Raw genomic sequence first — 72,089 nt, forward strand, 5'->3', positions numbered from 1 at the left:
TGCCAGCACTGCAAGCGGTGGCTTTACCCACTATGCCACAGCACCGGCCCCTCAGAAGTCTTAGTGGTTTCTGAGCGTCAGTTTGTTCAGTAAAATGATTCCCACCTTACACTTGCTATGTGAATAATTCTCTTGGTCTGTTGCTAGACTCATTTTGGAGAGTGCTGAATTCACTTTAAAATGAATTTGAGTAGGTTTTTCTTCATTTGACTTTTGGAAGATGGTCCCATCTCTATACTGTTAGACTTTATTATGTGTTGCTATCAGTGTTGTGCTCACTATATTATGTGATTAAGACTGCTCTTCTTCTGTCTATAGGAACAGCTTGTAGACATTGTTTATTTGTCATCACCAAAGTATTTTTTTTTGGAATTCTGATGGAATGATATTTTTTTTTTCCTGCAACTCAGTTTCGTCACGGGGAACTTTGCACATTTGTGACTTTCTATAATTCTAATGTATTTTTGGTGAGTCATGTTTTCTGCGGATTTGTCCATATGTCTCAACTCCAAATTATTGGCATAGTCACAATATCATCATTTAAAATATTTTTAAGTTCTCAGTTTTGATTTTTAGCATTTTAAGTCAGATATCATTGGTGTCTTTTCTTTAGGAAGTGCTACCATCTCTCTAGAGGTTTGGTAATTTTGTTATTCTTCAGAATAACTGCACTTTGACTTTATGTTTCCATATTGTGTTTCACAATACTCAAAGGTTTTTTCACTTTGTTCTTATTCAGAAATGTTTTTTGGAACTTCATGAAAAATCAATGATAATATAAAATATCCTTTCCTTCTTTTTTTTTTAATATCCTTTCCTTCTAAAATTCATTATAATTCTGCTAAGATAAATTGTTCTGTTAAGATAAACTCTTGTGCTTTGTTCTCATTCAGTTCAGTGTTTGCCATATGGCTGCATTGGTTACGTGGTGCATTTGATAGAGATGCATGTGTTGGTCAAGGCATTAGGTGCAGAGGATGAACTGAGCTGCTCAACTTCTTTGTTGTCTGACTCCCCCTTTGCTTGGTGGTTCTGAAGTTGCGGAAGCCTTTGCTTACGTGTCTGACTACAATGGTGGATTCCCCTCCGTGTTCTGACCCTTTCATGTGTTTGCACGTTTAGTGTTGATTCTCACAGATTTACAACCTTTGTTATTGCCATGTGCACTTCATTATATCTGGATTTTTTGTTCCATAAATGTTTGTTTTCCAGTGTTATTTGCCATGCACCTGCTTTCTGTTGCTTAGTTTGTATTTTGTCATCTTCCTTTATTTGGATTTTGTCTTTCTTCTTTATTGGACTTGTTTCTTTTACAGATGTTGTAATGGTCTTGAAGTTTCATGCGTCTGATATTTAATGGACATACCTTATGTCTACTGGTCAATATTGGCCCCATGTATCATACACCATTCAATCATTTTTAGACTGTGTGCATTTGTATTTATATGGATGCATTGGACAGCACATACTTGGGATGTGGTATTTTTGAAGCTTGCATTCTCTGCCTTTTGAGATTTAGTCTGTTTTCAGCTTTGTGGTCATATAATTGGTAGATGAAAGCCTATTTGATAGCTAAAACACTGTGATGACTTGACATACATTTGATGAGTACTACAACTATGATAATTAGCATACCATTCACTTTCCATAGAAACCTTATGTGTTGGTGAGAGTATTTTAAGAGCTATGTTGTTAGCTAATATCAATAATATAGTACATTATTATCATGTATATTCCACTCATATTGCAGCAGCTATCCTGAAAGCATTCATCTTCTAACCCAAGTTTGTACCCTTTCACTAACATCGCTCTCCCCTACCTCATCACTCCTGAGAATCACCTTTCTTCTGTTTCTCAAACTTTGATCTTTTAGTCCATATAGAAGTGAGATCATAACTAGAAATCTATATAGAAAAGAATGATAATGAGTGCACAACAAAGACTATTGAGAATTTAAGTCTCTGAGAGAATGATATAGGCAGCAACTCCAAAACCCAACAAACACAAATATTAAAGTTATTAATTTAGAAGTCACCCTCAGTGATGGTCATACCATTCCTGTTCTCACTGTATTTGTTGTTTACCAACTCACTCTGTTTCCCCTAAAAGTGTTCAAAATATGTTTGGGCCAAAATGTTTATTTTACATGTGCTCCAGAGAACAAAACTCAGATGATTTGTTAGACTGGGCTCATCAACGCCATGTGACTTCTTCTTGGGGCCCAAAACTTCTGTGCTGTGGACTGTCCTGTGCATTGTGGCAAACGTAGTGCATGGTGGGAAATTTAACAGCAATCTTGGCCTCTCCCCACTAAGTGACAGGAGCTCTGCACCAAGTGTGAGACCAAATATGTCTCCAACCACTGCTGGTTGGATGAGGGGAGGAAAAAAAGCCCCCTTGAAAACTCCATGGTATATTTCTGTATTTAAAAAATGAACTATATATTTAGAGTGACATAATATGAGAGTGATTAAATGTTCCCTGTCTTGAAAGAATTGTGTCTGCAGTCTAAATTGTAAGAAAGAAGTTCAGATAGTCATAGTACTGTACTTGTATCAGAAATGTAGTGTTCTTTAGAAAGGATAGGATATACACATATCATCAGAGGGAAGAAGCAATCTGATACTCTGAAGAAAGAAATCACTTTTAATGTAATTTGTCATTCACAGAGACCAGCATACCCTCTTGGACTATACACTAGAATGTAGGATGTGAGTATCCGGTTTCTGCCTTCTTCGTATCACCTACTTCCGTAGTCTGAGGTTCAAACACTGCCCACTATTCTATTTCTGGAAGTGGCACAGCCAGGACTGAAACAGAAAATTTGAGCATTTGTCCTCCCTCCCTAACACTGAACTGTCAGTCTTCACATTCTTCAAAGGTTCCGTGTTAAAAACACCGTGTCACAGTACCATCTACTTATTTTACAGTGGATGTTAATCTTATCTAACTGAAACATCATTGACATGTTTCCAGGTGACACAATTTTGAGCTTTTTTCTCATAGCTCAGATTTTTATTGGTGTCATGGCCAACTTGTTTCTCTTCAAGATCTATATTTATGCCTTCCTAATCCAGCCTCATCTGAAGAAGCCCATAGATTCCATTTTCATGCACCTGACAATGGTCAATATTGTAACCATTGTGTTCCAGTCAATACCAGGCATCATGTCATCCTTTGGAGTCAAACATTTCTTAGATAATGCTGGCTGTCAAAGCATTTTTTACATCTTCAGAGTTGCTCGGGATCTTTCCATCTGCACCACCGCTCTCCTGAGTGCATTTCAGGCCATCACTATCAGTCCCAGTCATTCTAAATGGGCAAGACTGAAATCTAAGCTGTCTATCTGGATTTTCCCCTCTTTCCTTTCCTTCTGGGTCATCAACATGCTGATCTATATCCATGTCATTGAAACTGTAAGAGCCTAATGAAATTTCACTGTTGTTGGTCATCGATTTGTTCATGTGTACTGTCAGACCAGACAGCTTTGAGATCACAGGCACGGTCATTTATAAATGTCTTAGTTATTCGTGATCTCCTGTTCATGGCACTGATGATCTGGTCGAGTCTCTACATGGTGGGGCTCCTGTACAGGCACTGCAGGAGAGTCCAGCACATCTACAGCTCCCATCTCCCTTCTCACATGTCTCCAGAAAACAGAGCCACCCACACTATTATTCATCTGGTATTCTGCTTTGTGCTCCTTTATTGTTGCAACAACTTTGTGACCCTTTATGCATTTTATAGACCTGAGAAAGACTCAAGATTGGTGGGCATTACTGGAATTTTATTATCATGCTACCTGACTTTCTGCCCTTTTTTTCTGATGTAAAATAACAAAAATATTCAAAAATTGACTTCTTCCCTTTCAATGATGAGAATGCCTTTTTCTCCAAGTACTTTCCTTGGTTGATCTGACATCAGGCTCTTGGCTGTGTAGAGGCAACACTGCAATTCCGGGTCTGCTGGCTGGTGCTCAGCCAGGTGTCAAAAATCTGAGTAAGACATTTAACACCCTTGACCTGTAATTCTAGAGTTAGGCAAAATCCTCATGCTTCTTTCGCCAGCACAGTCAAGGTACTTGGAAAAAGCAACCGTGCAGTGAACACACAGTGAGTGTCCATAGATTCAAGAGTTTAATTCCTTTAGACGCGTGTGGTCTTTATACAATCATAATGAGTTACAGACCAGAAGTAAATCATTTTTTTTGACAGGCAGAGTTAGACAATGAGAGAGAGAGAGACAGACAAAGGTCTTCCTTTTTCCTTTGGTTCACCCCACCATGTGGCTGCGGCCAAGCCAGGAGCCAAGTGCTTCCTCCTGGTCTCCCATGTGGGTGCAGAGCCCACGCACTTGGGCCATCCTCCACTGCCTTTCTGGGCCACAGCACAAAGCTGGACTGGAAGAAGAGCAACTGGGACAGAATCCGGCGCCCCAACCAGGACTAGAACCTGGGGTGCTGGCGCTGCAGGCGGATGATTAGCCAAGTGAGGTGCGGCGCTGGCCTCTCTTTGCTTTCAGTTACCTTGAAAAATCATCAAATCTTTAGGTAATTTAGCCAATGTCTCTGTGAATGTCTTTCTTAAAATATATAATCAATCATTGATAAAAGACTGTTCGTTTCTTTGTAATGACAATGATATTTTTCTGTCTCTTAAAAGAGACTCTTGCAAAAGCCTGATGAAGTAGAAACAGCAGGTATTTTTTTCTTTTTTAAGTTTTATTTAATGAATATAAATTTCCAATGTACAGCTTATGGATTACAATGGCTTCCCCCTCCCATAACTTCCCTCCCACCCGCAACCTTCCCCTCTCTCCCTCCCTCTCCCCTTACATTCACATCAAGATTCATTTTCAATTCTCTTTATATACAGAAGATCAATTTAGTATACATGAAGTAAAGATTTCAACAGTTTGTACCCACATAGAAACACAAAGTGAAACATACTGTGTGAGTACTAGTTATGGCATTAAATCAAAATGTACAACACATTAAGGACAGAGATCCCACATGAGGAGTAAGTGTACAGTGACTCCTGTTGTTGACCCAACAAATTGACACTCTAGTTTGTGGCGCCAGTAACCACCCTAGGCTCTCGTCATGAGGTGCCAAGGCTATGGAAGCCTTCCAAGTTTGCCGACTCTGATCATATTTAGACAAGGTCATAAAAGACAGGGTGAGGATAGTAACCAATGATCCTAAGAGTGGCATTAACCAGAACTGAACAATTATACAGCATTAAGTGGGGAAGAGGACCATCAGTACACACAGGTTGGGAGTAGAGCCATTGGTGGTAGAGTAGAGGTTATGATTACGAAGGAATGAGGCCAAGTGCACTAGACAGGGTCTAGAACAAAGGACAGAGTCATTATTAGAGGAGCTAAGAAAGGTGCTGTCTAAGCTACAATTAAGTTTTCTGATTGAGAGGCAAATAGAACCTGACAGAAGGGGCTTGATAATAATCTGGTGGGCTTTAGGCCTTGTAAGTTAAGAGGCCCAGACCTACCTATCTCTTCACATGGGGTATATCCTAAGGGAGGTGTGAACCTCCTGGGGGAAGGCACTCTGTTGACTTTCATTACTTAGCTGGCCTGGGAGGAGAGCTGGCCAGGTAAAGGCAGGTGGCATCTCTAACAAGAAATTTACAGTTCTGCCTGGAATGTTGCTGACCCTACTTAGCCGTTCCCTCAGCTGTGGTGGTCACTTTGGAAGTTGGGCTGAGTGAAGGGCTTTTCAGCTTAGAACCAATAAGATCTGTGGCTCTGACCTGGTCATCCTTCGACTCCAGGGCAGGTCCATTTCCAGTGATCCAACTCTTGGCAGAGCTGCCAGGGCTCTTCACAGGTTGACTTCTGCTGAAGCCCAGACTTACCACATTGAGCCACTGCAGTGGACTGGCCTGTTGGGTCTCTTTGAGGGCAGATCACTGTACAGATCAGCCATTAATAGGCCTGCCACCCATTGCTTCTGATGCCGAGCTTTCTTTTCCTCCTGGTTTGTGTTAAAGCAGACCAGAGGATGCAAGTCAAGGGAGTGCCCAAGTCCCATCTCTAATCTTCGGTGGCCTGAACTACAAGTCTATAGTCACAGGCATGTTCTGTAGTAGTTTTTCTAAGGTAGACAATGCCCATGAGGAAAATTATATTCTCACTTAAAAACTTTCTTTCTCTTTGGTCTGAAAGGGAGGTTTTTTTCTACTTACTGTTTACTTCGCTGATGACGAAGTAAATCTAACTATGAGAATATAATTTAAGCTCTTATTTTGGCTATGCTATTACAGAAAAATGTTAGCCATCTCTTTTATAAGGTCTAAAGATTAAATTGTGCGTCCTACAGATTCCTTCATAATAGAATTAGTTTCCTACCTTGAGGAGAATAGAAAAATGAAAGAACAAGTTGGGCTTAGGATAGAGAAATGAGGGAGCAAGTCCTAGATCACTTGCTGACAATAGCAATATTACATGAATACTTAGCAAACCGTTTCAACCATTAGATAACAACTTAAGAAACCATTTACCAGAAGGTCCAATGCCTTCTATAAATTTTAAGAATCATGTATTTGAAAACACCTCTTAAATATCTAACATGGTATAGTCTGTTTAACCAGTAAACTTGAGCACAAACATATAAAATGTTTTTACTTTCTTTCTACCAACAAATATAAAACATATGATGCAGAGATTCAGGTCACACGAATTAAAATGTATCTTTGATTAATTTTAGCAGCTTAAAATTATGGACAATCTTATCTATAAGCCAATTAAAATAAAACTCTTAATAAAATTTTCCCATGTAGACATACAATATGTACACACCTATAACATAATAGACCAATATAGCAATTTTAATAATAGCTTTTAAAATCTTTAACTCTTTTTGTAAATTGCCAATTGATTTGAATTAGTAACCTCAGTTAACCATACTTTCTCTCAATTGGTACTGTTAATACATCATTGGCTTCATCTGTTTACCGAGCCATCCCAAAGTACTGAATACAATAGAAGTGGCTGGAAAAAGTCCATAGGAACCTATAGGAGGACTACTAAACACAGAACCAGAGATCGGAAGCTCTTTCCCAAGGACCACACAGGGAATCTCTGCTGCCCTCAGTGTGGGCTCCAATTCTCCTGCAGTCTCCCACTGGGTTGCCAAGTTAGATGCTAATCTCCTGTTATTTCACCCCTCCCCCCAGAGTCAGGTTTTTCTGCTAGGCTCAGGGCCGGTGCAGACCTGAGGTCGCCCTGCTTATGACGTATGTCCAAAATGGCGATTGCTCTTTGTCTTGTTAGCCTTTGAGGGGTGAGCGGAGAGAGAGAAACTCGTGTCCGTATCGGTCACTTTTTTTTTCCTCTCTCTCTTCTAGTTAGCCTGGTGAACTTTTCCCCACGGGGTTTCAAGCCTCATTCCCTCTAGTCTCCTCTTTCTGCTTGCCCGCTGGTGTCTCGGGCTATTGAGGTTCTGCTCACCTTGCGTTCCAGCGCTGGTGCGTTGATTCTGCTGCTGGTGTCCCGAACTTGGGCTCCCATGCTCTCCACGCAGGTCCACTGTGAATCACTAGTTCCAGAAGAGTTTCCTCTGCTGTTTCTTCCCCTACTCTTCCTTGACCCTGCAGTATCTCCACTGTTATTAACCTGTGTGTTTCCGAACTATCAATGTGCTCACTTCCTATTCCGCCATCTTGCCGCTCCAGAACCAACAAGTCTTTAGTTTTATGAGCAGCAAATCATATATAACTGTGGATGACAAAAGACTTTAAGTTGCCATGTTTAAAATTATAAACTCATCAACCAACAAGAGGCACTTGCTTACTTCACAGTATTTTTGAAAGCACCTGTAGGATTTTACAAGTATTTAGCCCTGTAGGCCTCTGGGGCTTTCTCATTAAGATAACTATCATGTCTAGTAACACAAGATCATTAGACTTTTTAATTCTCAAACATTTGTATTAAGCATTTTCCATTATAGAAACTTAAAATTTAGTACCACGTCACATCTTGACAGTCCTTCTAATATAATCCAAATAGCCTGATTAGTTGGTGTCTCTATAAGATGAGAGACATAGGTCCTTCAATTTTTTCAGTTGGGCCCAAACTGGAAAAACCAAAGTCCAAGATTTACTGGAAATTTTAGAGTCCAGATTGTTTGAAACTTTGATTTTTTGAATGCCTGTCAAGAATGCCAAGAAGGCTCAAAATCCAAAATATCTGGTTGAAATAAGATTCTTAAAATCATGACATAACATAGACCAAATTTGATCATTGTTACAAGGTGATTATTCAAATCTTTGAAAATAAGCACATATTTAAATAACCCATATCTCTTAATAAAATTTCAGCTGTTTTTGAACAATTAGAATTTAACAGACATCAAGAGAACATAATAGATTACTTTAACACATTGCTTTAACAGAGAATCAGATTTTAATTCTATGTCAAAGAGAAATTGAGCTTCCTGTGATCTTTTGCTGTGAGGTTTCCTTCCTTTACCTTCTTTCATCTTGATGACCATGTTTCTGTGTTTCTGTTTGTAACACATCTTTAAGCATTTTTTTGCAGGGCAGGATGAGTGGCAACAAATTCTTTCAATTTCTGTTTGCTATGAAAAGTCTTTATTTCACCTTCATTCACAAATGAGAGCTTTGCAGGATATAATATTCTGGGCTGGCAGTTTTTCTCTCTTAGTACCTGGGCTATGTCTCACCATTCCCTTCTAGCTTGTAAGGTTTCTGATGAGAAGTCTGCTGTGAGTCTAATTGGAGATCCTCTGAGAGTAATCTGACATTTCTCTCTTGCACATATTAGGATCTTTTCTTTATGTTTCACTGTGGTGAGTTTGATTACAACATGTCGTGGTGAGGATCTCTTTTGGTCATGTTTATTAGGGGTTCTATGAGCTTCCTGTACTAAGGCGTCTCTTTCTTTCTCCAAACCTGGGAAATTTTCTGCTAGTATCTCACTAAAAAGGCCTTCTAATCCTTTCTCCCTCTCCATGCCTTCAGGAACTCCTAGAACCTGAATGTTGGGTTTTTTAATAGTATCCTGTAGATTCCCGACAATATTTTTTAGATTTCTAATTTCCTCTTCTTTTCTTTGATTTGCTTGTTTCCTTTCCTGTTCTCTGTCTTCTAAGTCCTATATTCTCTCTTCTGCTTCGCCCATTCTGTTTTTAAGGCTCTCTAATGTGTTTGTCATTTGATCTATTGAGTTCTTCATTTCATTATGATTTCTTGTCACTATCACAGTTTCTTGTTCTACTAGTTGTTTCATTTCATTTTGATTCCTCCTTAATATTTCATTTTCCCGAGAGAGATTTTCTATCTTGTCCATTAAGGATTTCTGTAGTTCAAGAATTTGTTTTTGAGAACTTCTTAGTGTTATCAATTTTTTGAGATCTGCTTGTTGCATTTCTTCTATCTCATCATCTTCATAATCTTGAATTGGGGTGTCTTTTTCATTTGGGGGCGTCATAGTGTCTTCCTTGTTCTTGTTACCTCGGTTTTTGCGTTTGTTGCTTGGCATGTTGGAGATATTGGTTTCTTCATTGTGGTGTTTTTTCTTGTTATACTATGGCTCTATATTAAGTGGACTGTCTGCTTTCAATGGAGCCTTAGAGGCTTGAGATGAGTGTGGTCTGAGAGCTGTGTTTGGTTCCTCAGGTTTGAGGGTGTGTCAAAGGTGACACTCCTAGGTAAGGCGTGGTAAATCTCTCTCTTTTTCTTTTTTTTTTTTGATTCAAAAGGGAAGTAATTCCGCACAGCTGAACGTAATTGGAGGTAGTTAGCAGGCGAATGATATACCCACAGGAGCCAGAGATCGGAAGCTCTTTCCCAAGGACCACACAGGGAATCTCTGCTGCCCTCAGTGTGGGCTCCAATTCTCCAAAACAGCAGGTATTTTTATTCATATGTCTCAATGCAAAAATATGGCAACATTAGGAATTATATGATAGTGTTAGCATTGTAGATATTTTATCACAGAATATTAAGCCTTTCTTTTGCAATATAATTTTGAGCCATTTATATGAATAGAATTTATCACAATATTTTATATATCAACTGAAGTGCTAATCCATTCTTCTTTAATCTACAACTGTGGTTAATTTTACATGTACCATTATAATGTTCCGTTTACCCTTCATATGTGAGTGATCTCTTGGTCAGTTTCTACACTCACCTTGGAGAACACTGAATTCATTTACAATCAATTTGTGTAAGTTATTTTCCATTTGACACTTGGAGTAGGTAGTCTCATTATTATGCTTTTCAACCTTGTTTATTAATTATTTCTGCCTTATTTATTTAACATAATGTATTAACAGAATGCTCTTTTTCTCTCTTCAGTAAGAGTTTATTGATTTTTTTTTTTGTACCTAACCATGGAAGCATTTTGGAGATCTTTGTGAAATGGTTTTTCTTGTACTCAATTTCATCGTAGTGAGCTTTGTGCATTTTTGACATTTCTAGAATTCTAATGTTTTTATGGTGAGTTTCGTTTTCTGGGAACTTGCCCATATGTCTCAAACTTCCAAATTTATTGGCACAGTTGGCACAATATCATATTTTTGAAATAATTACAAATTCTCACTATGTTCTCAGAGTTTAAGTCTGGTATGATGTGTCTGCCCTTTAGGAAGTGGCACTCTCCTTCTAGAAGTTCATTAACTTTGTTATTCTTTAGAAATAACCTGAATTTTGAGTTTATGTTTCCATAATGCGTTTCACAATACATATGGATTTTTTCACTTTGTTCTTACTAAGATATATTTATTTTTTGAACACAGTGAGAAATCAGTGTTAATGTAAAATAGCCTTTCCTTGTTGTAACCGATGATAATTGTGTTAAGATACATGTTCTGTTACATTCGATTCTTGCACTTTGTTCTCACTGGGTTCAGTGTAGCACTGTGGCTGCATTGATCACATGGTGACGTTACAGCTGAGAATGGAGGTCGGGCGTTTGTCAGTGACTCCTGTGTTGGGCAAGGCGTGGGTGCAGAGAATGAACTGACGTGCTCAACTTCCTCACTGTCTGACTCTCGGTTTCTGGTGGTTCTGGAGTCTCTGAAAGCCTTTGGTTCCACCTCTTACTACAATGGTGGCTTCTCCTAGGTCTTCTTATCCTTTCATGTCTTCACACTAAATGTGGCTGTTGTTTTGTGTTCACAAACTTAACAACTTTGGTTCTTACTGAAGTAGGAGTCATCATATCCAGCTTATCTGTCCCCTAATTGTTAATTTTTCCAATATTATTTTGCATGCACCTGCTTTCTGTTGCTTAGTTTGTAGCTTGTCATCTTTCTTTATTTTGAATCCTGGCCATTCTTCTTTATTGGACATGTGTCTTGCAGAAATGTTGTAATCCTCTTGAATTTAGTTCCTCTCATATAAATGTGGACAGTCGCTAGGTCTGCAGATTAACACTGGCTCCATATATCAGGTCCCATTCACTGACTTGTGGACTGACGTGCTTCTGTATTTACATTGTGAAAGTATCAGACAGCACATGCTTGGAAAGTGGTATTTATTTAAAGATTTTAAATACAGATAGTTGGAGAGACAGAGAGAAGTCTTCTATCTGCAATTCACTCCCCAAATAGTTGGAATTGGGCCAATCTAAAGCGAGGAGCCTGGAGCTTTTTCTGGGTCAAAAGGTCGGGATGGTAGCTTTGGAATCCACATGGAAGGAAGGCCTATACTTCCAGGAATGGAGAAGTTCCTACCCGCACTTCCAGGGAAGAAAAGTCCTTGTCAAGGTCCCCACGGGTGCCTAAAGGTCAACCAATGAGAATCAGACCTGCCTCAACCTTTAACCCCCATGTCCTGTATCTATAAAAGGAGTCCTCCCAACCTCTGAAGCATGACTTCCCTGGCCCCTGCTCTGTTGGGACCGGGGAACCTCGCCCGGGAGCGGAATCTCAATAAAAGCCTATGAATTAATTGATTTGTCTGCCTGGAAAGATTTGTTATGCACCGGACACCTTGCAATGATGATTTAAGATCTGACTTCTTTGTCAAATACTTATGGCTACCTCTTTATATAACATTGGCCATTTGTATGTCTTTAGAATAATGTGCATTCAGGTCCTTTTCCCTGCTTATTGTATGATTTGCACATCTTTTCTCATAGTCCATAGACATCATTCTCATTTTGTTGACTATTTCCTTTTTCTGTGCTGAAACTTGTTATTTGAATGTAGTCCCACTTATATATTTTCTTTTTTTCAGTGATTCCAGAATCATAACCAAGTAAGTATTGCCTAGATCCAAGTCAGTGACTCTTTTTCCTTATGATTTCAGCTAGGATTTTCTGGTGTCAGGAGTCATCTATGTCTTTAATCTTATTTCAGTTGATTTTTATGTATGTTGTTAAATAATGATTCAGTATGGATATGCAGGTTTCAGCATCAGTTATTTTACACATTCTGCTCTCGCCATTGTGTATTCTTTGCATCCTGCTCTAAGATTGGTTGGCTATATGCATGTGAATTTACTTCTGGGATCTTTATTCTATGTATCTATGAGTATATTGATTGATTGCTGTCAGAACATCTGACAATCCAGCTTGGTTTCTCTTACTGAATACAGGTTTTGTTTTTAGTGCCTCTTGCGCATGAATTCAGGGCGGCTTTTTCAGTTTCTGTGTTTTGGGTAGGGATGCCTTGAATTCACAGGTCACTGTAAATATTATGGCTATTTTAATGCTATTAAAAGGATTCATTTTTCTTTTTTTTTTTTTTTTAGCTTTTTAAAATATAATTTAAAACTATTTTGTACCAGTACAATATATTAATTTTACAAATGTAAAATTTTATCAGCTGTTAAAGCATTTGCAAAACCACACATTCTACTTCAGCTTTATTGCACAATATCTATAAGAAAATATTAATTTTTAAATTAGAAAACATAAAAATGCTTTCAATATAGAAGAGACAATCTCATTTTAAAGACAATACTCTATAAGAATGTCTACCAAGAAAATAACAAACTTTCACAGGATACCAAGCTGGACAGATGCTTTGGCAGATCTGATACAAAGCACTGTTAAAACCAGTCCAAAATAACTTAATCCAAACTGTATCATCATTCTTCATAGAAATCTAGACACCACTGAAGGTAGTTTCTTATACTTAAAAAAGATGAGGCATTTTTCCATGTGAGCATTCTGAATATCTCATTTGTATCAAAAACAACACTTTCAACTTAATAGCCATTTGCAGGGTTTTTCCCTTCACACAGACTATCACTGGCAATGGTTTTTAACGACTGTTACTGATCATTTTAATTTATTTATGCTGATAGAAAAATCAAGATAAACACACTTTTAAAATTCCATCCTTTACAAAAAACGAGTTTATAAATTTGCATCATAAAAATTAGTGTCGAGACCACCAGGATGGCCTTCATTTCTATGGTTGTATATTAGTTGATTTTCCCAGACTTGGGATGGCAGAAGTCCCACTTTTCTTTGTAGTGTAATTAGGAAATAAATCGAAGACAGTTTAATAAGGTTGGTTGTATAATGGATTTTAGTGGGATGTGACCTTGGACCTATACAGCAATATAGGTATTAAAATACTGACAGAAAACCTTGGTTGGAATTTAATTCACCACTGACAACAAACAAAATCGGGAGATGAAAAATGAAAAATCCTCATGTATACTTTATAAACGGTGTTGTGTATCCCAAATAAATAAATCCTTATTTTAGAAAAGGATTCACCATATTGATATATGTGTAAACTATAAACTTTTTTCCTATTAAAATACGTGGATTAAATCTTAAGTGTTTTCAAATTTACGCCTTTGTGGCCTGGGAAATTACCTTTTGGAACTTATGGCCTGCATAAGCAAAGTCAAATGCTATATTAAACATTTATGTAGAGAAAACAATTATTAAAATAGTGGTTATGAACTCACAAGTTTGTTGTAGGTAGACAGAATTATCAAAACTCCAGATGCTTATAAAACGTTGCATTATTTAAAATTTCCTCCTTAGAAATCAAAGCAGTTGCTTTTGGGGAGCTGCATTTTCAGAACTGCTCAAAGCACCTCATTTAGATGAGTGTTTTAAAAATATATATATATATAAAGTCTACAACGAGACTTCAAATGTATTTCACCTTTTATGGGTTTTTTAAAATCACGTATCCCTTCCTTATAGTCCTTCAGAATAAAATAAAAATAAATTCTCACATTCCATTAGAAAAACATGGAAACATTCATGGTCTGAAATTTTCTAGAATCCCCCAAATCTTGAGATAATGTGCAATTTCCTCACATACAGGTTTTGAGGAAACCCCTGACCATTTATCTTGTAATAGTTGTCTAATGGACATGCCATAGAAAATTTACATTAATAGTACTAAATAGATTAAAATCTATTCCATAAAATAAAAATGTTCTATGTCAATTTATATACATATCTGAAAAGCTAAAAGGAGGTTTTTTGTTTGTTTTTCAAAAGTGCTAATTATTACAAGTCTCTTCGACATATTTTGTCCAATTCTTTGTACAACTAAACCACCTTGCATTAGGCACACTGCTTGATGAATCTCTAAGCAGCAGGGGGGGAACATCACTTGTCAATTAATCCAGCCTCCTTAATTTTACTGAAGAAGAATTTCTCCAGGATATTGGCACATTTGTAGTATTCACTCTCAGGGGGGTTGTACTCTTTGCAATGGGTAAAGACTCGTTGTAAGTCTGCCATGAATAATTTCTTAGATACGTAGTACCTATTCTTGAGGCGTTCACTCATGGTTTTCAGATCCATGGGAAACCTTATAACTTCATAATATCCCGGAGCTTCCGTTCTCTTCACTGGTTCCATGAAGGGCCAAGCGCTTTGATGGCTCTTCACCTGCTGAAGGATGCTCTTCAGCGTGCTGTAAAGCTGGTCAGGGTCTTTGGGCTCCTTACTTTTCTCCTTTCCACTTGGTTTCCAGCCTGTCTCTCTAATTCCAGGAATGCTTTCTATAGGAATTTGTCGAACTCCATCTTTAAAACATGAAAGTCCAGGGTAAACTTTCCGAATCTGGGCCTGTTTTCTTTCTATCAGCTTTTTAATTATCTCTTTCTGCTTTTTAATGATCACAGAAAATTCTGTATATGGGATCCGAGGATTTAGCTCACATCCCATTAAAGTGGCTCCTTCATAATCCTTAATGTAGCCAACATATTTGGCTTTAGGTATTTTAATTTCTTTGGAGAAACCCTGTTTCTTAAAGTACCCAATTGCATATTCATCTGCATATGTGAGAAAGTTCAGGATGTCATGTTTTATATGATATTCTTTCAAATGATTCATCAGATGTGTTCCATAGCCCTTGACTTGTTCATTTGAAGTTACAGCACAGAAAACAATCTCTGTGAATCCTTGGGATGGGAACATACGGAAACATATACCACCAATAACACGGCCATCTTTAATTAAAGCGAGGGTTTTGTGTTTCGGGTCAAAGACGAGCCGCGTGATATACTCTTTTGGCATTCGGGGCAGCTGATGGGAGAACACATTCTGCAGGCCGACCAGCCACATCAGGATCCTCTTGTTCGGTTTTTGGTTCAGGGAATTTCCAACCACGTGAAATTCAATCACACCCCTGCGCTCTTCCAGCCTTGCTGCCTCATCCCTTGCTGAATGGGCTGACAGAAAATTGGTCTCTGGTCCAAGCATTGCTGAGGGGTCCGTGATGGTGGACATCACCTCATGGATTAATTCCATTGGAATATCCCCCATGACTCGGGGTTTCTTGGCCTCCTCCAGAACATGAGAGTCATTCATTTTCCTCTTTTCGCCTGGGTTTGCCTCTAGCCCAGAAGAAGCTTTGCAGGCAGGACTGCTACTCCCTCCATTCGGCTGCTCAAGGGAAGATGAGTTTGAATTGTAGGAAACTGTCCTGGCCACAGGAGGCGGATTGATAACTGTTTGGATTCCTAGTTGGCTGATTCTGGAAGAGGCTGAGAGAAAATCCTGATCCCAGATGGGAGAGTTTTGACTATAAACTTCTTCTTCTAACATGGATAGAAATTTTGGGAAATGAGTGAGGATCAGAGTTCGTTTCTCAAGAGGCAGTTTGTCTTTTTCCTGTCTTGCTTGTTCCAGGAGTTGTCTCCTCATAACGGTGAAGACTGAGCGAAGCAATGTTCTCCCGAACACCTGGGTGGTTTCATACCGAGGTAGACTGTCACAGAACTGTGGCACATTGCAGTAACACAGCCACCTTGTGTAGTTCTCTTTGTATCCAGAAATATCGTCATTGGGAGAGCGCAGTCTTCGTTGAGATGGTGCCTCCAGATGCCAATAGTTGATGCGGTTTAGGAACATTTTGGCCAACTCGACTATTGTTTGCCTTTCTTTGGATGGCAGGTGACTAAATTTGTACTGTACAAAGTTATTCACGCCCTGCTCAATACTAGGCTTTTCAAATGGGGGTTTCTTCTCCAAGGAGCCTTCAACCACAGGCTTTCCTCTTTGTAAAATAGACTTTCTCAGGAGCTTAAATAGGTAGAAGTACACTTGCTTGGTATCTGCATCTTCCTCCTTGTGGACACAAGTGAAGAGATACTCCACATCCAACACTATTCCCAGGAGTCTGTTCATTTCTTCCTCTGACACATTCTCCAGGTGGGAAACATGAGCAGCTAGGGCATGGCTACAGCTCCGACAGGACTCCGTTAGACTGACGATTATTTGCTGCAGATCGGCTCTGGGGGGAGTAGGAGAGGGGTTGGGGTTTTTCCAGCCATTACATTTACAGGACTCCTCAGCCTTGCAGGCGGAGTACACTCCGAGTTTCTCCAGTTTCTTGGCCCGCGGAGCCGAGCGCAGCTGCGCCTTCTTCACGGCGATCCGGGCCGAGCCACCGCCTCCCGGTCCTTCGGCCGTGCCCGCCGCAGCCACAGCCGTCGCCGGACCGCAGGAGGAGCCCTGCGGGGGCGCGGGCGGCGGCGGCGGCGGCGGCGGCGCGGGGGGCTGCGGGGGCAGCGCCCCGGGCCCGGCCCCCGGCCCGGCCCCGCCAGCCTCGGACATGCCGCCCCCGAGCACGGCAGGAGGCGCCGAGTGTCAGGCGGCCGCCGCCAGGGTCTTCCCTCTCGGGCTCTGGGCGCCGGGAGAGCGAGACCCTCCCCCACGCCCTCCCGGCCCTCCGCCCACCCCCCTCCCCGCCCCCGCCCGGCTCGCCCTGGCCGCGGCCCGCGCCTGGATTCATTTTTCTAATTGCTATGGCTAGGAGTGTCAACGGTGGACATCTCGAGCCAGAGCTTATAGAGGAAGCTGTCATCTTTTCATCATTGAGTCTGTTTTAACGGTGAACTTGTCACATGTGGCATTAATTATACTCAATTCCATTCATCTACTTAGTTTTTTGAGGCCTTTTCTTTATCATGAGAGGATATTCAGAGCTGTCAAGTCCTTTTTCTATACCTATGATGTACTGTATTAATTTTTCATTCACTTATGCAGTGCATTTCATTTGCTTGTGTGTGTAGAACTATCTCTACATCCCAGAGATGTCCTGATTACTCATGGTGAAATCCATTTATTCTGCAGTTGTTTTAAGTGTGAACATATTTTGTCAAACTTGTTGTTAGCAATGTTCATCAGAAATATTGGCTTCTAATTTCCTTTTCTCATGATGTCTTAGTCTGCTCTTTTTATTTTAAGAAGTCAGGTAATATAAGGCCGGCGCCGTGGCTTAACAGGCTAATCCTCCGCCTTGCGGTGCCGGCACACCGGGTTCTAGTCCCAGTCGGGGCATCGATCCTGTCCCGGTTGCCCCTCTTCCAGGCCAGCTCTCTGCTGTGGCCCGGGAGTGCAGTGGAGGATGGCTCAAGTCCTTGGGCCCTGCACCCCATGGATGACCAGGATAAGCACCTGGCTCCTGCCATCGGATCAGCGCGGTGCGCCGGCCACAGTGCGCCTACCGTGGCGGCCATTGGAGGGTGAACCAACGGCAAAAGGAAGACCTTTCTCTCTGTCTCCCTCTACTGTCCACTCTGCCTGTCCAAAAAAAAAAAAAAAAAAAAAGGTAATATAGTCCTTCTAAAATGAGTTAGGAAGTATTCCCTGTCTTCATGTTTTGGAGATATTGAGAAGGATATTTATTATCTTGTCTTTTCATGTTTTGTAGAATTCAATCATAAAGCCATCTGTTTCTGGGATTTTCTTTATGGGAGATATTATATTTTCATAGATTTATTTTATTTTTTGAATTTGCATGCATGTCATAAATAAAACTTTAGTAACATAGTAATTCTTTCCACCCTACCCACCCTCCCACCCATCTTCCTTTTTCCTCCCACCCATCTTCCTTTTTCCTCCCATGTTCCCAGTTTATTATTATTATTATTATTATTTTTTATTTGACAGATAGAGTTAGACAGTGAGAGAGAGAGAGAGAGAGAGAGAGAGAGAAAGATCTTCCTTCTGTTGGTTCACCCCCCACGTGGCTGCTACAGCCAGAGCTACACTGATCTGAAGCTAGGAGCCAGGTGCTTCCTTCTGGTCTCCCATGTGGGTGCAGGGACCCAAACACTTGGGCCATCCTCCACTGCCCTCCCAGGCCACAGCAGATAGCTGTACTGGAAGAGGAGCAACCAAGACTAGAACCTGGCATCCATATGAGATGCCAGCACCACAGGCAGAAGATTAACCAAGTGAGCCATGGCACTGCCCCACCCCCCAGTTTATTATTATTATTATTATTATTATTTTTGACAGGCAGAGTGGACAGTGAGAGAGAGAGACAGAGAGAAAGGTCTTCCTTTGCCGTTGGTTCACCCTCCAATCACCACCGCGGCTGGCGCGCTGTGGCCGGCGCACCACGCTGAACCGATGGCAGGAGCCAGGTGCTTCTCCTGGTCTCCCATGGGGTGCAGGGCCTAAGCACTTGGGCCATCCTCCACTGCACCCCCGGGCCACAGCAGAGAGCTGGCCTGGAAGAGGGGCAACCAGGACAGAATCCGGCACCCTGACCGGGACTAGAACCCGGTATGCTGGCGCCGATTGGCAGAGGATTAGCCTAGTGAGCTGCGGCGCCGGCCTATTATTATTATTATTATTTTTGACAGGCAGAGTGGATAGTGAGAGAGACAGAGAGAAAAGTCTTTCTTTTTGCCATTGGTTCACCCTCCAATGGCCGCTGCGGCCGGCGCATCTCGCTGATCCGAAGCCAGGAGCCAGGTGCTTCTCCTGGTCTCCCATGCGGGTTCAGGGCCCAACTGCCTTCCCGGGCCATAGCAGAGAGCTGGCCTGGAAGAGGGGCAACCGGGATAGAATCCGGTGCCCCAACCGGGACTAGAACCTGGTGTGCTGGCGCTGCAAGGTGGAGGATTAGCCTGTTAAGCCACGGTGCTGGCGAACCGGCCTATTATTAAGATATATTTTAATTGAACATTATGCAGAGAAGATTAACTCTCTTCTGGATAATGGATTCAACACTTTCCATAATAGAGAAAAAGAAAAAAATGAAAAAAGTTAAAAAATCCAATCAAAAACAAAAAAAGCTAAACAATGAAAAACATTAAAAAAAAAAAAAACTAAAGCTGTTCCTCAATGGTCCAAACAAGGGCTATTCAAAGTCACTGCATCTGGATGGTAATTTGCTTTCTTTTTTTTTAAAACTTAATTATCTTTAAAATGGAGTACAACAATGGTACAGCTTTTGTGACCACATAGATATTATTATAATTTGTGTGACATAAGAATATCCTCCACTTAATAACCTAAAATGATGTAATTCTTTGAGAACAAGTTTTACAATAATTCTTTAATACAACTCTTTGAGGACAGAGGTCCTGCATAGGAAGTTAGTGCACAGTGACTCCTGTTGTTCATTTAAAAATCAACATTGTTTATAATGTCAGTGATCACCCAAGGCTGTTGTCATGAGCTGCTTAGGCTATGGAAGCCTTTTGGATCCACAAACTCCTTCATATTTTGAGGAGGCCATAGGGAAAGGGGACACTCTCTTATCCCTTCAAAGCAAAGTACATCCTTCTTTGGTGGCAGCTTTTTTCCACTGGGGCTTCACCCACAGAGATCCTTCATGTAGATCAATTTTTGCAACAGTGTCTTAGCTTTCCATGCCTGAAATGCTCCTCTGGGCTTTTCTGCTAGACCAGAATATCTTAAGGGTTGATTCTGAGGTCAGAGCGCTACTTAAGGCAATTGTCATTCTATGAGTCTGCTGTATGGACTGCTCCCCATGTTGGAGCTTCCACTCCTTTTTAATTCTGCCTATTATTATTACCAAACACTTATCCTACTTATATGATCACTTTAACATTTAATCCTATGCATATGCTCACTTTAACACTTAATACTATTTTCAGCACTGGTCTTAAGGGGATTTAAGGTCCCATGGCAAGTTTTTAAGCTGTACCCTTAGAAGTAGGTCCATAGGAATGTATGCAGCACTATACAGCTTTACAGTTACAGACTTCATACTTTTCACAATTACAACTTTAGGGTCACAGTGATTCTTCCCTCTGCCCTCCCACCCTTCCACCCTCACTCCCAACCCTCTTGCACTTCCCTCTCTTATTCTGACTCTTATTTTTAACTAAGATCTATATTCAATTAATTTTATACATATATGGATAACTCTATGTTAAGTAAGAAGTTCACCAATTAGTATGAAGGAAAAAAAGGGTAAGTAAAATGAGATAAAATGAAGGAAAAGAAAGGGTGTTCATTTCACTTCTACATGTTGCCTTTTAGGTGCTCTATTAATTATCACAGGTCAGGGAGAACTTATGGTATTAGTCCCTTTGGGACTGGCTTATTTCACTAAATATGATGTTTTCCAGCTTCATCCATGTTGTCACAAATGACTGGATTTCATTTTTTAATTTCTCTGTAGTATTCCATGGTGTACATATCCCATAATTTCTTTATCCAGACTTTAGTTTACAGGCAATTACGTTGATTCCATGTCTTTGCTTTGTGAATTGAGCTGCAATAAACATGCAATAAACTGATAGCTCTTTCATATGCTGATTTCATTGCCCTTGGATAACAGGAGTGGGATGGCTAGGTCATATGGTATGACTATATTCATGTTTCTGAGGTATCTATACTGTCTTCCACAGTAGCTTTAACTAGCTTACATTGCCACCAACAGTAGTTAAGGGTACCTTTCCCCCTGTGATAGACTGCCAATCATCTTACGCATTTTATTCTGTTCAGATTTAATATTTCTTATTTAAAATGTTTTAATTTTAATCATTTTTAACATATTCAACAGAGTTCATAGATACAATTCTAAGAATATAAAGAAATTCCCTTCCAGATTTAATATTTCTTTGTGATTCAATGTTGGTAGTTTGCATGTTTCTAGGAATTTATTTATTACTTTTACTCATATTTTTTAGTGATTCAGTCTAAGTAGTTGTATGTTTTTAGGAACTGATTCATTACTTCTAGCTCATGGTCTTCTCTTGTATATCTTTGTCTGTAGTACATTTTTATAATGCTTTATATTTCTGTAGTATCAGTTTCCATGTCTCATCTTTTATTTCTGATATCACTTATTTTAAGCTACTTTTTAATTTTTTGAATAGGTTGCCTAAATATTATCCTCTTCTTTATCATATAATTTTTGTATGAATTTAAAAATTTTAGTTCTACTTTCATCTCTGTGACACTCTCTTTTTGCTTACTTGCTATGTGCATCTGTCCTTATCTACATACAGATATTTGTATATACAGAAAAAATGAAATCAAAACAGGTCCAGGTATAGTCTGTGCATCAACATGTATGTTTTCTCTTGATGGACCATGATAATTTTGCTTTTTTTTTTAAAGATTTTTATTTATTTTTTTGAGAGTCGGAGTTACACAGGGAGAGAAGGAGAGGTAAAGGCAGAGCGAGAGGTCTTCCATCCACTGCTTCACTCCCCAAAGGCCTGAATGGCTGGAACTGAGCTGATAAAGCCTGGAGCCAGGAGCCAGGAGCTTCTTCTGGGTCTCCCGTGTGAGTGCAGGGGCCCAAGGACTTGGGCCATCTTTTGCTGTTTTTCAGGTACATTAGCAGGGAGCTGGATTGGAAGTAGAGCACCCGGGACATGAACTAGTGCCCACATGTGATTCAGGAGGCACAGGCAGCAGCTTTACCAGCAACATCCCTTTGCAAGCCCCAATTCTATTTTTGATTGGCATGACATGTGATTGTTGAACTTTTAAAGTTGTCTATATAATGTGTTAAAAATCTTTCTTATTTGAAATAATTGTGTCTACAGTGTAAATTCCTTTTTTTTGACAGGCAGAGAGTTAGACAGTGAGAGAGAGAGAGAGAGAGATAAAGTTCTTCCTTTTTCCGTTGGTTCACCCCCCCAAGCGGCCACTACGGCTGGCGTGTTGTGGCCGGCACACTACGCTGATCAGAAGCCAGAAGCCAGAAGCCAGGTATTTCCTCCTAGTCTCCCATGGGGGTGCAGGGCCCAAGGACCTGGGCCATCCTCCACTGCACTCCCAGGCCACAGCAGCAAGCTAGACTGGAAGAGGAGCAACTGAGACAGAATCCAGCACCCTGACCAGGACTAGAACCTGGGGTGCCAGCGCCGCAGGCAGAGGATTAGCCTGGTGAGCTGCAGCGCCAGCGGTAAATTCTACAAAAGCAATTCATATACACACACTACATTTCATGCAATAGATATGGATTATTCTTCAGAAAGGTGAATATACACATATTTTTAGAGCTGATAACACTCCAGGACTCTGAGGAAATATCACAAGCAAATTCTTTGTTCACAGAGGCCAACAAGTCCTTGTGGCAATATAAGAGAGTAAAGGATGTGAATACTTGAATTTTACCTTCTTCATATCACCTACCTCTACAATCCAAACTTAAAGGATGCCTGGAATCCAGTCCCTTGCATCTGAAACGTAGAAGATTTGAACATTTTAGCACCCATCTCCCAAACTGAGCTGCTAGGCATCATATCCTTCAACAGGGCACCATTTTTTAATAATTTCACAGTGCAATCTATTTTTCCAAAGAGACCAAACTTACCTAATTAAAACTTTGAAAACATCATCGAGATAATGTTTCCAAGTGACATAATTTATAGCTTTTTTCTCATAGCTCAGATGTCCACCAGTGTCACGGCCAACTCACTGCTCTTCATGATCTATATTTACACCTTCCTCATGCAGCCTCAGCTGAAGAAGCCCATAGACTGGATTTTCATGCACCTGACAATGGCCAATATTTTAAACATTATTTTCCATTCAATGCCAGAAATCATGTCATCATTTGGAGTCAAACGTTTCTTGGACAATATTGGTTGTCAAATTTTTTTGTACATATACAGAGTTACCCGGGGTCTTTCCATCTGCACCACCTCTCTCCTGAGTGTATTTCAGGCCATCACTATCAGTCCCAGTCATTCTAAATGGGCACGGCTGAAGTTTAAAGTGTCCACCTGGATTTTCCCCTCTTTCCTTTTCTTCTGGGTCATCAACATGCTGATCTACATCCAGGTCATTAAAGAGATAAGAGCCAAACTGAATTTCACTATGGTTGGTCAGGGATATGTCAATGCATACTGTCAAAGCAAGAAGATGAACATGCGCTATCCGGGACCATTTGTAAGTTCCATGGTGTTTCACGATCTCCTGTTTGTGGCACTGATGATCATGTCCAGCCTCTACATGGTGGGGCTCCTCTACAGACACCACAGGAGAGCCCGGCACATCCACAGCTCCAGCCTATCCAGGCAGATGTCTCCAGAAAACAGAGCCACCCACACTATCCTTTTGCTGGTATTTTGCTTTGTCTTCTTCTATTTTTTACATAACCTTTTGACCCTTTTTGTGCTTTATAGAACTGAGAAAAATACAAGGTTGGAGAGCATTAGTGGATTTTTATCAACATGCTACCCGACACTCTGTCCCTTTTTTCTGATGAAAAATAACAAAATGATTCCCAAATTACTCTCATTCCTTCCAAATATGAGAATGACCTTTCCTCAGAGAACTTTAAGTGGCTGATCTGACATCTTCAACAGAGAGGTCTCTACAAAGATCTTACGAGGAAAAGAATCATGTAACTGTGGAGCACTGGAATTGGGGCTACTTCCAGTTGAGTTACTTTTTATATACATTCACATTTTAAAATATTTTTTGATAAAATTTTACAAATTAATTTTCACATTGATTACATATAGGTTAAGATAAAGTGTTATATGCTATTAAAGTGAGTTGTATCTCCCTAGTTTTATGCTTTTTAATTCAGCTACAAGAATATACAAAATTGGGGCCAATGCTGTGGCACAGTGGGTTAAATCTCTGGCCTGAAGTACCGGCATCCCATACGGGTGCTGGTTCAAGTCCTGGCTGCTCCTCTTCTAATCCAGCTCTCTGCTATGGCCTAGAATAGCAGTAGAAGTCCTTGGGCCTCTGCACCCACCTGGGAGATAAAGAAGAGGCTCCTGGCTTCAGAAGGTACAGCTCCGGCCATTGTGGCCATCTGGGGGAGTGAAGCAGTGGGTGGAAGACTTCTCTCTCTGTGTCTACCTCTCTCTGTAACTCTTTCACATAAATAAAATAAATATTTTATTAAATTTAACTGAAAAGGGATCCCTGTTAAATATAAGAGTGGGAATAAGAGAGGGAGGAGATGTACAATTTGAGACATGCTCAATCAGACTTGCCCCAAATGTCGGAGTTAGAAATGTGCCAGGGGATTCCAATACAACCCCATCAAGGTTGCATGTACCAATGCCATCTCACTACACCAAGTGATCAATTTCAGTTCACAATTGATGGCTCTGATAGGTCTAAGAGTCAAAGGGATCACACAAACAAGACTAGTATCTGCTAATACTGATAGAATAAAAAAGGGAGAGAACAATCCAACATGGGAAGAGTGATACACAGCAGACTCATAGAATGGCAGATGTCCTGAACAGCATTCTGGCCTCAGAATCAGCTCTTAAGTCATTCGGATCTGGCTGAAGAGCCCATGAGAGTATTTTAGGCATGGAAAGCCAAAACACTCTAGCAAAAACAAAAACAAACAAACAAACAAACAAACAAAAAACAAACCTAAATGAAAGATTGAAAGATCTCTGCGAGTGAGATCCCAGTAGAATGAATGGACCATCAAAGAAGCAGGTACCTTTCTCTGAAGGGAGGAGAGAACTTCCACTTTGACTATGACATTGTCTAAATAAGATCAGAGTTGGCGAACTCAAAAGGCTCCCATAGCCTTGGCAACTCATGACTAGAGCCTAGGGAGATTACTGACGCCATGAACAGGAGTGTCAATTTGTTAAGTCAAAAACAGGAGTCACTGTGCACTTACTCCTCATGTGGGATCTCTGTCCTTAATGTGTTGTTCAATGTGAATTAATGCTATAACTAGTACTCAAACAGTATTTTTCACTTTGTTTTTCTATGTGGGAGCAAACTGTTGAAATCTTTACTTAGTATATACTGAATCGATCTTCTGTATATAGATAATTGAAAATGAATCTTGATGTGAATGGAATGGGAGAGGGAGCGGGCGATGGGAGGGTTGTGGGTAGGAGGGAAGTTATGGGGTGGGAGCCATTGTAATCCATAAACTGTACTTTGGAAGTTTATATTTACTAAATAAAAGTTAAAAAAAACCAAAAATACAAAATTAACACATATGCTTGCCTTAGATTTCTGTTCCTAAGAATCCATCAAAAAACAACAAAATACTCAAATCATACATTTGAAGGACCCATGTAGATGGACAGCATAGGTGAACTAAAGCAATAATACACAGGAACTAGAGATTTCTAAAGAATTTCTGTGATGCAGGAAAAATATAATATATAAACAGCTATGGCCGATATGGTGCCATAGCAGGTAAAGAGGCCACCTGTAGTGCCAGCATCCCATATGGGCACCAATTGGAGTCCCGGATGCTCCACTTCCAATCCAGCTCTCTTCTATGGCCTGGGAAAGCAGAAGATGGCCCAAGTCCTTGGGCCCCTGTACCCGTGCTAAAGACCTGGAAGAAGCTCCTGGATCCTGGTTTTGGGTTGCACATCTCCAGTCATTGTGGCCATCTTCAGAGTGAACCAGTGCATGGAAGACCCCTCCCCCCTCTCTGCCTCTCCTTCTGTCTGTGTAACTCTGACTTTCAAGTAAGTAAATCTTTAAAAAATAAAAACAATGAGAATAGAGGATCAAGAGGATGGGAAGTCTTGAGGTTTTCAATCCTTAACGTACAGTAAAACGCAGGGCTGTCTCTGCGTCTTCATAACCCCATCCTCTGCCCTTCTCCCCGTCATGGCTTCATTTCCTTGATCACTGGTTTGACGTTTTCTTTTCCTTGAATTTCCAAATTCATCTCAGGTTGCACTGTTGAACATGCTCTTGCTCAAAAGTATTTTCTGAATCTTCTTTTTGAAAGTCCCGGATATACTCAGCAACTGATCTAGTTCCACAGGTTTCCTAGTGGGCACACGGACACACCAGCTCCCACGTCAGGAAGCCCACGAGTGCGGCTGTCTCCAGCCCCTCACACCTGCCCCGTCACCAGCCCGTGGTGCCTGCTCTGGACTAACAAGGCCTCACTGCCCTTGTCTGCTCGTCCTCTCTTGTCCATCGTTCCTGTGTCTCTGTGGAGCGGTCCACGCGACTCCTCCCACGTGGTCCTGCAACTGCTCCCCTTGCACCCTGCCTCAGCGGTGGCTGCTGGGAGTTCTGAGGGTGCCCCCTGCCCCCCACCTGCTGCTGGCCGCTCAGAGGTGAATCGCACTTCCGGGTCTGCGCGCGGTGCTGGGTCCGGGATCCTCTCAGGAGGCACCGCCCTGAGGACGCAGAGAAATGACGTCATAGACAGACCCGAATGCGGAGGCTGTGCCGGGGAGGCCCTGCAGAGGCCTCGGAGTGAGAGCTGTTTGTCTCCATGTTTGATGTGTGCCCGGTTTCCTCAACTTGGATAACAAAAGCAGTGAAGAAACTCTACAGGGACCTACAAGGCAAAGCTGACAGGCCCAGACTGCCTTGGTCCCTAGAAGTTTTGCTCAATGCGTCTGTTCCTGAACACATAGTCTAACCAGGCTGCCAGTTTGACAAATATTGTGGACTCTGAAGAGCAGCAATTCATTTCCTCCCGCGTCTGAGATGAGGGCGCCAGCACGGCCGGACCCTGGCAGGGCTCTCATCTGGCTTGGGGATGGTGGTCCTCTTGCTGTACCCTCACGTGGCCTTTCCTGGGTGTGTGTGTGTGGAGTCAGAGGGGCACTGGTCTCCCTTCCTCTTATCACAAGAACAACCATAACAGGTCAAGACCCATCCTGATGGCCTCCTTCTTACTGTAATTACGTGACAGTCGAATCTCCCAACACCATCACATTTGGGGTTAGGGCATCACAATGACATTTCAGGGGTCACAGGCGGTCTGTCACACACACACAGGGGACTTATCTCTACGTAGAAACCCTGATGCTTGAAGCTTCCCATATTTATATGCTAAAAATATATAACTTCTTAGGCCACTCCTTTGGGGGGGCTTGGGAGAAGCAAAGGTTATTCGTTTCCTTTGAAATGTTTTCTGCCCCTTTTTCCATTGGCAGCAGATGATGAGTGAACCAGGTCCTATGGAGTGGTCTGCAGACTTCTTGCTCTGCACCCACAAAACCCCTGAAAATTGTTTCCTATTTGATTGTGTTGGAATCTGTTCACTTGGATCACCCCAATTTGGCAGAATCTGGATTTAGCTCAAGCAGGTTCAGAATACATGGTAGTTTCTACACAAATGGAAAAATCAGAGCAAAATTCAAAGCAAAGATTTACCTTTTTTTTTGGACAGGCAGAGTAGACAGTGAGAGAGAGAGAGAGAGAGAGAGAGAGAGAGGTCTTCCTTTGCCATTGGTTCACGCTCCAATGGCCGTCGCAGCCGGCGCGCTGTGGCCAGCGCACTGCGCTGATCGGAAGGCAGGAGCCAGGTGTTTCCTCCTGGTCTTCCGTGGGGTGCAGGGCCCAAGCACTTGGGCCATCCTCCACTGCACTCCCTGGCCACAGCAGAGAGCTGGCCTGGAAGAGGGGCAACTGGGACAGAATCTGGTGCCCCGACCGGGACTAGAACCCGGTGTGCCGGCGCCGCAAGGCAGAGGATTAGCCTATTGAGCCACGGTGCTGGCCAAATATTTATCTTTCAAACACTTTGAACTTTTGCAACTAGGATCAGGAAGAGCTATCTTACACATTGTATTTCTATTATTGTCATTGACACACTTTGTTTAGTCCTTCATCATGTTTCATTGAATGTTTCCTGTGTTTTAAGTTTCTGGAATAGTTTTTGCAATATTCGGATGATTCTGTAAGCTTTTTAGAAACATGAAAGAAGAATTTACTATGTTTTGATAGAGATGTTTAAAAATCATATTGATTACTTGTTATTTAACTGTTTCTTTTATACTGAGTATCTGAAGCTCTCCAGATCTCTCATTCCCAAGTCTACTTTACTTTTCCGCTAAGCTCTCCTCTTTTCTCTCAATACATAAATGGATATTATCTATTTACACTGGAGATAATGTGCCTCTAATTTTATTTTACTAGTTACTTTCATACTCTATCGTTATTTTCTCAGCAACATTCCATTTTAAATTAACCCTTTATTTCAAATTAATGAATACATATTTTTATTTTAAAAGATTTATTTTATATGACAGAGTTAAGGGAGACACAGAGAGAGATCGTCCATCCATTCATTCCCTCTCCCATATGGCCACCATGGCCAGGGCTAGTCCAGGGCAAAGTCAGGACCCTGGGACTCTATTCAGGTCTCCCATGTGGGTCGTAAGACCCAAGTACTTTCAGTATCCTCTAATGTTTTCTCAGGTGCATTAGCAGTGAGCTAGGTCAGAGGTGGAGCAGCCTAGAATCAATCCAGCACTTACATGGGATGCTGGCTGCACCATACCCTGCTGTGCCACAATGCTGGCCCTCACATTTTTATTTTAGGCTTCAGTCACAGGTTAATTTATACCATCATTTCCAATTAGAAAGTTTATATATTTTAACATAATTTTGAGGCTAATCATTTATTCCTGTTATTTAACTGGTGTAAGTCTTTAATTTTTTAAAATAACTTTGTGCTGGAATATGCAAATCAAAATGATATGTATACTGATTTAGCTCTCACTAATCCTTGGACTCACTCTGCTGGGGTTTTGGGCCCTGGCACCCCGCCTCCCCCCAGCCTCCCTCCCTTGGCCCCAGTAATCACCATGTAGTTCTGTTTTAACCTGAGATCCGCATTTTCAGCATTCGCATAGAGGAGAAAATGTTTGGCATCTTTTTATGCCTCTATTTTGTTTCACTCAACGTCTTCCTGTCTCATACATGGTGCTGCAAGTGGCAGGATTCCATTCTTTTTCATCGTTGAATAATATCCTGCAGTGCACATTGGCCACATTAAAAAAAATCCATTCATCCATGGGTGGAGGCTTGGAGTGGTTCCGTACCTTGGTGTCTGGCTTTCGTGAATAGTGATGCAATAACACGTACCATCCGTATGCCTCTGACACAGACATTTCACCTCCTAGGGTGTAAACCCCCAAGTGGGATGATGGGTCACAGTGTGGTGGGTTTATTTTCACTATGGGCAGCCCCCATAGCTCAGTCTATACCGGCTGAGCTAATAATGGGCATCCTGACCTGCCACGTGCGGCTGCCCAGAGCAGCTGCCTCCACCCACGCCATCATGCCAGTCAGCCTGGAGTAAGTGGCTTCTCCCTGCTCCTGGCACCTGCCTGGCCCAATCTGAGCTATAGCAGCCATTTGGGGAGTGAACCAGCACATGGACAATCTCTCTCTCTCTCTCTCTCTGTACACTATACCTTTCAAATAAATAAATGTTTATAAAATAATTTTTGGAATTCTGACTATAATGGTATTCTCTTCCTCCTTTCTACTCTTCCCATCCCTCCTATACGCCCTCCCTCTGCTTTCTCTCTTAAAAAAAGAAATTCATAAGAGAAATCTAGAAAGTTTGAAACAATTTTTTAAAAAATCAGAGTTCATGGAGCTTAAGATTATCAAAAGGGGACATACACGGGTAAATGAGAATTCAGAGGGGTCAGAAGAAGACAAATGAGTACAAGGCTCATTCGAAGAGGCAATCGCAGAACACTGCCACAGCTGGAAAGAGATGTGAATATCCAGGAGTTGAAGGTCAAGCCCAAAAAAGTCTACCCCAGAATGTACTGGAAACAGACTCTCCCAGGGCAACGCCAAGGAGGATCCTTAAAGCAGCAGGAGAAAACCAGCAACTATGAGAGCTTCCAGAATAATCCACGGTGCACTGCTCGGCAGAGCCTAGCAGGCCTGGAATCAATGGGACAGAGGGAACAAAAATCCACCCCCAAGAATAAGGCACCCACAAAACCGGCTTTCAGAAGCCAAGGAGACACAAAGATCCTTCCAGACAAACGCCAGCAGGACCTACCCATCAGCAAGTGACCAGGGACGGGACAGGGTCCACTTCCGCTCATGCACCTGCAGCAGGCACCCGGGGCCCGGGAAGCTGGCACGCTGGAGGCTGGGTGCTGGGAGCCAGGCCGTCCCTCGGGAGGGGGTGGCCAGCTTTGGGGACTCTGCAGTGTGCCTGCCGCGTTGGAGCCCGTGGCGGTGGATTCTGGTCTTGGCTTCATCTTACACAAGGGAGCCCTGAGGCCCAGAGGGGAGCGAGGGGCCGGAGCCGGGTCGCTGCCCTCCGCTGGGGTCAGCCCTCTTCAGGGTCCCTACCTGTGGTGCCATGGGGAGGGTCGCGGCTCCCTGGGCTCCTGCCTGTGCCGGCCGCTCGGGCGGGGCTCTCTGCTGCCCGTGCCCGCTGGGCGCCAAGCCCGGCAGATGCAGGTGTTTGTTCTCTGAGAGCAGAGCTGAGCAGGTATTAGGCTCAGGTGGGCCCTGTCGGGGAGGGGCCCGAGTCCGGATGCGCGCTCCGCGGTGTCCCCGCTGTGTAACCTGGGGCAGGCCGCTTGTCCCCTCTACTCTTCCGTGTTGTCCTCTGCAGAACGGGAGTCAGAGCAGGATGCAGCTCCCAAGGTGGCTGAAGGGACTAAGTGTGCAGCACGGAGCCTGACCGTGCAGCGGGGGTCTCTGTGTGTCAGACGCCCACCGTGAGCAGACGTTGGTGGGTCACCAGGGCCGTGCAGTGATGACGAGTCACGAGAACTCTGCTCCTGAACGCTGACCACAGGGTCCCCGCACAGGAGCGCCTGCGCACTAGGCCGCCAGGAGAGCTGACGCGGGCAGGAAGCCCTGCCTCCCTGCCTGGTGTCCTTTACCCAGGCCGCAAAGGGCCACCCCGTCCTTAGCCTGGGGGGTGGAGGGTGACTGCCTTGACCGTGGCAGTCCTGTCGGCCTCTCACGTGCAGGTTTTCCATGAGTGTGACAGTGACGCTGAGGTTGGCAGGACGTCCGTGCCCAGACAGAGCTGGGGGAAATGCACGGAGGGTAACTGGGCGGTGTTGGGAGGCAGGAGGGGGCGGAGCTGAGACTGGGCTCCCTCACATCTGCCGTGGGACAGCGACTGCCAAGCCCGACGCAGAGGTCAGCCACGTGGGTAACCGCTGGGGAGTGAGGTCTGGGTGGTTCTCCCTCCGGGCCACGGAGAGTATGGAGGAAGCTACGTCACCGAATGCCCCCAAATTCATGACCACAACATGTGAGTGTGAGTGTGGGGAGAGGAGAGGGGGAAGAGCAAGCGCGAGATCGAGACAGGTTTAAGGCACACACGCAGGACAGAATCACGCCCCCAGCCCCCAGGCTCACAACCCTCACCTGGGCGTTGGATTGGAATGCCCAGGTGAGCCGCTCCCCTTGGAACCCTCGGCTTCCTGCTGCTCTTCCTTGGGTGCAGGCACGGCGTTGGGGAAGGGGCAGCACAGAAGCGCCACACCTGGGTGGGGCCTGCATGGAGGCCTGAGGGCTCCCAGGGTGCGAGGTCCTCCGCCAGCGGGAGCGGAAGCTCCTGGGTCACACAGCGGGCAGCCCCCGGCCTTGCAGAGGCCAACGGGGAAGCCCAGGGAAGCTGGGTGGTCTCCCCTTCCCTGGGACTTCCTGGAGAGCGGGTGAAGGCAGGACAGGCAGGCCACATCGCAATTCCGGGTCTGCTGGCTGGTGCTCAGGCCACGGAGCCGAGCAGGAGACCTGGCCCTGATGTCGCGGGGAAGTGACGTCATAGACGGAGCCCGGATGTAGAGGCTTCTGGGCCTGTGCTGAGGCGCCCCGGGAAGTCCCCTGATACCAGGTTTGATGAGGCCGTGTCTGCAGCTTGGTGAACACAATAACCATCCTACACAGGTGTTTACACTGGAAAGGTAATAGTCACTCTTAAGAAATCCCGTGGTGACAGAATCTACCCCCAACATTTCCCCCAGGCTCCTTGATTTGGCCTGGTCGATCCCTGACTGTTTGGTCCATTTGGGAAGGGAACCGGCTGATGAAAGCTCTGTCTCTCTCTGCCTCTTCCTCTCTGTAACTGTAACTTTCAAATGAATAAAATCGCTTAAAGAAATGTAAGAAGGCCACAGCTCCACTGGAGTGTAAACACGGGCCGAAACTGACAATCATATCCCAGAGTGACCACTTCATTCCTACACAATATTTATATTAGCTGCCACATATCAGAGGTTGTCGTAATACAAATTTTGTATTTCTATATGCGTGCAAATTAATCAGATTTCAATAAGGGGTATAAATCAATAGAATGACTAAAAATGGAAGAGTTGCAAAGCACAGTGGGAATCTTACCAGCGTCCTTTTCTCATTAATGTAAACACAACCCAGAACAACAGCGAGGTGTCAGAACAGTGAGTAGGACATTTAACACCTTGACCTAACCGCATAGAACAGTGATTCCCACCGTTACGCAAACTCCTCATGTTTGTCAAGGCACTTGGAAAAAGCAACCGTGCTGTGAACACACAGTGAGTGTCCATAGGATTCCAGAGTTAATCATTTAGACACGTGTGATCAGTGTACGGTCATAATGAGTTACAGACTAGAAGTAAATCATTTTTTAAAGACTTATTGAGGGGGCTGGCGCTGTGGCGCAGGGGGTAACGCGCTGGCCTGAAGTGCTGACATCCCATATGGGTGCCAGTTCAAGTACTGGCTGCTCCACTTCTGACCCAGCTCTCTGCTATGGCCTGGGAAAGCAGTAAAAGATGGCCCAAGTCCTTGGGCCCCTGCACCTGTGTGCAAGACCTGGAAGAAGCTCCTGGCTGCTGGCTTCGGATCAGTGCAACTCCAGCAGTTGCAGCCAATTTTGGAGTGAATCAGAGGATGGAAGACCTCTCTTTCTCTCTGTCTCTCCTCTCTCTGTGTAACTCAAATACACAAAGCTTTAAAAAAATTTAAAAAGACTTATTTATTTTAAATGCAGAGTTACAGAGAGACAGAGGGAGGGAGAGAGAGAAAGGTCTTGCACCTGCTGGTTCCCTCCCCAAATGGACCCAAAGGCTAGAGAATTGCCTTTCTGAAGCCAGGAGATAGGACGTTTTTCCACATCTCCCAAGTGGGTGCAGGGGCTAAAGCACTTGGGCCATTTTCTGCTGCTTCCCCTGTCATATCAGCAGGGAACTGGGCTGGAAATGGTGCATTCAGGACAAAAAAGCACCCATAGAGGATGCTGGCACCACAGGCGTCAACTTCATCTGCTACACAACATACCAGCCCCCAAATAATACTGAATAAGAAACAGTACTCATAGCCCTTGTCCATATACATTCAACCTTAAGAATAGTATTTCTAGATAACAGAGAAAAGTAAACTAAATTTCCTTCCTATAAAGTCCATTATGTAAACAATGATACTAGAACAAGTACAGTCGGAGCCGGTAATGTGCTGCATGTTAACCTCCGGCTTGTAAGCCAGCCTGCCCGTGGAGTGTCAGCTGCCCCTTGGTCAAAGCAGCTTCCTTATGGGTGCCCAAGTAGGCAGCACTTGGGCCCAAGCAGTTTCATAAATGGGATTCCTGGCTCCTGGCTTCAGCCTGGACCAGCTTCAGTCATTTTGAGCATTTGGGTAAAGAACCAGCAGATAGAAGACATTCTCTCTCTCTGTCTCTATCTCGCTCTCTCATTCTGCTTTCAAAGAAACAAATGTTTAAATATAATATAATAGCAAAGTGATTCCCCAAAAAGACATTAGTAGGATTGAGAGGTAAACTCATAGAAAATAACCAGCACTCATCTGGCTTTTTTTTTGTTATAATAAATCACAGTAATATAGTCCTTCTAAAATGAATTTGGCAGTGTTCCCTATCATCATGGTTTGGAGAACTTTGAGAAGGATATTATCTGGTCTTTAAATGTTCAGTTTAATTCAATAGTGAAGCAAGCTGGTTTTGGAATTTCTTTATGGGAGACAACTTAATCTTCCTACTCATTCTCTTATGTTCAGGTATAATTTTCTTCATGAATAAATCTTTTTTATTTTATTTTATTTTTTTTCTTTATACACATTTTCTTTTTTTTTTTTTTTTGACAGGCAGAGTGGACAGTGAGAGAGAGAGACAGAGAGAAAGGTCTTCCTTTTGCCGTTGGTTCACCCTCCAATGGCCGCCGCGGTAGCGCACTGCGGCCGGCGCACCGCGCTGTTCCGATGGCAGGAGCCAGGTGCTTCTCCTGGTCTCCCATGGGGTGCAGGACCCAAGGACTTGGGCCATCCTCCACTGCACTCCCTAGCCACAGCAGAGAGCTGGCCTGGAAGAGGGGCAACCGGGACAGGATCGGTGCCCCAACCGGGACTAGAACCCGGTGTGCCGGCGCCGCAAGGCGGAGGATTAGCCTGTTGAGCCACGGCGCCGGCCCTTCATGAATAAATCTTAGTATGTCGCATGTCTTTAGAAATGAAATATATGAAATATTTCTACTTTATTCTGTTTGCTTGTATATATTTGTAGTATGCTGTTATGATCCTTTGTATTTCTGTGGTATCAGTTGCATGGAGAACACAGTTTCTGCATGGGACGAGCCTCCTTCCGGTGTTAGATAATGTGTTTGAACCACAGAAAGCTGAAGAGAGGGGAAATGGGAGCTCTTGAATGGTTGCAGGACCTTTGGACAGGTGAATGAAATTCCTTAGCCTTGGGAACAAATCTGTACAAAGGTTCAAGCTACAGTCACCAGTGTGCTGTCCCTCGGGACTAGAATGGAAAAATGAGGTAAATAATAAAGAGAAACTAAGATGTAGAAGATGAAACTGAGAAAAAAATTGCATTGGTTAAAAGATTTTTCCAAGTAAATATAGTGTAAGCCAATGTACCATGGAGCAATGGGAAAGAATCAGGCCCCTGCTGATGAGTATTTAAACGAAGAGACACTTCTCACTGACCTCCCAATGGATCCAGATAATAAATACATCAGCATAAAAAGGGAAGGGGGTCATTATGGATGCATTTACACACATGCTGGGAGATGCCCCTGCATTGTACTCAATGTATATTAAGGACTGAATCTCCCACAGCTTCCCATCCTCTTATTCAGCTCTTTTTTCACAGCACTTTTCACAGACACAACTATCTTTCCTGCATCACAGACATTCTTGAGTGCCCTTTTTACTACATTTTATCTTTAGGTCACTGGGCACATCCAACCTCTAGGTGAGTCCCTGAAATATGCAAGGTTGGTGTTATTTATTGAATGGATAAGGGAAGTCATTGTGATTAGCACAATTTAACAGAAATATAAGGCAAGCCCAAATGTAATTTTGTATTTTCTAGTAGCTCCATTTGAAAGAACAAAAGCAAGCAGGTAAAATTAGTTTAATGATAAACGACACATTCATTTAACACAAATTGTTACTTCACGGTGTAATCTATGTGAAGATTAATACATTTTGATTCATGTGAACTTTCCAAAACATGAATGTTTTTAAATGGACTGCATAGTTCCACTCAAACTAGCCCCATTTCCTGTGCCCCATGGCCCTGTGGCTTCTTTTCTCATATAATCTTGATGGAGACTCCTCTGTTGAAGATGATGTCAGATCAGCCACTGAAAGCTCGTGGACAAAAGGTCATTCTCATATTTGAAAGGAAGGAAGTCAGTTTGAGAATAATTTTGTTATGTTTCATCAGAAAAAAGGGGCAAAATATCGGGTAGCATGATGCTAAAATTCCATCAATACCCTCCAATCTTGCATTTTTCTCAGATGCATAAAATCCATAAAGGGTCAAAAACTGAATTAAAAAGAATTAAGAAGAACACAAAGCAAAATACCATCAAAAGGATTGTGCAGGTGGCTTTGTTTTCTGGAGATGTCTTGGAAGAGAGGTTGAGGTTGTGAATGTGCTGGGCCCTCCTGCGGTGTCTGTAGAGGATCCACACCATGTAGAGGCTGGACCAGATCATCAGTGCCAGGAACACTACATCATGAATCACCAGGATACTTATGAATGAAGTTAATTCATGTTCTGCAAGCTTTGTAGATTGACAATATGCATTAACATATCCCTGACCGACCACAGTGAAATTCAATTTGGCTTTTACAGTTCCAATGATGTGGGTGTAGATCACCAAGTTAATGACCCAAAGAAAGAATAAAGAGGGGAAAATGCACTTGGAGAGTTTAGATTTCAGCCTCGCCCATAATGACTGGGACTGACAGTGATGGCCTGAAATACACTTAGGAGAAAGCTAGTACCTATGGAAAGAGCTTGAATCACTCTGGATATGTACAGAAATGTTTGACAACCAATATCGTCAAAGAAATCTTTGATTCCAAAGGATTACATGAGTTCTGGTACTGACCGGATCATAATGGTTGAAATATTGATCACTATCAGGTGCATGAAAATTGAATCAATGGGCTTCTTCAGATGAGGCTCAATTAGGAAGGTGTATGTGTATGTAATGAAGAGCAATGAGTTTGCCGTGGCACTAATAAAAATCTGACATATTAGAAAAAAGGTATAAATCATATCACTTGGTAACATTATTACATGATTCTTTAGATGTTTTAATCAGGTTAATTTGGCATCCTCAGAAAATTAGGTTGTATTATAAATTTTATAAAATGAACTATTTTGAATAACATGACTAACAGGTCTGTTTGAGAGACAGGTGGTGAAATGTTCAAATCTATATTTCAGGCCCATCTGTGCTACTTCCAGGGGCTGGACTTCAGGCCCCCTGTGAACATCAGAGTACAGTTGCACGATAAGAAGAAGGTGGACATCAAATGTTCACATCCTACATCCTCATCTAAAGCATGAGGACATGTTGGCCACTGGGAATGAAGAATTTGCATGTGATATTTTCTTCAGAATACTAGAGTGCTTGCAATCTATAAACCTATGTCTCATTTCTCTGGAGAATATTCTATTTTGAATGTATGAAGACTAGTGTGTGTGTGTTTGAACTGCTTTTTTAGAATTTACACTGCAGACACAACTCTTTCAAACAAGGGACATTTTTATCAAATTCAGAGTAGTTTTAAACACTCATACCAATCAAAATAATTAGTTAATTTTTAATACAAAAAGGAATAACAGGTTTCCAAGTGAGGATTTGCCTGTCCTCATCTACCCACAGTGTTTGGAGCCATCCTTGTTCTCAGACGCTGCAGAGCTCCTGAAGCACAGTGGGTAGAGGCTGAGAATGCAGCTAAATTCCCACCATGCCCAGGTCAGCCCTCAGACTTGCTAGCACCAAGAGGCAAACACACCCATGGTTGATGAACCCAGCCTTAGTAAGCATCCCTGTGTCTTTCTCCCTACAGCACATCTAAAATTTGGCCAACATTTTTTGTGCATTTCTTATGCAGACAGAAGTAATTCATTCACAAACATAATGAGAACAGAAATGGTATCACAGTCATTGAGGTTGACATTCAAATGAATAAAGTAATGGAAGACCTCTCTTTCTCTCTGTCTCTCCTCTCTCTGTGTAACTCAAATACACAAAGCTTTAAAAAAATTTAAAAAGACTTATTTATTTTAAATGCAGAGTTACAGAGAGACAGAGGGAGGGAGAGAGAGAAAGGTCTTGCACCTGCTGGTTCCCTCCCCAAATGGACCCAAAGGCTAGAGAATTGCCTTTCTGAAGCCAGGAGATAGGACGTTTTTCCACATCTCCCAAGTGGGTGCAGGGGCACAAGCACTTGGGCCATTTTCTGCTGCTTCCCCTGTCATATCAGCAGGGAACTGGGCTGGAAATGGTGCATTCAGGACAAAAAAGCACCCATAGAGGATGCTGGCACCACAGGCGTCAACTTCATCTGCTACACAACATGCCAGCCCCCAAATAATACTGAATAAGAAACAGTACTCATAGCCCTTGTCCATATACATTCAACCTTAAGAATAGTATTTCTAGATAACAGAGAAAAGTAAACTAAATTTCCTTCCTATAAAGTCCATTATGTAAACAATGATACTAGAACAAGTACAGTCGGAGCCAGTATGTGCTGCAGGTTAACCTCCTGCTTGCAAGCCAGCCTGCCCATGGAGTGTCAGCTGCCCCATGGTCAAAGCAGCTTCCTTATGGGTGCCCCAGAAAAGAGATGGAAAAGGAGACAGAGACCTACCTCAACAGAGACAGGATACTTTTAGTGTAGCAAAGAGGGAGGAGAGTCTGTTCTCACAAAGAGGCTGTGTGAGGGTGCGTGTGGGGCTGGGTTTTTATCTGGCTGAAGAGGGAACTTGCTGTGGGTGGGCAGGGAGACTTTTCAGAAGCCACTGGGAACTTTCCTCTTAGCTGTTTCACAGGCTGCTCCATGCAGGTTATCTGCCAGCTGTTCTGGAAGGAGTCTGGGGGAGGTCGAGTGTGGTCTCTGCACTGGGGGCTCTGGTGGGAGGGAGGGTGACATTTTGTCAATACTTTTGTCCTTTAAGTGTGAAGCTTAGAAGAGAACCCTATAAGAAAACAAGGATACTAGAACAAGTTCAGGAAGGGCCAGCATTCTGTGCAGCAGTTTACCCTCCCTCTTGTAAGCCAGCATCCCCACAGAGTGTCAGCTGCCCCACATTCAAAGCAGCTTCCTTGTGGGGGCCTGAGGAAGCAGCAGAGGATGACCCAAGCACTTGGGCCCCAGCAGTTCCACAAAGATGGAATTCCTGGCTCCTGGCTTCAGTCTGGCCCATGCTCAAGTCATTTTAGCAGCTTGGGGAATGAACCAGCAGATGAAAGAGCTCTCTCTCTCTTTTATTCTGCCTTTCAAATAAGTAAATAAATGTTTAAAAAAGAATAACAGTAACTTTCCATAAGATGTCAATACAGTTCATAAAGACAAAAACAGAACTTCATAGAAATAATCACAGCTTGGAAATAGAAAATAAAGTCAATCATCAGGTCTTGACTAAGAAAATTAAGAAACCACTGGTGAGACATGATTGCCACCAGCTGCGTGGAGATGAACTTCTGATGATGTGTGTCATCCTGAAGTTTACTTTCTGACATTCAGCTTGGGAAAACGCTGCCCCAGACACTGACATTCCACTGCGCTTGATTAATTTTTCATCTGGGAGGGCGATTTGGGACTCTCCTGGGGGCATCAAAGTGATGACAATAAACAAGGTGGTGGAGGCAGCAGGTGATAAGGTGACCAGTGTCCACCGGGAGGAGACGTCCCACCAGCCCGGACCTGATCCACAGTCAGTACCAGGCAGCCCCAACCTGTGCAGGACAACCCCAGTAAGGACCCTGCACCCCCAGCCTGGGGTGGGAGGGTGGCAAGGCCTCTCCCACCTACTCACACCAGGTTCCTTTTAATGTTTTCATATTCATCCTTCCAGCCTTTTTCTGTGAAGTTTACCTGTATGTTCTTATTTTTATTGACACCGTTTCTTGTCATCCCTCCATTTGTTTTCGCTTCTTCATTCTTTTCTTTCTCAGTCTCTGAACCTCTCCAGATCCCTCACTGCCCCCGTCCACTGAGTTCTTTGCTTCTGCCCTATGCTCTGCTCTTTGCTTCAGTACCTTCCTGGATGTTTATGACCCTGCAATGAATGTGCCTCTAGTTTCATGTCATAATTTTTTCTTTTAATGTATATTCCTTTTTATGGCATAATTCCATTTTAAGTTATCACTTCTTGTTTCAAATTAATGTGTGCACCTTTTTATTTAAAAAGGCTTCAGTCACACCTAGATCAATTGATATCATTTCTAGTTAGAGGTTTTTTATCTTATAATATATTAGCTATTATGTTTTCATGTATCTGTTATGTAAGTAGTATCAGCCTTTAAATTTTTAGAAATATAAAAGTTCTTATGCAGACTTTGCTGTCAGTAACCTTGAAACTTTCTCAAATCATTTAAATAATTTAGTCAATGTTTCTATGAATATCTAATTTTTTTAAAGATTTATTTTATTTATCTGAAAGACAGATTTACAGAGAGAGGCAGAGACATAGAGAGAGGTCTTCCATCTGGTGGTTCACTCCCTAGATGGGTGCAAGGTCTGGAGCTGTGCCAAAATGAAGCCAAGAGCCAGGAGCTTCCTTCATGTCTCCCACGTGGGGGCAGGGCCCAAGGACTTGGGCCATCTTCCACTGCTATCCCAGGCCACAGCAGAGAGCTGGATCAGAAGAGGAGCAGCAGAAACTAGAAGTGGCGCCCATATGGGAAGCCAGCACTTCAGGCCAGGGCATTAACCTGCTGTGCCACAGCGCAGACCCTGAGTATCTTTCTTAAAACACTTATTAAATGGTAAAAAAAACCCTGTTAATTTCTTTGTAATTATATTAATATTGTTCTTTTTAAATTGGACCCTTGCAAATGTATGACAAATAAAAGTGAACAAAAGATATTTTCTCTCATATCCAATTCAAATCAAGGATTTTCAATACATAATCATTATATGTTAGCATTGACCTTGTAGATCTCTTATCATGTAATGCTAAGCCTTTCTTTTTGCTCTGTGATATAAACATTAACCATTTTTCTCCTCTATGACAGCTGTGGTTGATCTTACACATATCTTCATAATGCTAACCTTACCGTTCACCTTTTTCTTTGTTCTACTTCATGGTATAATGTAGGAGAAAGCATTCAGAAATCACACTTTATTTACAGAAATTAAAATATCCTAGGGCCCACACTGTGGTGCAGTGGGTTAAAGCCCAGGCCTGAAGTGCCCGCATCCCATATGGGTGCCGGTTCTAGTCCTGGCTGCTCCTTTTCTGATCCAGCTCTCTGCTGTGGTCTGGGAAAGCAGTGGAAGATGACCCATGTTCTTGGGCCCCTGCACTGATATAGGAGACTTGGAAGAAGCTCCTGTCTCCTGGCTTCAGATCGGCACATCTCCAGCCATTGCAGCCATTTGGGGAGGGAACCAGTAGATGGAAGACCTCTCTCTCTTCTCTACCTCTCTTTGTAACTCTGTCTTTCAAATAAAAAATATCCTATTGAGGTAGTATAAACACACGTCTAATCTGCTAAAGTTAGATGACAATCACTTCACCAAGTGCTTCAGGGAATTGTCACATACTGAGGAAATTCAAGTTTCAACTTCTATGTAATATTGATAATAGCAAAAAATCTGGTGTTGAAGGTTTTTGAATTGAACATGTACAAACTACTGGGAAGCTTCAGAAGTCTTCGTGGTTTCTGAACCTCAGTTTGTTAGTAAAATGATTCCCACCTTACCCTTCCAATTGGGTAATTCTCTTGATCATTGGTAGACTCATTTTGGAGAGCACTGATTCACTTTATAATGAATCTGTGTAGGTTATTCTCCATTTGACTGATGGAGTAGGTAGTCCCATTTCTGTACATTAAGACTTGATTTATTAGCTGTTGCAATCAGTGTTGTGTTCACTACATTATGTGACTAAGAGAATGCTCTTTTTCTGTCCATAGGAAGATTTTTTAGACATTGTTTATTCCTCACCATTGAGGCGATCATTTGGATGCTTGGTGGAATGGTATTTATTCCTGCAACTCAGTTTTGTCACGAGGAACTTTGCACATAGGTGACTTTCTATGATCCTAATGTATTTTTGGTGAGTCATGTTTTCTGGGGATTTGCCCATGTGTCTCAACCTTCCAAATCTGACATAGTCACTATGCTGTCTTTTAAAAATATTTTTAACTTCTCAGGCTTGATTTTTAACATTTTAAGTCAGATATCCTTTCCTTTTTAGGATTCATTATAATTCTACTATGATAAATTATTCTGTTCAGTTAAACTCTTGTACTTTGTTCTCATTCGGTTCAGTGTTTGCTGTATGGCTGCATTCATTACATGTGCACATTATAGTGAAAAGGGAGGTTGGGCATTTGATGGAGACACATGTGTTGGTTAAGGCATTAGGTGTAGAGGATGAACTGAGCTGCTCAGCTTCGTTGTCTGTCTTTGCTTGGTGGTTCTGAAGTTGCAGAAGCCTTTGCTTACGTGTCTTACTTACACTTACAGAGGTAAGTGGTGGATTCCCTTCCATGTTCTGATCCTTTCATGTTTTTGTGTGTTTAGTGTTGATTCTCACAGATTTACAGCCTTCATTATTGTCATGCACAATTCATTATATTCTGCTCTTTTGTTCCATAAATGTTTGTTTTCCAGTGTTATTTGGCATGCACTTGCTTTCTGTTGCTTAGTTTGTATTTTGTCATCTTCCTTTATTTTGGACTTTGTCTTTCTTCTTTATTGGACATGTTTCTTCTACAAAGATTGTAATGATCTTGAAGTTTCATTTGTCTAATATTTAATGGACACACCTTATGTCTAGAGCTCAACATTGGCCCTAGGTATCATGCCCCATCCAATTACTTTTGGACTGTGTGTTTGTATTTATATGGATGCATTGGACAGCACATACTTGGGATGTGGTATTTTTTGACTCTTGTATTCTCTGCTTTTACTTTGTGATTTAGACTGTTTTCAGCTTTGTCTGGTATAATTGTTAAATAAAAGCCTATTTGATAGCTAAAATATTGGGATGATTTGACATACATTTGATGAGTACTACAACTAAGTTCATTGTCATACCATTCACCTTCCAAAGAAACAAATGTTGGTGAGAGCATTGTAAGAGCTATGTTGTGAGCAAATATCAATAATATAGTACATTATTAATTTTGTATTAATATATAGATGATGAAGTTTCCCAGTGTTGTCACAGGAATTATGGTTGTTTGCTATTTTGAACTTTAAATGTCCTTATTTTTCTATTAATTATCAATTGATAAATATAAAAAAGTTATTAATTTAGAAGTCACCCTCAGTGACTGTCATACCATTCCTGTTCTCACTGTATTTTTGATCCAGCTCACTCTGTTTCCCCTAAAAGTGTTCAAAAGATGTTTGGGCCAAAAGGTTTATTATACTTCTGCTGCGGGGAGCACAACTCAGTGATGATTTGCTAGACTGGGTTCATCAAGTCTCATGTGACTTCTTCTTGGGGCCCAAAAGTTCTGTGGTTTGAGCTATCCTGTGCTTGTAGGAAACTTAGTGCATGGTGGGAAATTTAACAGCAATCTTGGCCTCTACCCAATAAGTGACAGGAGCTCTGCACCAAGTGTGAGACTAAATATGTCTCCAAACACTGCTGCTTGGATGAGGGGAGAAAAAAAACCCACTTGAAAACTCCATGCTATTACCTTTTGTATTTTAAAAATGAATTATGTATTTAGAGTATCATAATATGTGAGTGGTTAAATGTTTCTCTCTTGAAAGAATTGTGTTTGCAATAAAAATCGTAAAAAAGAGGTTCAGATATTCATAGTACTGTACTTGTATCAGAAATGTAGTGTTCTTTAGAAAGGATAGGATATACACATATCATCAGAGGTAAAAAGCAATCTAATACTCTGAAGAAAAAAATCACTTGTAATGTAAATTGTCATTCACAGATGGCAGCATGCACTAATGGGAATGTAGGATGTGAGCATCCGGGTTCTCCTTCTTCATATCACTTATTTCTGTATTCTGAAGTTCAAACACTGCCCACTATTCTATTTCTGGAAGTGGCACAGCCAAGACTGAAACAGAAAATTTGACCATTTGACCCACCCTCAACAGCAAACTGTCAGTCTTCACATTTTTCAAAGGGTCCGTGTTAAAAACACCATGTCACAGTACCATCTATTTATTTTTCAGTGGATGCCAACCTTACCTAACTGAAACATCATTGACATGTATCCAGGTGACAAAATTTTGAGCTTTTTTCTCATAGCTCAGATTTTTATTGGTGTCATGGCCAATTCACTTCTCTTTATGAACTATATTTATGCCTTCCTAATCCAGCCTCAGCTGAAGAAGCCCATAGATTCCATTTTCATGCACCTGACAGGGGCCAATATTGTAACCATCGTGTTCCAGTCAATACCAGAGATCTTGTCATCCTTTGGAGTCAAACGTTTCCTAGATAATGCTGGCTGTCAAACAGTTTTTTACATCTACAGAGTTGCCCGAGGTCTGTCCATCTGCACCACCTCTCTCCTGAGTGCATTTCAAGCCATCACTATCAGTCCCAGTCATTCTAAATGGGCAAGGCTGAAATCTAAGTTGTCTACCTGGATTTTCCCCTCTTTCCTTTTCTTCTGGATCATCAACATGCTGATCTACATCCACATCATTGAAACTGTAAGAGCCAAATGGAATGTCACTGTCATTGGTCATGGGTTTGTCCATGCGTACTGTCAAACCAGGCAGTCTGGGGATCGCCATTCAGGGTCATTTATAAGTGTGATCTTGACTCGTGATGTCCTGTTTGTGGCACCAATGATCATGTCCAGCCTCTACATGGTGGGGCTCCTCTACAGACACCACAGGAGAGCCCGGCACCTCCACAGCTCCAGCCTTTCCAGGCAGATGTCACCAGAAAACAGAGCCACCCATATTATCCTTTTGCTTGCATTTTGTTTTGTGTTCTTTTACTGTTGCAACAACTTTATGGACATTTATGCATATTATAGACCTGAGAAAGACTCAAGATTGGTGGGCATTACTGGAATATTATCGTCATGCTACCCAACATTCTGCCCATTTTTGCTGATGAAAAATAACAAAAATATTCCCAAATTGATTTCTTCCCTTTAATGATGAGAATGCCCTTTTTAATAGAGTTAACTGTTCTTTTTTAAACTTTTATTTAAGAAATATAAATTTCCAAAGTCCATCTTATGGATGACAATGCTTTTTGCCCCCCTTAACTTCCCTCCCACCCACAACCCTCCCATCTCCCACAGCCTCTCCCATTACATTCACATCAAGATTCATTTACAATTATCTTTATATACAGAAGATCAATTTAGTATATATTAAGTAAAAATTTCAGCAGTTTGCACCTACATAGAAACACAAAGTGTAAAATACTGTTTGAGTTCGAGTTATAGCATTAATTCACATTGTACAACACATTGGGGAGTATGTGCATGGTGACTACTATTGTTGACTTAAAATTTTCACATTCTTGGGGGGCGGAGCCAAGATGGCGGATAGTGAGGACGTGTGCCTTAGTTTGGGAAAATAAACTTTCATAAAAGTGGAATTACTGTAGCCTCAGGAAAAGACTCAAGAATAAAACTGCAGAGGAAACGCTTCCGGATCTTGTGGATGAGACACAGAAGACTTACAGGGAACCCACCGCGTGGAAAAGCAACTGAGAGGAGCCGAGCGGCAGCAGCGGGAGAGGAGCCAGAGCCACAGAATCTCGCCAGCGCGGGAACCCAGGAGGGTAAGACAAAGACCTGAGAAGTCCGAGACATTGGGGGGAGGGGGAACAGAGGCCTCTCCCTTCACTCACCAAGCAAAACAAAGAGCACCGCGATTTTACATATGTAAAGCTCAGCCAAACTCAGTATCTTTAGTGAAACTGGAGAACACATTGAGGGCTGCATAAACCCTGTGTATGGTCCCAGGGGTAGATCAAACGAATACTCACAGAGGCCAGATTTCAACTACCCTCAACTCCACTCCCAACTGAGTCAAAAAAAAAAAAAAAAGAGAGAGAGAGAGAGAGCGAGCCAGCAAGGAGCAAGTAATCTGGGAGAGTCGCTCTTTACACAGCCTTAAACCTCAAGAAACAAGCATAGCTCTCTGGCCACACCCATCACAGCCCCTAAGGCTCCAACAAAGCAGACAGCTCACTTAGAGGCATAGTATAACGAGAGAAAAAAACAAAAACAAAAACACCACAAATTATCTCTAACATGCCAAGCAAGAAACATAGAAGCGGAGGTACCAAGAACAAGGAAGGCACTATGACGCCCCCAAGTGAACAAGACACGCCAATGCAAGATTATGAAGATGAAGAAATAGAGGAAATGCAAGAAGCAGATTTCAAAAAATTGAAAAGAACATTAAGAAGTTCTCAAAAACAAATTCTTGAACTACAGAAATCCTTAATGGACAAGATAGAAAATCTCTCCCGTGAAAATGAAATATTAAGGAGGAATCAAAATGAAATGAAAAAACTAGTGGAACAGGAATTTGCGATAGTGACAAAAAACCACAATGAAATGAAGAACTCAATAGATCAAATGGCAAACACATTAGAGAGCCTTAAAAACAGAATGGGCGAAGCAGAAGAGAGAATATCGGAATTAGAAGACAGAGAACAGGAAAGGAAACAGTCAAATCAAAGAAAAGAAGAAGAAATCAGAAATCTAAAAAATACTGTCAGGAATCTACAGGATACTATTAAAAAACCCAACATTCGGGTTCTAGGAGTTCCTGAAGGCATGGAAAGGGAGAAAGGATTAGAAGGCCTTTTTAGTGAGATACTAGCAGAAAATTTCCCAGGTTTGGAGAAGGACAGAGACATCCTAGTACAGGAAGCTCAGAGAACCCCTAATAAACATGATCAAAAGAGATCCACACCACGACACGTCGTAATCAAACTCACCACAGTGAAACACAAAGAAAAGATCCTAAAATGTGCAAGAGAGAAACGCCAGATTACTCTCAGAGGATCTGCAATTAGACTTACAGCTGATTTCTCATCAGAAACCCTACAAGCCAGGAGAGAATGGCGAGATATATCCCAGGTACTAAGAGAGAAAAACTGCCAGCCCAGAATATTATATCCTGCAAAGCTCTCAATTGTGAATGAAGGTGAAATTAAGACCTTTCACAGCAAACAGAAATTGAAAGAATTTGTCGCCACTCGTCCAGTCCTGCAAAAGATGCTTAAAGATGTGTTACATACAGAAACACAGAAACACGGTCACCAATATGAAAGAAGGTAAAGGAAGGAAACCTCACAGCAAAAGATCACAGGAATCTCAAACCAGATACTAGAAAATATCTTTGGCAAATGGCAGGGCAAAGTTACTCCTTCTCAATAGTCACATTGAATGTTAATGGCTTGAACTGTCCAGTTAAAAGACACCGATTGGCTGATTGGGTTAAGGAACAAAACCCATCCTTTTGCTGCTTACAAGAAACCCATCTATCCAACAATGATCCATACAAGCTGAGAGTGAAAGGCTGGAAAAAGATATACCACGCCAACAGAAATGAAAAGAGAGTGGGCGTAGCCATCTTAATATCAGACAACATAAACTTTACCACAAAAACTGTTAGGAGAGACAAAGAGGGGCACTATATAATGATTAAGGGATCCATTCAACAGGAAGATATAATGATTATCAACGTATATGCACCTAATTACAGGGCACCAGCTTATTTAAAAGACTTGTTAAGGGACTTAAAGGGAGACTTAGACCCCAATACAATAGTACTGGGGGACTTCAGTACTCCACCCTCAGAGATAGACAGATCAACAGGACAGAAGATCAACAAGGAGACAGTAGATTTAAATGACACTATAGCCCAAATGGATCTAACAGATATCTACAGAACATTTCATCCTACATCTAAGGACTTTACATTCTTCTCAGCAGTACATGGAACCTTCTCTAGGATTGACCACATACTAGGCCATAAAGCAAGTCTCAGCAAATTCAAAAGAATCAGAATCATACCATGCAGCTTCTCAGACCACAAAGGAATGAAATTGGAAATTGGCAACTCAGGAATCCCTAGAGCACGTGCAAACACATGGAGATTGAACAACATGCTCCTGAATGAACAATGGGTCATAGAAGAAATTAAAAGAGAAATCAAAAATTTTCTGGAAGTAAATGAGGATAACAGCACAACATACCAAAACCTATGGGATACAACAAAAGCAGTGTTAAGAGGAAAGTTTCTATCAATAGGTGCCTACATCAAGAAATTGGAAGGGCACCAAATAGATGAGCTTTCAAGTCATCTCAAGGATCTAGAAAATCTGCAGCAAACCAAACCCAAACCCAGTAGGAGAAGAGAAATAATTAAAATCAGAGAAGAAATCAACAGGATTGAATCCAAAAAAAATTACAAAAAATCAGCCAAACGAGGAGCTGGTTTTTTGAAAAAATAAACAAAATTGACACCCCATTGGCCCAACTAACTAAAAAAAGAATAGAAAAGACCCAAATCAATAGGATCAGAGATGAAATGGGAAACGTAACAACAGACGCCACAGAAATAAAAAGAATCATCAGAAATTACTACAAGGACTTGTATGCCAGCAAACAGGGAAATCTATCAGAAATGGACAGATTCTTGGACACATACAACCTCCCTAAATTGAGCCAGGAAGACATAGAAAACCTAAACAGACCAATAACTGACACAGAAATTGAAACAGTAATAAAGGCCCTCCCAACAAAGAAAAGCCCAGGACCAGATGGATTCACTGCTGAGTTCTACCACATATTTAGAGAAGAACTAACTCCAATTCTTCTCAAACTATCCAGAGCAATCGAAAAAGAGGGAATCCTCCCAAATTCTTTCTATGAAGCCAGCATCACCTTAATTCCTAAGCCAGAAAGAGACGCAACATTGAAAGAGAATTACAGACCAATATCCCTGATGAACATAGATGCAAAAATACTCAATAAAATTCTGGCCAATAGAATGCAGCAACACATCAGAAAGATCATCCACCCAGACCAAGTGGGATTCATCCCCGGTATGCAGGGATGGTTCAACATTCGCAAAACAATCAACGTAATACACTACATTAACAGACTGCAGAAGAAAAACCATATGATTCTCTCAATAGACGCAGAGAAAGCATTTGATAAAATACAACACCCTTTCATGATGAAAACTCTAAGCAAACTGGGTATGGAAGGAACATTCCTTAATACAATCAAAGCAATATATGAAAAACCCACGGCCAACATCCTATTGAATGGGGAAAAGTTGGAAGCATTTCCGCTGAAATCTGGTACCAGACAGGGATGCCCTCTCTCACCACTGCTATTCAATATAGTTCTGGAAGTTCTGGCCAGAGCTATTAGGCAAGAAAAAGAAATTAAAGGGATACAAATCGGGAAGGAAGAACTCAAACTATCCCTCTTTGCAGATGATATGATTCTTTATTTAGGGGACCCAAAGAACTCTACTAAGAGACTGCTGGAACTCATCGAAGAATTTGGCAAAGTAGCAGGATATAAAATCAATGCACAAAAATCAACAGCCTTTGTATACACAGGCAATGCCACGGCTGAGGAAGAACTTCTAAAATCAATCCCATTCACAATAGCTACAAAAACAATCAAATACCTTGGAATAAACTTAACCAAAGACGTTAAAGATCTCTACGATGAAAACTACAAAACCTTACAGAAAGAAATAGAAGAATATACGAAAAAATGGAGAAATCTTCCATGCTCATGGATTGGAAGAATCAATATCATCAAAATGTCTATTCTCCCAAAAGCAATTTATACATTCAATGCAATACCCATCAAGATCCCGAAGACCTTCTTCTCAGATCTAGAAAAAATGATGCTGAAATTCATATGGAGACACAGAAGACCTCGAATAGCCAAAGCAATCCTGTACAACAAAAACAAAGCCGGAGGCATCACAATACCTGATTTTAGGACATACTACAGGGCAGTTGTTATCAAAACAGCATGGTACTGGTACAGAAACAGATGGATAGACCAATGGAACAGAATAGAAACACCAGAAATCAATCCAAACATCTACAGCCAACTTATATTTGACCAAAGATCCAAATCTAATCCCTGGAATAAGGACAGCCTATTCAATAAATGGTGCTGGGAAAATTGGATTTCCACATGCAGAAGCTTGAAGCAAGACCCATACCTATCACCTTACACAAAAATTCACTCAACATGGATTAAAGACTTAAATCTATGACCCGAAACTATCAAATTATTAGAGAGCATTGGAGAAACCCTGCAAGATATAGGCACAGGCAAAGACTTCCTGGAAAATACTCCAACAGCACAGGCAGTCAAAACCAAAATTAACATTTGGGATTGCATCAAATTGAGAAGTTTCTGTACTTCAAAAGAAACAGTCAGGAAAGTGAAGAGGCAACCGTCAGAATGGGAAAAAATATTCGCAAACTATACTACAGATAAAGGATTGATAACCAGAATCTACAAAGAAATCAAGAAAATCCACAACAACAAAACAAACAACCCACTTAAGAGATGGGCCAAGGACCTCAATAGACATTTTTCGAAAGAGGAAATCCAAATGGCCAACAGACACATGAAAAAATGTTCAAGATCACTAGCAATCAGGGAAATGCAAATCAAAACCACAATGAGGTTCCATCTCACCCCGGTTAGAATGGCTCACATTCAGAAATCTACCAACAACAGATGCTGGAGAGGATGTGGGGAAAAAGGGACACTAACCCACTGTTGGTGGGAATGCAAACTGGTTAAGCCACTATGGAAGTCTGTCTGGAGATTCCTCAGAAACCTGAACATAACCCTACCATACAACCCAGCCATCCCACTCCTTGGAATTTACCCTAAGGAAATTAATTTGGCAAATAAAAAAGCCATCTGCACATTAATGTTTATTGCAGCTCAATTCACAATAGCTAAGACCTGGAACCAACCCAAATGCCCATCAACAGTAGACTGGATAAAGAAATTATGGGACATGTACTCCATAGAATACTATACAGCAGTAAAAAACAACGAAACCCAGTCATTTGCAACAAGATGGAGCAATCTGGAAAACATCATGCTGAGTGAATTAAGCCAGTCCCAAAGAGAAAAATATCATTTGTTTTCCCTGATCGGTGACAACTGAGCGCCAAAGGGGAAACCTGTTAAGTGAAATGGACACTATAAGCAACAATGAACTGATCAGCTCCTGTCCTGACTTTAGATGTACAATGTAATACTTTATCCTTTTTAGTATTTGTTGTTGTTCTAGTACTATTGGTTGAACTCAGTAATTAACACACAATTATTCTTAGGCGTTTAAATTTTAACTGAAAAGTGATCCCTGTTAAATCTAAGAGTGGAAAAAGAGAGGGAGGAGATGAACAATTTGGAACATGCTCAATCGGACTGGCCGCAAATGGTGGAGTTAGAAATGTGCCAGGGGATTCCAACACAATTCCATCAAGATGGCATGTACCAATGCCATCTCACTAGTCCAAGTGATCAATTTCAGCTCACAATTGATAGCTCTGATAGGTCTAAGAATCAAAGAGATCACACAAACAAGACAAGTATCTGCTAATACTAACTGATAGAATCAAAAAGGGAGAGAAAGATCCAACATGGGAAGCGGGATACACAGCAGACTCATAGGATGGCAGATGTCCTAAACAACACTCTGGCCTCAGAATCAGCCCTCAAGGCATTCAGATCTGGCTGAAGAGCCCATGAGAGTATAGCCGGCATGGAAAGCCAAGATATCATGGAAAAAAAAAGACCTAAATGAATGATTTCTGTGAGTGAGATCCCAGTGGAAAGAACGGGGCCATCAAAGAAGGAGGTCCCCTTCTCCGAAGGGAGGAGAGAACCTCCACTTTGACTATGACCCTATCGGCATAAGATCAAAGTCAGCGAACTCTAAAGGCTTCCATAGCCCTGGCAACTCATGACTAGAGCCTAGGGAGATTACTGACGCCATGAACAGGAGTGTCAAATTGTTAAGTCAGCAACAGGAGTCACTGTGTACTTACACCCCATGTGGGATCTGTCCCTAATGTGTCATCTAAAGCCAAGTGAAGCTATGACTGGTACTGAAACAGTATTTTTATACTTTGCATTTCTGTGTGGGCACAGACTGATGAGGTCTTTTCTAATTATATACTGAAGTGATCTTCTGTATATAAAGAGAATTGGAAATGAAAAAAAAAAACAACCTGGTGTTAAAATGGAAATGGCATAGAAAATTAATTAATTTGAAAAAAAATTATGTAGGATCTCTGTCTTTAATGTGCTGTACATTGCTATTTAATGCTATAATTAGTAATCCAATGGTAGTTTTTTCACTTGATGTTGCTATATGGGCAAAATGTTGAAATCTTTACCTAATATATACTAAACTGATCTTCTGTATACAAAGAGAATTGAAAATGAATCTTTACATGAATGGAAGGGGAAAGGGAGCGGGAAAGGGGAGGGTTGCGGGCGGGAGGGAAGCTATGGGAGGGGGGAAGCCATTGTAACCCATAAGCTATACTTTGGAAATTTATATTCATTAAATAAAAGTTTAATAAAAAATTTTCACATTCTTGTTTCTGGCATTATAATCACCCTAGGCTCTTGTCATGAGTTGCCAAGGCTATGGAAGCCTTTTGAGTTTGCCAAGTCTGATCTTATTTCAACAAGGTCATAGTCAAAGTGGAAGTTCTCTCCTCCCTTCAGAGAAAGGTACCTCCTTCTTTAATGCCCCGTTCTTTCCACTGGGATCTCACTTGCAGAGATCTTTCATTTAGGTCTTTTTTTTGCCAGAATGTCTTGGCATTCCATTCCTAAAAAACTCTCATGGGCTCTTGAGCCAGATCCGAATGTCTTAAGGGCTGATTCTGAGGCCAGAGTGCTGTTTAGGACATCTGCCATTCTGAGTCTTCTGTGTATCCCACTTCCCATTTTGGTTCGTTCACTCCTTCTTACTTCTGTCAGTTAGTATTACCAGACACTAGTCTTCCTTATGTGATCCCTTTGACTCTTAGACCTATCAGAGCCATCAATTGTGAACTGAAATTGATCACTTGGACTAGTGAGATGGCAAAGGTACATGCCACCTTGATGGGATTGAATTGGAATCCCCTCGCACGTTTCTAAGTCTACCATTTGGGGCAAGTCCGATTGAGCATGTCCCAAATTGTACCTCTCCTCCCTATCTTTTTCCCACTCTTTTTTTTTAACAGGGATCACTTTTTAGCTAAATATAACCACCTAATAATAATTGTGTGTTAATTACAGAGTTCAACAAATAGTATTAAGTAGGCAAAAAAAAAATACTAAAAGGGATAACGTATTAAGCTGTTCATCAAGAGTCAGGACAAGGGCTGATCAAGTCACTGTTTTACATAGTGTCCATTTCACTTCATCAGGTTTCCTTTTTGGTGCTCGGTTAGTTGTCACTGGTCAGGGAAAACATATGATATTTGTCCCTTTGGACTGGCTTATTTCACTCAGCATGATGTTTGGCAGATTCCTCCATTTTGTTGTAAATCACTGGATTTCATTATTTTTGACTGCTGTATAGTATTCTATAGAGTACATGTCCCATAATTTCTTTATCCAGTTTACTGCAGTTGGGCATTTAGGTTGATTCCAGGTCTTAGCTATTGAGAATTGAGCTGCAATAAACACTAATGTGCAGATGGTTTTTTTGTTTGCCAATTTAATTTCCTTTGGGTAAATTCCAAGGAGTGGGATGGCTGGGTTGTATGGTAGGGCTATATTTAGGTTTCTGAGGAATCTCCAGACTGACTTCCATAGTGGCTTTACCAGTTTCCATTTCCACCAACAGTGAGTTAGTGTCCCTTTTTCCCCACATCCTCTCCAGCATCTGTTGTCGGTAGATTTCTGAATGTGAGCCATTCTAACCGGGGTGAGGTGAAACTTCATTGTGGTTTTGATTTGCATTTCTCTGATTGCTAGTGATCTTGAACATTTTTTCATGTGCCTGTTGGCCATTTTGAAAAATGTCGGGGCGGGGGGGAGCCAAGATGGCAGATAGTGAGGGCGTGCACCGATAGGCTGGGAAAAGATAGTTTAATAAAAGTGGAGTTACTGTAGCCTTAGGAAAAGACTCAAGAAAAACACTGCAGAGGAAATGCTTCTGGATGTAGTGGATATGACACATAGGACCTACAGGGAGCCCACTGCGAGGAAGCCAAGCCGCGGGAGCCGAGCCTCATAACTTGCTGGCGCGGGAACAGGAGGTAAGACAAAAACGTCAGAAACCTGAGACATTGCCGGGGAAAGGCAGAGGCCTGAGGCCCCACTGGGCAAAGTTCACCAGGCTAACTGGAGGAGAGAAAAAAAAACGAATAAATCAGGGGAACCAACACGGACACTAACCTCTCTCCACTCACCTTACAAAGCTGAGAAAGACAAAGATCAGGCGCCATTTTACATATGTAAAGCGGCAACCTTGAGTAGCCAGGCAGAAAATCTTGACTCTGGTCGGGAGAAATAACAGGAGGTTAGAATCTAGTGAAAGCAGGTGGAGCTAACGATCTGAGACTGTGAAAATCCGAAGGGGGGTGAGCGAACTCACCGAGTACAAAAACTCGGCAACCTTGGGAGTGTGGCGAAACTTGAGAACACATTGAGGGCAGCATAAACTCTTTGTGTGGTCCCAGGGGTAGAACAAATGAATACTCACAGAGGCCAGATTTCAACTACCCTCAATTCCTCTCAGCTGTGCGGAATTACTTCCCAACTGAGTAAAAAAAAAAAACAGAGATCGAGCAAGGAGCAAGGGAGAGAACAATCTGGGTGAGTCACTTTTTGCACACCCTTAAACCTGAAGAATCAAACAGAGCTCTCTGTCCACACCCATCACAGCCTCTAAGGATCCATCCAGACAGCCAACTTAGAGGCATTGTATAATGAGAAAAAAACACCACAGCAAAAAAAAAAAAAAACAACCATAAATTATTTCCAACATGCCAAACAACAAACGTAGAAACCGTTAAGAACTTCTAAGTTCAATCCCATTCTCAATAGCTACAAAAACAATCAAATACCTTGGAATAAACTTAACCAAGGACGTTAAAGATCTCTACGATGAAAACTACAAAACCTTAAAGAAAGAAATAGAAGAGGATACCAAAAAATGGAGATTCTTCCATGCTCATGGACTGGAAGAATCAATATCATCAAAATGTCTATTCTCCCAAAAGCAATTTATACATTCAATGCAATACCAATCAAGATACCGAAGACCTTCTTCTCAGATCTGGAAAAAATGATGCTGAAATTCATATGGAGACACAGAAGACCTCGAATAACCAAAGCAATCTTGTACAACAAAAACAAAGCCGGAGGCATCACAATACCAGATTTCAGGACATACTACGGGGCAGTTGTTATCAAAACAGCATGGTACTGGTACAGAAACAGATGGATAGACCAATGGAACAGAATAGAAACACCAGAAATCAATCCAAACATTACAGCCAACTTATATTTGATCAAAGATCCAAAACTAATCCCTGGAATAAGGACAGCCTATTCAATAAATGGTGCTGGGAAAATTGGATTTCCATGTGCAGAAGCTTGAAGCAAGACCCCTACCTTTCACCTTACACAAAAATTCACTCAACGTGGATTAAAGACTGAAATCTAAGACCCGAAACCATCAAATTATTAGAGAGCATTGGAGAAACCCTGCAAGATATAGGTACAGGCAAAGACTTCTTGGAAAAGACCCCAGGAGCACAGGCAGTCAAAACCAAAATTAACATTTGGGATTGCATCAAATTGAGAAGTTTCTGTACTGCAAAAGAAACAGTCAGAAAAGTGAAGAGGCAACCGTCAGAATGGGAAAAAATATTTGCAAACTATACTACAGATAAAGGGTTGATAACCAGAATCTACAAAGAAATCAAGAAAATCCACAACAACAGAACAAACAACCCACTGAAGAGATGGGCCAAGGACCTCAATAGACATTTTTCGAAAGAGGAAATCCAAATGGCCAACAGACACATGAAAAAATGTTCAAGATCACTAGCCATCAGGGAAATGCAAATCAAAACCACAATGAGGTTTCACCTCACCCCAGTGAGAATGGCTCACATTCAGAAATCTACCAACAATAGATGCTGGAGAGGATGTGGGGGGAAAGGGACACTAAGCCACTGTTGGTGGGAATGCAAACTGGTTAAGCCACTATGGAATTCAGTCTGGAGATTCCTCAGAAACCTGAACATAACCCTACCATACAACCCAGCCATCCCACTCCTTGGAATTTACCCTAAGGAAATTAAATTGGCTAATAAAAAAGCCATCTGCACATTAATGTTTATTGCAGCTCAATTCACAATAGCTAAGACCTGGAACCAACCCAAATGCCCATCAACAGTAGACTGGATAAAGAAATTATGGGACATGTACTCCATAGAATACTATACAGCAGTAAGGAACAATGAAACCCAGTCATTTGCAACAAGATGGAGGAATTTGGAAAACATCATGCTGAGTGAATTAAGCCAGTCCCAAAGAGACAAATATCATTTGTTTTCCCTGATCGGTGACAACTGAGCACCAAAGGGGAAACCTGTTGAAGTGAAATGGACACTATAAGAAACAATGACCTGATCAGCTCTTGTCCTGACTCTAGATGTTACATTGTAATACTTTATCCTTTTTAGTATTTGTTGTTGTTCTTGTTGTTGTTGTTGTTCTAGTACTAGGGGTTGAACTCTGTAATTAACACACAATTATTCTTAGGTGTTTAAATTTTAACTGAAAAGTGATCCCTGTTAAATTTAACAGTGGGAAAAGAGAGGGAGGAGATGTACAATTTGGGACATGCACAATCAGACTTGCCCCAAATGATGGAGTTAGAAATGTGCCAGGATTCCAATACAATCCCATCAAGGTGGCATGTACCAATGCCGTCTCACTAGTCCTAGTGATCAATTTCAGTTCACATTCGATGGCTTGGATAGGTCTAAGAAACAAAGGGATCACACAAACAAGACAAGTGTCTGCTAATACTAACTGATAGAATCAAAAAGGGAGAGAAAGATCCAGCATGGAAAGTGGGATACACAGCAGACTCATAGCATGGCAGACGTCCTAAACAACACTCTGGCCTCAGAATCAGCCCTTAAGGCATTCGGATCTGGCTGAAGAGCTCATGAGAGTATTGTAGGCATGGAAAGCCAAGATACCATGGAAAAGAAAAAAAGAAGAAGACCTAAATGAAAGATCTCTGTGAGTGAGATCCCAGTGGAAAGAACGGGGCCATCAAAGAAGGAGGTACCTTTCTCTGAAGGGAGGAGAGAACTTCCACTTTGACTATGACCCTATCAGAATAAGATCAAAGTCAGCGAACTCTAAAGGCTTCCATAGCCCTGGCAACTCATGACTAGAGCCTAGGGAGATTACTGATGCCATGAACAGGAGTGTCAAATTGTTAAGTCAGCAACAGGAGTCACTGTGTACTTACATCCCATGTGGGAACTGTCCTTAACGTGTTGTGTAATGTGCAGTGATGTTATAACTAGTACTGAAACAGTATTTTTACACTTTGTGTTTCTGCGTGGATACAAACTGATGAGATCTTTACTAATTATATACTGAATCGATCTTCTGTATATAAAGATAATTGGAAATGAAAATAAAAACCTTGGTGTTAAATTGGAAATGGCATAGAAAATTAATTAATTTTTTAAAAAAATAATATGTAGGATCTCTGTCTTTAATGTGCTGTACACTCTTATTTAATGCTATAACTAGTACTCCAACAGTATTTTTTTTTCACTTTGTGTTGCTATATGGGGGCAAACTGTTGAAATCGTTACCTAATATATACTAAACTGATCTTTTGTATATAAAGAGAATTGAAAATGAATCATGATGTGATTGGAAGGGGAGAGGGAGCGGGAAAGGGGAGGGTTGTGGGTGGGAGGGAAGTTTTGGGAGGGGGAAGCCATTGTAACCTATAAGCTGTACTTTGGAAATTTATATTCATTAAATAAAAGTTTAATTAAAAAATTAATACACAATTATTCTAGGTGTTTAATTAATGCTATAACTAGTACTCAAATAGTATTTTACACTTTTTGTTTCTGTGTGGGTGCAAACTGTGAAATCTTTACTTAATATATGCTAAATTGATCTTCTGTATATAAAGATAATTGAAAGTTAATCTTGATGTGAATGGAAGAGGAGAGGGGGTGGGAGAGGGGAGTGTTGTGGGGGGAGGGAAATTATGGGGGGAGCTATTGTTGTAATTCATAAGCTGTACTTTGGAAATTTATGTTCATTAAATAAAATTTTTTAAAAATTTTTTAAAAAAAGATAAACTGCTGAGTATTGTGCTACTTTAAAAAATAACATCTAGAAAATTCACTGAGCCTGGCGAGTGGACAGTGGATAAGGCTGCTGCCTTCAACAATGGCATCCCATATGGGCACTGGTTCAAGGCCCTGCTGCTCCACTTCTGATCCTGTTCCCTGCAAATCATCTGCCTAGAAAAGCAGCAGCAGATGGCCCATGTCCTTGGGCCCCTGCACCCATGTGGGAGTCCTCGAGCCATGTGGGGATTGAAACAGCAAATGGAAGATCAATATCTCCCTCTCTCTGCCTCTGCCTCTCCTTTCTCTGTAACTGTATGTAACTGATACATAAATATTTTTAAAAAATACTTTTGAAGGGCCGGCGCTGCGGCTCACTAGGCTAATCCTCCGCCTTGAGGTGCCGGCACACTGGGTTCTAGTCCTGGTTGGGGCACCAATCCTGTCCCAGTTGCCCCTCTTCCAGGCCAGCTCTCTGCTGTGGCCAGGGAGTACAGTGGAGGATGGCCCAAGTGCTTGGGCCCTGTACCCCATGGGAGACCAGGATAAACACCTGGCTCCTGCCATCGGATCAGCGTGGTGCACCGGCCACAGCGCGCCTACCGCGGCAGCCATTGGAGGGTGAACCAAAGGCAAAAGGAAGACCTTTCTCTCTGTCTCTCTCTCACTGTCCACTCTGCCTGTCAAAAATTTTAAAAAAATACTTTTGAAGGAAATGATACCAAATCATAAGACTTCAATTTGAGAAGGAGGTACCTTTCTCTGAAGGGAGGAGAGAACTTCCACTTTGACTATGACCCTATCAGAATAAGATCAAAGTCAGCGAACTCTAAAGGCTTCCATAGCCCTGGCAACTCATGACTAGAGCCTAGGGAGATTACTGACGCCATGAACAGGAGTGTCAAATTGTTAAGTCAGCAACAGAAGTCACTGTGTACTTACATCCCATGTGGGATCTGTCCTTAACGTGTTGTCTAATGTGAAGTGATGCTATAACTAGTACTGAAACAGTATTTTTACACTTTGTGTTTCTGCGTGGATACAAACTGATGAGATCTTTACTAATTATATACTGAATCGATCTTCTGTATATAAAGATAATTGGAAATGAAAAAAAAAACCCTGGTGTTAAATTGGAAATGGCATAGAAAATTAATTAATTTTTTAAAAAAATAATATGTAGGATCTCTGTCTTTAATGTGCTATACACTCTTATTTAATGCTATAACTAGTACACCAACAGTATTTTTTTTCACTTTGTGTTGCTATATGGGGGCAAACTGTTGAAATCTTTACCTAATATATACTAAACTGATCTTCTGTATATAAAGAGAATTGAAAATGAATCATGATGTAATTGGAAGGGGAGAGGGAGCGGGAAAGGGGAGGGTTGTGGGTGGGAGGGAAGTTTTGGGAGGGGGAAGCCATTGTAACCCATAAGCTGTACTTTGGAAATTTATATTCATTAAATAAAAGTTTAATAAAAAAGACTTCAATTTGAAAATTAAAGGAAAAGAAAATTTCAAACAGTACTGATCAAGAAGATGAAACCATGACATGAAGGAGGGTAGAGGAGTGGGTAGAGAGCTGTCCAGAGCACATCCGTGCCTACTCATAAGGAACACTTCCTGAAGGAAACACAACTGCAGAGAAAACACAGCCACAAATTAATGAAAGTGTCTTAAGCTGAAGGTCTCTGAGGTGCATTTTCAATGTCACCCTAACTGACAAATTAGGATAAAGAACAAATTTTAAAACATGTAGAAAACTGAGTTTCTGCATAGGAAGACCTTCCTTCTGGCATTAGACAATGTGTTTGATCCACAGAAAGCTGAAGAGAATAGAAATGGGAGCTCTAGAAATTTTGGGATCCAAACCTTGGAACCTTTGGACAGGCAAAGTGGAATTCCTTAGCCTTGGGAACAAAGATATGTGCAAAAGTTCAAGCTACTGTCACTAGTGTGCTGTCCCTGGGGACTGTAACTGAACAATGAGGTAAGTAGGACATAAGAATTAAGATGTGGAAGATGAAACTAAGAAACAAAATGATGATGTTTGAAAAGTTTAGCAAAGTAAATATACTGTAAGCCAATGCACCATGGAGCAATGGGAAAGAATCAGGCCCCTGCTGATGAGTTTTAAATGAAGAGACAGTTCTCACTGACATCCCAATGGATCCAAATGATAAATACAGCAGTGTAAGAAGGGGAGGGGATCATTGTCGATGGATTTATGCAAATGCTGGGAGAGCCCCTGCATTGTACTATCTATTAAGGATTGAATCTCCCACAATTTCCCATCCTCTTACTCAGCTCTTTTTTTTTTCCTAGATATTTTCAGAAATTCAACTATTTTTTCCAGCATCACAGATATTTTTAGGACTCTACTTCTTTGTTTTATCTCTATGTCACTGGGGCACATTTAAACTCTAGGTGAGTCTCCAAAATATGTGAGGCAGGTGGTACTTCTTTAATGGATAAGAGAAGTCTTTTAACAGCACAGTTTAACAGAAATACACAGCAAGCCTAAGTGTGACTCAGTATTTTCTAGTAGCTCCATTGAAAAGGACAAAAGCAAGCAGATAAAATTAGCTTAATGATACACAACACAGCTATTTAACACAAAATGTTACTTCATACTTAATCTATGTGACGATTAAGACATTTTGATTCATGTTAACATTCCAAAACCTGAAAGTTTTAAAAAGGACTGCATAGCTCTACTCAAACTAGCCCCATTTCCTGTGCCCCATGGCCCTGTGGCTTCTTCTCCTCATATAATCTTGATGGAGATTCCTCTGTTGAATATGTCAGATCAGCCACTGAAAGCTCGTGGACAACAGGTCATTCTCATATTTGAAAAGAAGGAAGTCAGTTTGAGAATAATTTTGTTATGTTTCATCAGAAAAAAGGGGCAAAATGTTGGGTAGCATGATGCTAAAATTCCACCAATACCCTCCAACCTTGCGTTTTTCTCAGATGCATAAAATCCATAAATTGTCAAGCAGTTGTTTGACAAATAAAAGAACACAAAGCAAAATACCATCCAAAGGATAGTGTGGGTGGCTTTGTTTTCTGGAGATGTCTTGGAAGAGAGACTGGAGGTGTGAATGTGCTGGGCCCTCCTGCGGTGTCTGTAGAGGATCCACACCATGTAGAGGCTGGACCAGATCATCAGTGCCAGGAACACTACATCATGAATCACTATGATACTTATAAATGACCTTGCTTCATGGACCACAGGCTTCCTGGATTGACAATATGCATTAACATATCCGTAACCGACCACAGTGAAATTCACTCTGGCTTTTACAGTTTTAAGTATGAGGGTGTAGATCAGCATGTTGATGACCCAAAAAAAGAGTAAAGAGGGGAAAATGCACTTGGAGAGTTTAGATTTCAGCCATGCCCATTTAGAATGACTGGGACTGACAGTGATGGCCTGAAATACACTCAGGAGAAAGGTAGTACATATGGAAAGACCTCGAATCACTCTGGATACATACAGAAATGTTTGACAACCAATATCATCAAAGAAATCTTTGATTCCAAAGGATGACATGAGTTCTGGTATTGAAGGGATCATAATGGTTGAAATATTGACCACTGTCAGGTGCATGAAAATCCAATCTATGGGTTTCTTCAGATGAGGCTCAGTTAGGAAGGTATATGTGTATATCATGAAGAGCAATGAGTTTGCCATGACACCAATACAAATCTGACATATTAGAATAAAAGTATAAATCACATCATTTGTTAACATTATCTCAGGGATGGTCTAGATTTTTTAGATGTTTTAATTAGGCTAATTTGACATCCTCTTAAAGTTGTATTCTGAAATTATAAAAAATTGAGTCTGTTGAAAACTAGGATGACTAACAGCTCTCTTTGAGAGAAGTGGTGAAATGTTCAAATATTGTATATTTCAGACCCAACTCTGGTACTTCCAAGGACTGGACTTTGGGTATCCTTTGAATTTAAGAGTATATTTATACATGATATGAAGCAGTGGACATAAAATGTCATATGCTAAATTCCTGTCTATTGCCATGAGGATATGTTGGCCCTATGAATGAAAAATATGCATGTGATATGTTCTTCAGAGTATAGAGTGCTTATAATCTCTAAATCAGTGTGTATATTCTCACCTCTCTGAAGAATATTTTACTTCTGATGCATGAAATGTAGTATGTGCACCAGAGTGATTATCAGCAGCTGGGAGAGGGGGAGAGACATGGAGAGGTATTAGTAAAAGGGTAGAGTTATCAAACAAATAAATTCTGGATCGCTAAAGTAATAAGCATTGAATATGGTTGATAATAATGTATAATTTAGTTTTGCTGACATCATAGGTCTTACAAGCTCCCAGCCTGCACACAAAAGTTTCTGTGTAAAGTGAGTGTTATGTTAATTAACTTTGAGGTAGTACTCATTTCAAATCATCTCAATATACTAGCTAAAAATACAAGCTTTTATTTGTCATTTATACCTCCATAAAGCTGAAAAAGTTGATGAAAAATGGACTAAATCCACCAACAAATGCAGAGAATGCAAGAGTCAAAAATATCACATCCTAGGAATGCGCTGTCCATGGCATTCACAGTGTAAATACAAAAGCACATACAGTCCAAAGTGACTGAACAGGACATGATATATAGGGTCAATATTACTCTGTAGACATATGGGTGTCCATATAAAAATTAGATGAACTGAACTACAAGACAAAGAACATGTCTTCCGAATTAATTGGAATTAGGGAGAGAAAGTTTCAAAATGAAGAAAAGGAGGCTATAAAAACTACCAACCAAGTAACAGAAGACAGGTACACCCAGAATAATATTGGAGAAATCCAACACTTAGGGGACAAAACAGCTGGATATAATGAAACCCACTTCAGTAAAAATAAAAGATGTAAATCTGTAAATACTAAACAACAGCATCAATATTTAATGTAAAAATAAAAGAAATGATTCTAAAAAAAAGAAAGAAAAACAGGAAAATATGTTATTGTAGTAGGAGATTTAATCAGTATCCTTCAGTTACCATGTAACCAGCAGGCAAAGGTAAGACTACAAAAACTCAAGCATGTGACTCCATTCGCTGCACCTAATGCCTTGACCAACATACAAGTCACTATCAAATGCCTGATTCCCTTGGCCAGCGTCGTGGCTCAATAGGCTAATCCTCCACCTTGAGGTGCCGGCATCCCAGGTTCTAGTCCTGGTCAGGGCGCCGGATTCTGTCCAGGATGCTCCTCTTCCAGTCCAGCTCTCTGCTGTGGCCTGGGAGTGCAGTGGAGGATGGCCCAGGTCCTTGGGCCCTGCACCCACATGGGAGACCAGGAGAAGCACCTGGCTTCTGATCAGTGTGGTGTGCAGGCCGCAGCAGCCACTGGAGGATGAACCAATGGAAAAAAGGAAGACCTTTCTCTCTGTGTCTCTCTCTTTTTCTAACTCTACCTGTCAAAAAAATTTTTTTTAAAAATTCCCAACTCCCTTTCTCTGCTATAATGTGCACCATGTAATCAATGTATCCATATAGCAAACATTGAAGTGAATGAGAGCAAAGCTGAAGAGTTGAACTTAAGAAATTTTAGTATACAATTATGATGAATTAGTTATAGTATACAATTATGATGAATTACAAAAAAACACTTTATTTTTTAACTGATTTCTTAACACTGATTTTTTAACTGATTTCTCACTATGTTCAGAAGAAAAGCATTTCATAGTAATAAAAGAGTGAACACATGTGTGGTTATTGTGAAATGTGTTGTTAACAAAATTAACCACCTTTAGAGAGATGGTTGCACTTCCTAAAGAGAAGGCACCAATAATAGCAGACTTCAAATATTAAAAACACAACAACTAAGAACTTGCATTTTCTAAAAATCATATCATGTAAAACCTATGCTAATAAATGTGGAAGGTTGAAACAGACTGGCAAATTCTCAAAAAACTTAACTCACCATAAAAACATGAGAACTGTAGAAAGTTACAATGCTGCAATGCTTCTCATGATGAAATTGAGTAGCAGGAAAAAAATCATTCCATGAGGAATTCCAGAAAATGCTTCAATGATGTGGGGCAAAACATATCTATAAACACTTCCTAGGAAGAGAGAGGGAGCATTCTGTCAGTCACAGTGCGGGAAAACCAAATAAACCTGGTGTGAGAAGTATGATGCTGAGGCCATCAGGTTCAGGAAGCAAATGAGAAGCAGTCCCACAATTTGTAGAATTGAATCCAGGGCTCTCCAAGCAGAGTCTAGCAGTGACCAAGAGAATCATCCCTGGAAATGGTTAAGATTGATGACACTCTCAGAAAGAAAGGTTTAACACAACACAATAAAGATCTACTCTTCAACATTACCACATAATGGTTCAACATTGATAGCTTTTGTGTTGAGATTGAATATAAATAAAACATCTGCTATCTCCACTTGTCTTCCTCATGCCTTTGGAGGGATAGATTTAAACAAAGAATAAAATTATTATCATAAGAAGGAATTAGATTTTATCCTGAGCTGTTGTATGTTTTAAGACAGAAATTCATAGAATCATTGGTGAGATTACTTAAAGGAATTGACAATTTCTCCATATATTTAAAGATTTATTTTCCTTATTTGAAAGGCAGAGTTACAGAAAGAGAGTGACAGAGAGGAGAAGCCAGGAGCCAGGAGCTCCACCCAAGTCTCCTACCCCAGCACAGGGTCCAGCACAGGGACCCAAGCACTTGGGCCACCTTCTGCACCAACAGGGAGCTGCACCAGGAGGGGAGCAGTGGAGACTCAAACCAGCGCCCACATGAGATGCAACACAACACCTGCTCTGATTTGCAGAATTTTCAAGGTTACTGAGAGCAAAGTCAGTATAAAAACCATTGGAAAAAAACTGTTTGTGTTCCTAAAATTGACACTGTTTAACACAAACATGATAAACGTCAAAACTGGGATAGAAAAATCTCTAATTGGAAATGATGGCATAAGTTTATCTAAATATGAATCCCTTTAAAATTAAAATTTGGATCCATTCACTTGATGGGGTAGGAACAAAAGGGAATGATGCTGTAAACAACAGGATGGAAGAGAGTTGGAAGTAACAAGATAGAATTCCAGGCACAGACCTTGCAATGTAATAAGGGCCACTGAGGTGTTCAGAGGAAAGAGGAGTGCACTGCGGAGAAGCAAACAACACTCGGTAGACACAGGACAGTGAGCGATCCGGAGAGCTTCAGAGACCCTCGGTGTAAAGAAGGAAGAGGTGAAAACAAATAGAGCAAAGAACAGAGAAACAAGGCCAAGAAAAACAATATGATACAGGTAAACATCGCAGGAAAACAGTGTTAGCAGGATATATTTGAAGAAAAAAAGGGGAAACCCTAGAACAGAGCACAGAATGGGGAGAGGGTGGGTGGGAGGGGCCTGGACTCTGCCCATCCACCCCCAGGCTGAGGGTGCAAGGTCCTTACTGGAGGCGTCCTGGACAGGTGGGTCTGCCCAGCACTGGCTACGGATCAGGGACAAGCCTGCAGGACGTCTCCTCCCGGTGGACAAAGTTCACCTTGTTGCCTGCTGCCTAGGTGAGCTTTCTTTATCGTCATCACTTTGATGCCCTGGGAGAGTCACAAATCACCCTCCCAGATGCAAAATGAGTCTCCTGGTGAATGCACAGGGTTTCCTTGGGGGCAGCACAAAGTTGGCACTTGGGGCTGCTGTTTCCCAAGCTTAGCAACATCAGAAAGTAAACTCAGGATGACACACATCATCAGAAGTAAGTTTTCACACAGTTGATGGCAATCATCTATTGGTTACTTAGTTTTCTTATGCAAGACCTAATGTTTTATTTCATTTTCCTTTTCTATTATATGGTTATTTTCTATGAATTTCTGTTTCTTTTTTTTTTTTTTTGGACAGGCAGAGTTAGAAAGAGAGAGAGACAGAAAGAAAGGTCTTCCTTCCATTGGTTCACCCCCCAAATGGCTGCTATGGCCGGCACTGCACTGATCCAAAGCCAGGAGCCAGGTGCTTCCTCCTGCTCTCCCATGCGGGTGCAGGGTCCAAGCACTTGGGCCATCCTCCACTGCACTCCCAGGCCACAGCAAAGAGCTGGAAAGGTGTTGTTGTTACGTGTTAAGCCGTGGCTTAACAGGCTAATCCTCCACCTTGCGGTGCCGGCACACCGGGTTGTAATCCCGGTCGGGGCGCCGGATTCTATCCCGGTTGCCCCTCTTCCAGGCCAGCTCTCTGCTATGGCCTGGGAAGGCAGTGGAGGATGGCCCAAGTCTTTGGGCCCTGCACCTGCATGGGAGACCAGGAGAAGCACCTGGCTCCTGGCTTCAGATCAGCGCGATGTGATGGCCGCAGCGGCCATTGGAGGGTGAACCAATGGCAAAAAGGAAGACCTTTCTCTCTGTCTCTCTCTCTCTCACTATCCACTCTGCCTGTCAAAAAAATAAAATAAAATAAAATTTTTAAAAAAAGAAATAAAAAGAATCATCAGAAATTACTACAAGGACTTGTATGCCAGCAAACAGGGAAATCTAGCAGAAATGGACAGATTCTTGGACACATACAACCTACCTAAATTGAGCCAGGAAGACATAGAAAACCTAAACAGACCCATAACTGACACATAAATTGAAACAGTAATAAAGGCCCTCCCAACAAAGAAAAGCCCAGGACCAGATGGATTCACTGCTGAGTTCTACCAGACATTTAGAGAAGAACTAACTCCAATTCTTCTCAAACTATTCAAAACAATCAAAAAAGAGGGAATCCTCCCAAATTCTTTCTATGAAGCCAGCATCACCTTAATTCCTAAGCTGGAAAAAGATGCAGCATTGAAAGAGAATTACAGACCAATATCCCTGATGAACATAGATGCAAAAATACTCAATAAAATTCTGGCCAATAGAATGCAACAACACATCAGAAAGATCATCCACCCAGACCAAGTGGGATTTATCCCTGGCATGCAGGGATGGTTCAACATTTGCAAAACAATCAATGTAATACACTACATTAACAGACTGCAGAAGAAAAACCATATGATTCTCTCAAGACGCAGGGAAAGCATTTGATAAAATACAACACCCTTTCATGATGAAAACTCTAAGCAAACTGGGTATGGAAAGAACATTCCTCAATACAATCAAAGCAATATATGAAAAACCCACGGCCAACATCCTATTGAATGGGGAAAAGTTGGAAGCATTTCCGCTGAGATCTGGTACCAGACAGGGATGCCCACTCTCACCACTGCTATTCAATATAGTTCTGATAGCCAGAGCTATTAGGCAAGAAAAAGAAATTAAAGGGATACAAATCGGGAAGGACGAACTCAAACTATCCCTCTTTGCAGATGATATGATTATTTATTTAGGGGACCCAAAGAACTCTACTAAGAGACTACTGGAACTCATCGAAGAGTTTGGCAAAGTAGCAGGATATAAAATCAATGCACAAAAATCAACAGCCTTTGTATACACAGGCAATGCCACGGCTGAGGAAGAACTTCTAAGATCAATCCCATTCTCAACAGCTACAAGAACAATCAAATACCTTGAATAAACTTAACCAAGGACGTAAAAGATGAAAACTACAAAACCTTAAAGAAAGAAATAGAAGAGGATACCAAAAAATGGAGAAATCTTCCATGCTCATGGACTGGAAGAATCAATATCATCAAAATGTCTATTCTCCCAAAAGCAATTTATACATTCAATGCAATACCAATCAAGATACCAAAGACATTCTTCTTAGATCTGGAAAAAATGATGCTGAAATTCATATGGAGACACAGAAGACCTCGAATAGCCAAAGCAATCTTGTACAACAAAAACAAAGCCGGAGGCATCACAATACAAGATTTCAGGACATACTACAGGGCAGTTGTTATCAAAACAGCATGGTACTGGTACAGAAACAGATGGATAGACCAATGGAACAGAATAGAAACACCAGAAATCAATCCAAACATCTACAGCCAACTTATATTTGATCAAAGATCCAAAACTAATCCCTGGAATAAGGACAGCCTATTCAATAAATGGTGCTGGGAAAATTGGATTTCCATGTGCAGAAGCTTGAAGCAAGACCCCTACCTTTCACCTTACACAAAAATTCACTCAACATGGATTAACGACTTGAATCTAAGACCCGAAACTATCAAATTATTAGAGAGCATTGGAGAAACCCTGCAAGATATAGGTACAGGCAAAGACTTCTTGGAAAAGACCCCAGGAGCACAGGAAGTCAAAACCAAAATTAACATTTGGAATTGCATCAAATTGAGAAGTTTCTGTACTTCAAAAGATACAGTCAGGAAAGTGAAGAGGCAACCGACAGAATGGGAAAAAATATTTGCAAACTATACTACAGATAAAGGGTTGATAACCAGAATCTACAAAGAAATCAAGAAAATCCACAACAACAAAACAAACAACCCACTGAAGAGATGGGCCAAGGACCTCAATAGACATTTTTCGAAAGAGGAAATCCAAATGGCCAACAGACACATGAAAAAATGCTCAAGATCACTAGCAATCAGGGAAATGCAAATCAAAACCACAATGAGGTTTCACCTCACTCCGGTGAGAATGGCTCACATTCAGAAATCTACCAACAACAGATGCTGGAGAGGATGTGGGGAAAAAGGGACACTAACCCACTGTTGGTGGGAATGCAAACTGGTTAAGCCACTATGGAAGTCAGTCTGGAGATTCCTCAGAAACCTGAACATAACCCTACCATAAAACCCAGCCATCCCACTCCTTGGAACTTACCCTAAGGAAATTAATTTGGCTAATAAAAAAGTCATCTGCACATTAATGTTTATTTCAGCCCAATTCACAATAGCTAAGACCTGGAACCAACCCAAATGCCCATCAACAGTAGACTGGATAAAGAAATTATGGGACATGTACTCCATAGAATACTATACAGCTTTAAGAAACAATGAAACCCAGTCATTTGCAACAAGATGGAGGCATCTGGAAAACATCATGCTGAGTGAATTAAGCCAGTCCCAAAGAGACAAATATCATTTGTTTTCCCTGATCGGCAACAACTGAGCACCAAAGGGGAAACCTGTTGAAGTGAAATGGACATTATAAGAAACAATGACCTGATCAGCTTTTGTCCTGACTCTAGATGTACAATGTAATACTTTATCCTTTTTAGTATTTGTTGTTGTTGTTGTTGTTGTTGTTGTTCTAGTACTAGGGGTTGAACTCTGTAATTAACACACAATTATTCTTAGGTGTTTAAATTTTAACTGAAAAGTGATCCCTGTTAAATTTAAGAGTGGAAAAAGAGAGGGAGGAGATGTACAATTTGGGACATGCTCAATCGGACTTGCCCCAAATGATGGAGTTAGAAATGTGCCAGGGGATTCCAATACAATCCCATCAAGGTGGCATGTACCAATGCCATCTCACTAGTCCAAGTGATCAATTTCAGTTCACAATTGATGGCTCTGATAGGTCTAAGAATCAAAGGGATCACACAAACAAGACAAGTGTCTGCTAATACTGAGAGAATCAAAAAGGGAGAGAAAGATCCAACATGGGAAGCGGGATACACAGCAGACTCATAGCATGGCAGATGTCCTAAACAACACTCTGGCCTCAGAATCAGCCCTTAAGGCATTCAGATCTGGCTGAAGAGCCCATGAGAGCATTGTAGGCATGGAAAGCCAAGATACCATGGAAAAGAAAAAAAGAAGACCTAAATGAAAGCTCTCTGCGAGTGAGATCCCAGTGGAAAGAACGGGGCCATCAAAGAAGGAGGTACCTTTCTCTGAAGGGAGGAGAGAACTTCCACTTTGACTATGACCCTATCGGAATAAGATCAAAGTCAGCGAACTCTAAAGGCTTCCATAGCCCTGGCAACTCATGACTAGAGCCTAGGGAGATTACTGACGCCATGAACAGGAGTGTCAAATTGTTAAGTCAGCAACAGAAGTCACTGTGTACTTACATCCCATGTGGGATCTGTCCTTAATGTGTTGTGTAATGTGCAGTGATGCTATAACTAGTACTGAAACAGTATTTTTACACTTTGTGTTTCTGTGTGGGTACAAACTGATGAGATCTTTACTAATTATATACTGAATCGATCTTCTGTATAAAGATAATTGGAAATGAAAAAAAACCCTGGTGTTAAATTGGAAATGGCATAGAAAATTAATTAATTTTTTAAAAAAATATTGTGTAGGATCTCTGTCTTTAATGTGCTGTACACTCTTATTTAATGCTATAACTAGTACTCCAACAGTATTTTTTTTTCACTTTGTGTTGCTATATGGGGGCAAACTGTTGAAATCTTTACCTAATATATACTAAACTGATCTTCTGTATATACAGAGAACTGAAAATGAATCTTGATGTGATTGAAAGGGGAGAGTGAGCGGGAAAGGGGAGGGTTGCGGGTGGGAGGGAAGTTATGGGAGGGGGGAACTCATTGTAACCCATAAGCCGTACTTTGGAAATTTATATTCATTAAATAAAAGTTTAATTAAAAAAAGTTGTACTAAAAAATAAATGCAAAATATATAGGGATGATGAAGCCAAAGAAAACAGACTGTCAAAAAAGTATAGACCAAATAAATGAGAATAGAAATAAAAGAGGAAACACTGCAACTGATACCACAGAAATACAAAGGATCATAACAGCTTACTACAGTGAATGCTAAATAAGCAAACAGAATACAGTAGAAGAAATAAATAAATATCTAGAGACATACAATCTACAAAGACTGATTCACAAAGAAATATTATATCTGAACAGAAGAGACTCAGGTAAGAATACTGACAAGTCTATAAAGAAATTTCAGAACCAGCTTCCTTCACTATTGAATTCTACTGAACGTTCATTTAAAGACAAGATACTATTCTCAAAGTTCTCCAAAACATGAAGACAAGGACTATATTACCCTGACCTTTTTCAACAACAAAAAAATCCAGATGAGCATAATGTGAGATAAGGAAATTACAGGTCAATTTCTCTAATGAACATTGCAGAAAAAATGCCCCAAAAAATACTTGGAAGGTGAAGTCAACTGCATAATAAAAGGATCATTCACTATAAATAATCATGACCTCCAAGGGGTACAAGATGGTTCCACATCACAAATAAATAAATGTGATACAGCACATTAACAGAATGAAAAATTAAAACAATATGATCACCTCAATATGCAGAAAAAACACTTGACAACACTGAACATACTCTCATGTTTTAAAAAAAAATGAGGCTGGTGCTGTGGTGGGAAAGGCCACTGACTGCAGTACCAGCATCCTATATGGGTGCCAGTTCAAGGCCTGGCTGCTCTTCTTCCAATCCAGCTCTCTGCTGTGGCCTGGGAAAGCAGTAGATGATGGCCCAAGTGCTTGGGCCACTGCACCCAAATGGGTAACTCATAAGAAGCTCCTGGCTCCTGGCTCCTGGCTTCAGAATGGCCCAGCTCTGGCTATTGAGGCCATCTGGGGATGGAACCAGCACATGGAAGGCCTTTCTCTCTGTCTCTCCCTCTTTCTATCTGTAACTCTACCTCTGAAAGAAATAAATACACCTCTTTTTTAAAAAAAATAAAAAGATCTCAACAAACTAATTATAGATTAATGGACCTAAGTATAATGAATGCCTTAAGCGACAGGTTCACAGCTCATCAGAGTCAATGATGAGAAGATGCAGCCTTCCCCTCTAAGAGCAGGGTCAAGGATGCCCACTCCTGCCACTCACACACAATGTAGTCCTTGAAGTCAGAACCATAGAAACAAAGCAAGAAAATGAATCATTCATATTGTTAAAGTATCCATGCTATTGATAGTGATCTAGGGATTCAAGGTGATCCCTATCTAAATTCCAATGAC

General features: G+C 41.3%; 4 protein-coding genes and 2 pseudogenes across 4 annotated transcripts; 3 read left to right on the top strand and 3 right to left on the bottom strand.

The window, feature by feature from the left end:
* Positions 1–3,026: 3,026 nt before the first annotated feature.
* On the top strand, positions 3,027–3,913 carry LOC133747593 (vomeronasal type-1 receptor 4-like; annotated as a pseudogene).
* An 8,829-nt stretch (positions 3,914–12,742) lies between these two features.
* Positions 12,743–17,046, bottom strand: LOC133748272 (histone acetyltransferase KAT2B-like). The gene has a single exon (XM_062176969.1). It carries the CDS (start codon positions 17,029–17,031, stop codon positions 14,575–14,577), a length of 2,457 nt encoding a protein of 818 aa, XP_062032953.1. The 5' UTR covers positions 17,032–17,046; the 3' UTR covers positions 12,743–14,574.
* A 6,045-nt stretch (positions 17,047–23,091) lies between these two features.
* On the top strand, positions 23,092–23,994 carry LOC133748852 (vomeronasal type-1 receptor 4-like). Its single transcript, XM_062177898.1, has one exon. It carries the CDS (start codon positions 23,092–23,094, stop codon positions 23,992–23,994), a length of 903 nt encoding a protein of 300 aa, XP_062033882.1.
* An 11,992-nt stretch (positions 23,995–35,986) lies between these two features.
* Positions 35,987–36,934, bottom strand: LOC133747594 (vomeronasal type-1 receptor 4-like; annotated as a pseudogene).
* Positions 36,935–44,133: 7,199 nt separating this feature from the next.
* LOC133747595 (vomeronasal type-1 receptor 4-like) lies at positions 44,134–44,979 on the top strand. Its single transcript, XM_062175924.1, has one exon. The coding sequence runs from the start codon at positions 44,134–44,136 to the stop codon at positions 44,977–44,979; it is 846 nt and encodes a 281-aa protein (XP_062031908.1).
* Positions 44,980–61,030: 16,051 nt separating this feature from the next.
* Positions 61,031–61,978, bottom strand: LOC133748474 (vomeronasal type-1 receptor 4-like). Its single transcript, XM_062177274.1, has one exon. It carries the CDS (start codon positions 61,976–61,978, stop codon positions 61,031–61,033), a length of 948 nt encoding a protein of 315 aa, XP_062033258.1.
* Positions 61,979–72,089: the final 10,111 nt, after the last annotated feature.

The sequence above is a fragment of the Lepus europaeus genome, chromosome 19, assembly GCF_033115175.1.
Source record: "Lepus europaeus isolate LE1 chromosome 19, mLepTim1.pri, whole genome shotgun sequence".
In the NCBI taxonomy this organism is placed as follows: domain Eukaryota; kingdom Metazoa; phylum Chordata; class Mammalia; order Lagomorpha; family Leporidae; genus Lepus; species Lepus europaeus.

Bases quoted from the DNA above. Each gene is read 5' to 3' on its own strand.
- LOC133748272 (XM_062176969.1), bottom strand. From the start codon at position 17,031: ATGTCCGAGGCTGGCGGGGCCGGGCCGGGGGCCGGGCCCGGGGCGCTG.
- LOC133748852 (XM_062177898.1), top strand. From the start codon at position 23,092: ATGTCCACCAGTGTCACGGCCAACTCACTGCTCTTCATGATCTATATT.
- LOC133747595 (XM_062175924.1), top strand. From the start codon at position 44,134: ATGGCCAATTCACTTCTCTTTATGAACTATATTTATGCCTTCCTAATC.
- LOC133748474 (XM_062177274.1), bottom strand. From the start codon at position 61,978: ATGTTAACAAATGATGTGATTTATACTTTTATTCTAATATGTCAGATT.